The 72,089-nt window shown below is 34.1% G+C and overlaps 7 non-coding genes across 7 annotated transcripts; 1 reads left to right on the top strand and 6 right to left on the bottom strand.

Annotated features, from left to right (window-relative positions):
- Nucleotides 1–25,723: 25,723 nt before the first annotated feature.
- TRNAK-UUU (transfer RNA lysine (anticodon UUU)) lies at nt 25,724–25,796 on the top strand. The gene has a single exon. It is a non-coding gene; the product is annotated as a tRNA-Lys (tRNA).
- Nucleotides 25,797–40,358: 14,562 nt separating this feature from the next.
- On the bottom strand, nt 40,359–40,431 carry TRNAV-UAC (transfer RNA valine (anticodon UAC)). Its single transcript has one exon. It is a non-coding gene; the product is annotated as a tRNA-Val (tRNA).
- Nucleotides 40,432–54,468: 14,037 nt separating this feature from the next.
- On the bottom strand, nt 54,469–54,550 carry TRNAL-AAG (transfer RNA leucine (anticodon AAG)). Its single transcript has one exon. It is a non-coding gene; the product is annotated as a tRNA-Leu (tRNA).
- Nucleotides 54,551–56,203: 1,653 nt separating this feature from the next.
- On the bottom strand, nt 56,204–56,285 carry TRNAL-AAG (transfer RNA leucine (anticodon AAG)). Its single transcript has one exon. It is a non-coding gene; the product is annotated as a tRNA-Leu (tRNA).
- A 500-nt stretch (nt 56,286–56,785) lies between these two features.
- On the bottom strand, nt 56,786–56,867 carry TRNAL-AAG (transfer RNA leucine (anticodon AAG)). Its single transcript has one exon. It is a non-coding gene; the product is annotated as a tRNA-Leu (tRNA).
- Nucleotides 56,868–57,617: 750 nt separating this feature from the next.
- On the bottom strand, nt 57,618–57,699 carry TRNAL-AAG (transfer RNA leucine (anticodon AAG)). Its single transcript has one exon. It is a non-coding gene; the product is annotated as a tRNA-Leu (tRNA).
- A 10,898-nt stretch (nt 57,700–68,597) lies between these two features.
- TRNAL-AAG (transfer RNA leucine (anticodon AAG)) lies at nt 68,598–68,679 on the bottom strand. Its single transcript has one exon. It is a non-coding gene; the product is annotated as a tRNA-Leu (tRNA).
- Nucleotides 68,680–72,089: the final 3,410 nt, after the last annotated feature.

Below are 72,089 nucleotides of genomic sequence, written 5' to 3'. Positions count from 1 at the left end.
ACATAAGTATGGGTCTACGACCATTATTTCGATGCGTTAAAAACTTTTTGGGCAAAACCAACGTATAATACCCTCCCCACATAGTGGTGTAGGGTATAAAAAATTAAAAAAGTGTTAAATGGACGGAAAGGTTACAAAATATGTATATATGAGCTGAAAGAGGGCACTCTCGGGCTTTCTGTGAAAACGTAACTTTGTTCCAAGCTGGACAATAAAAGTCCACTAATATTTAGTAGCTGAGGAAAAATAAAATAGTTCACATCGTGTAATCACTACGTTTCTTAAAGGAAACAATCCTACCTACCTAACAAAAAAACAATTAACAAAATAGTTTCCGAGAAATAGCTATGTCTTTCTCCAGAAATATGCAAAAATGACGTATTTTCGAAAGTTGTGAAAAATTGTCGTCTTTAGGAGCACGCCACGCCCACACCTTAGTTTAAATATGTTTACTATCGAGTCCCATATAAAAATTAATAATCGGTGACTACAAAAAATTCGGGTTTTGGCCAGGAAAATCGATTCCTGGATCATTGTGGCTACAAAAGAAAGTTCTAATTGTAGTTTTTGGTCTTGATGGGAACTTTAAAAAAATACATACTGTAATTTGTTTGCGCACAAAAAGTTGGAAAATGCTTTGAGGTGTAATAGAATGTGGGCTTATGGAGAAATAATTATTTATACGTTTTTATCTGAGATATAATATTGTCCCAGAGCTTAAATCAAAGTTTAAAACGTTTTGCAAGATGTGAGCCTGACGGCCGATTTGACGTATTTGCTGCACCAAATACGTTATATACGTCCGATATCGACGAAATTTAGAATGTGTGATTAAATTTGGTCTAGGAAGAAATTTGCCAAATTTTATCGAAATCGGTTCAAATTTGGATATAGCTCCCATATATTTTCGACCGATTCCACATATTTGCTGCACCAAACACGCTATATATGTCCGACTTCGATGAAATTTCGAATGTGTGACTAGATTCGGTCTAAAGTTGAATGTGTCAAATTATATCAAAATCACAAATGTTGTCAAGTATTTCATATTCCATTTCAAAAAAAAAAAAATGTTAAATTTTTTTCGCGCTACATCAAAGATTTTTGGTACATAGGTTAAGAAACAAATTCTCAGCACTAATCCGCTCGCGAGCAGTTTTTTCTTGATGCGGACAAAAGTTATGGCGGTTTTATTTTCGTTTTAAAGAAAAAATTATTATAAAAACTCTAATTATTTTACCGCGAGCAATTGCTACTAAAAAGTGGTGGCTTGAGTTAGTAGATTGCATAATATTTGTTAAATGTTACTCAGTACTCGCGAAATGTATAATAAATTGATAAATTATTGAATGTAAGTCAACTTTTTTCAAAATAAAGTTCCATTTACCCGCTGTAAAATTACGAAAAAATTCGTATGGAAGCAAAACTTCACGGTGAATCAAATGAGACTAAAATCATACAGATTGGTATTATAGTTTCGACGTCACAGCCAAAATAAATATATATTTTGGTTAAAAAAATAATTTTTAATATAAAATTTTGGAAAAATCTATAGGAATACTTCCTTCATTTTGCTTAAATATCCCATAAAAATATACGGATTTTGCTTTGTAGACATTCATATAAAAGCTTTTCTATTGAGGAAGATAATTGGGTTGCTGAGGATATATCTCAAGGCTTCTGAAATGGAAATAGAGGTCACATAACCCATTTTAATTTATATGCATTTTAAACTACGTGTAAATCGCGTAATTATCAAAATCATTTTGTCCGCATGTGATTTTCATGTACAGCAAGGCCATATCTTTTAATTTGTGTATATTTTTCGAAATTTAATTTGGAGGCTAAGATGTAGCATCGGCTGCATCTTAGCACTAAAAAACCTATAAAATATCGCTAACTTGCGCAAATTGAATACAATTTTTGTCCGCATCCGATTTCAATATGCACCATGAAAATCTACATCGATATATATCTATTTCAAGGCGATCAATCAAGAACCGTGGATGTAGCATCCCACACTATTTTATGGGATAAAATGAAGGTAGCTCCTTTACCATTGAAGTTTTAAAATCTCTGTTTCAGCTAAAACAATATGCTGTACTAGTTGTTTCATTGCAGTGGAAACGAACCGCAGAAAACGCTATAAAATACGCGGTATTTTCAAAAACATTTTTAGATGATTTTTCCACTTTGGAAATTCTCGTAACTCGCGTTTTAGTAGACGGATGGAATGATTTATTGGATCCGGAACGTTAAAAACTGAAATGTGCACTCAAGTAAGAGGAATTCAAATGACAATTGTAAAAATTAGGCCCGAAAAATATGATTTTTAGAAAAATGTTCGCACAAAATTTCCGTATTTGGATGCAGATTTCTATGAAGCTGTGTAGACTACATTCACGACACATATATCAAATAACTCAGAATCGCGAGTTCTACAATCCTACATACGATTTTTTGAAAAACCTGTTTGCGGAATGAAATTAGAAGAAAATGTCAAAAAACGCTGTAAATCTGGCTTCAAAATGTCAGCATCATTTAATGGTAGAAGCAGATCAAATTTTGAAAAGTAATACATTAGCGAGATGATCCTTATTTAGTTTGCTTCTACTTTTACTTTGACAGGAAAATCGGGAAAAGTTTGGTTTATTCACAAATCAAGAAAAACCAAAAAAAGACACGTTGGCTTCAACCCATTTTTACCTATTTTTTAATATAAATATAGCCACAGCTTCCACGCAAATTAACTTTTGTTGTCAATATTTTTTACCACGTCCATAAACATCTCATTTTAGCCAAAAACATTTAATTTGTATAATATATATATATATATATATATATATATATATATATATATATATATATATATATATATATATATATGAGGAAAAGTCAAAATTTTTTAGTTTCCATGACGCGAACTATTGTAGTTTACCAGTAACTATAACTATTGCTGGATTAATTTAGATGTTTTTGTACAAAGCTCAAAAATTTAGCAAACAAATTTAATTTACGTGGTAGTTACGACCGCGTAAAGGAAAAAACATAGGTAAAAACACGTTGTAGCTAAACAGGTTTTTTACATTGCTATTCGATTTCTGATTAAACCATTCAAATAACGGACATCTGTCCAAAGTAAAAGTAGGAGAATACAAAATGAAGATTACACTTCTAATGTATCAATTTCCAAAATTTCCACTGCATCCACCTTTTATGGATGCTGAAATTTTGAAGCCGGATTTCAGGTGTTTTTTGTATTTTTTATGTAACTGGGACGCGCATTCGGATATTTCAAAAAACCAATTATAGGATTAAAGAACTCGCGATTTCTCATAATCTGATATGTATATCGAGTATGTAGCCCACACAGCAGCAGAGTAATCTACTGCCAAAGGCCAAAATTTAGTGCGATATTTTTTCTAAAAAACCTATTTTTTGGGTACAGTATTTACAATATCGTTTTGAGTGTGCTGGTACCCCGCGATATTTTACTTTTTCGACGATCCGGATCATATGAATCACAGATCGTAAAAATCCATCTACTAGAACGGCGGAAATGGCTTCTGCAAAAATTGAAAAATTTGCGAAAAATGTTTTTGAAAATATCGCGGATTAAATCGCGTTTTCTGTGGATCGTTTCCTTTTCAATGAAGAAACTGACACATCACTCGAGTTTTTGCGAAAACAGTGGTTTAAAAAATTTAGTGCCATGGGAGCTTTATCCGATTTATCCCAAAAATAGTGTGTGATGCTACATCCACGGTTCTTGATGGATTTTATCGAAATAGGTTTAGATCGATGTATTTTTTCATGGATGATAGTGAAATCGGATGCGCATAAAAAGTGTATGCACTTTGTGCAAATTATAAGCGTTATACAGTTTGTTGCACACTAAACTGCAGATGATGCTACATCTTAGGGGCCAAAGTAAATCCTAGCAAATGTGTACAAATTAAAAGAGAAGAATTCTCTGTGTTGTTAAACCGCATGCGCATCAAGTGATTTTGAGGATTTCGCGATTTACACGCATTTCAAAAAGAACATTACTCGATACAGTTTTATTTCAAGAGTATACCCCATTAAAAGGAACCCAACATTTATTTGAACGATACCCATATCTTCCGCTAGATGTTAGTGTGTATTCGAGAAGTGATTAGAATAAAAAATTCGATTTTTTGCGTGAAATTTCTCTAAAATAGAAGAATAACACCGACAAATTTTTCCTACATTTTTTCAACTAACTCACAAAATAAATTTTAATAAATATTTTCTCTTACAAAAATTTTATAAATTTCCTCAATATATCTTTTTGTTTTTGCTATAATATGCAAACCATTAAACGGATTTGTATAGTTTTGGTTTCATTTGAATCATCGCTATGTTTAGATTACGTACATTGTTTTTAAATATTTTTAGGATGCGTAAACAGCTTGAGTTTTATTAAAACAAGTTGCAAAGTACCAGTTTTTTTAACTCTTTCTCAATTTCCGCGAAAACTTAAAACTTTTTCACTAATGTTATGGGACCTCAGTAAACATATAGTATGTAGGGAGCCCCTAATTAATAGAGTTTCTCAATATAATGATTAGAGTCTTTTAAAGATTTTTTTCTTTTTATCAGAATTGAAACCGCCATAACTTTGCGCGCAACAACCAAAATTAGTATCTCGAACAGATTTTAGAATGGGATTTTTTTCCCAATCTATGTACCAAAAATCTTTCATGTAGCTTAAAAAAAAAATTTTAATTTTTTTTTTATGGAAAACTAAAAAATTTTGTCTTTTCTTCATATATATATATATATACATTTTTTACATATTCACCACAATATAGTCGGCCCGCCCGACTTTGATCCTTTCCTTACTGTTTTTTATCTGCGTGCCAGAACATGGGAAATTTTCCATGACTTTATAGTTAACACACAGTTTTATTTTATTGAAATTTATTAAGTAATAATTATTAATTTAATTTATTAATTTAATTTATTAATTGCCAAGAATTTAGTTCAATTTTTTTACAATAAAACATGTTTCACTTGTTTATGGCAATGATTATGGGCTAAAATATAACCAGCCGGACACAAAGCTATTGAATCGAAAATATTATAGGGCTGAACTATTACAGGGACTTCTTGATGAACGGCATTTTGTTGAACATTAACAAGGGCAGGATAAGTGTTGTAGTGGTAGAACACATGGGCCGGACCATTACCACTGGTAGGAACAACATTCGCTGGAGCTTCAATAATTTCAGCTGAATTCTCCTGAGCAAATATTTCCAAAGGTATGCAGCAAATGAAGACAGCACTAATAGCGATGAAAACTGGTAATTTAACCATTTCGTACGATTTTTTTTAATTTGGTGTACAACTGTTGTTCAGGCCTTGAGTTGTGAACTAAAACTGATCTCATTTACTGATGATGAGTTTAATAATTCAATTTCTTCTTCAATTTCGTGGCGAAAATTTACTATCATTCCATTCGGTTCAAGTGGCAAAGTTAGGCAAATAAGGAAAATTTTGAATTTAAGAATATTTTTGTACTAATTTGGTAATATCACAATTGGACAAGTACTTTTTTGATGATGGACAAAAATTGACGATGACATCATTGGAAAGAAAGACAGCACACATGGAAACACCGATAGATTTATGTTTGCTATGCGTAATCTTGTTACCAGTTAAAACCGAATATTGTAATAATTACTTTCTCCAAAATGTGTCTAATCTACACATTTGAATTTCACTTACGCCCTATAAGATATAACAATATATCAATCTAAATGGTTATATAAATAAATTTGTATTGCCTAATTTTCCCAAGATTTACATTTTTCTCTAACTTCCTTCTTTCCTATTTTTGTTAGAAGTGGAGAACATAAATTTCTTTTTTTTTCTAATAATTGGCGAATTTGTTCTAAGTATTTTCTTTCTGCAAAGTGACAGTAAAATATTCTCTATGCTTTTAGCATAAACGAAACGTACATGAAATTTCTTCTTCTTAAATGCAGAAAAATAGTCATAACAGCACGGGCAACAAATTGTGGAAAACAACGGAAAACTGGCATTTGTCTTGTCATCCTCCACTCATGGTCTCATAAGTATGCAACACGTAAGTGAAACATAATAAATGTCGGTACTTTACGTTAATAATTTTGACATTTCCATTGTCATTGCTTTCGTTGGCTCTTAGCTTTTTTCTGTTCGTCTTCTTTGCAAATAGCTTCCCTCTTCCCATTTGTAGCAGTGGGGTGGAATTTTTTTTTTTGAATTGTCTAGTTTAGTTGCAAATAAGCAAATGAATGCCAGGCTGAGTTCATTTTATGTGTGTTACATGTAAACGACCGAGAAAAAACCGCCAATATAATACCAGAGAGCAGGATATACAGAAGGTACTACCAAAAGCAATTGTGTAGAAGAAGAAGAAAGAGAAAAACATTTAAATAGCATAATTTCGCTACAAGTCTATTTGTACCACTGGTCCTATATTTTTACGTTTGTTAAGTACTTGCTCACAGTTGTGAGCATTTATTTAGGTACGCCGATTAAATGTTATTTTTTATTAATTTTTACTCGAGAGCGAAAAGTACTTGCTAGTGGGAGTACTCGAAGAACACGAGTTTTACAACAAGTTTACTCTCCATTCTTTTGTTCTTTTTGGCAACAACAAAAATAAGAGTGGCAGTCATTATGCTCCAAATAGAGTAAAAGTTTACTCTAAGAGTAAAAAAGTATGTTTTGCCGTTCGTGTGTGAAGCGTAGTAGCGAAGGGAGTTTGATGTTTCTGTGGACTGAAGGTGGAAAGTTGTTCGGTGGTTCGAGGTGTTGCCCGGAAGTTCGGAGGAGGTTGTTCGGAAGACTCTGAATGATCACATTGTCATGTACAATTGTTCCGTGGAGTAATCATTAACTTGTATCACTAACTTGTTGCAGAAAAACGTGGTAAATAATGTACGAACGGACTTCCGACACGGAAGTTAGACATCGGTAAGCTACAATCACAACACATAGACACAGCATATTCCACTCAGCTGGACCAATTGCTTAGGGAAATCACACCTAGTTCCGTTCCATGCAAATATCCGCAAAATACATACATGGATTCTACGAGGGCTGCACAAAAACTATCTGGCCACTGGGTGTTGACAGACGCCATTTGACATTTTTATACCCTCAGCCTTTAGGCTAGAAGGGTATATACACTTTGATACGAAAAATGTCTGTCTGTCTGGCTTGTGCGCACGATAACTCTCGATGGGCCATATCGGTCCACTCCTTCTGGTACCTGCCCCACAAAAGTTCAAATTTTTTCTGTAAAATGGTCTGAACGATAACTCTCGAAGGGAGCAATCGTTTTGTTCAAAACTTTGCACATCGTATTATTCCTTCCAGATATAGATCTGGTTCGAATATGAACTATATCTGTCCATGCCTTCGGGTACCTCCCACACAAAATTCGGATAAAGTGAAGTTTAGGGGCTCCTCTCGGATGGTTTTGCAATTTTTTTAAGTAAGTTTTCCTTGCCGCTCCCTTTATGACGGTACAATTTTTTTCTTGCGGAAGTCCATACTTCCTGAGATATTGGCCTAAATGCCCCAAGAAATCCTGACGGCACCAACCAAAATGGCAAATTCGCAAGATAATCCTAGCAGGGAATTTCTGATTGGTGCAGGCTTTGCACATCGTATTATTTCATCCAGTCATGTATCAGGTTGGAATATGGATTGTATCGGTCCACTCCTTCGAGTACCTTCCACACAAAATTCGGATAAAGTGAAGTTTAAGAGCTCCTCACGGATCGTTTTGAATTTTTTTCAGTAAGTTTTTTTTTTGTGGCTCGCTTTACGCCGGTACAATTTTTTCCCGGAGTAAGTCAATAATTCCTGAGATATTGGCCTAAAAGCTCCAAGAAACCCTGACGGCACCAACCAAAATAGCAAATCCGCAAGATAATCCTCGCAGGGAGTTTTTGATTAATGCAGGCTTTGCGCATCGTATTATTTCATTCAGTTAAGTATGGGATTGAAATATAGACTATATCGGTCCACTTCTTCGGATACTTCCCACACAAAATTCGGATAAAGTGAAGTTTAGGAGCTCCTCTCGCATCGTTTTGACTCTTTTTCAGTAGATTGTTGGAGCGGCCTCATTTACAATGGTACATTTTACTCCGGAGTAAGTCAATACTTCCTAAGATAATGGCCCAAAAACTTCAAAACCCTGTCGGATATCGTGCAAGATAACTCAAAAACTTTTTCAAAAATTTCTTACAAACTTATTTTAACATAATTTAATATTTTGAGTCCTTTATGAGGAAGTTTGCTTGCCAAAAATGTTTGGTATATGTCAATGATTTGGTATAAGCCCACTTTACGGTACCTACAGATTTTAAAGCAAACTCGTGATATAAAATCAATATATTTTATACACGGCATATTTATTGTGTTTGGTTTTGTTGTTTTTTTTCTTGGTCAGTGGCTGAGGGTATTTCTCCGTCAGCACAGCTGACTGATACGTACTTACTTGTTTTTCTTTTTTTTTTGACAATTTGACAATTTTTAGACTATACGTACTGACTTGAAAAAATGACTTCGCAAAAAAATGGAATATCCTCTCTACAGAACGTTGTGTTTTGTAATGGGTATTTTTGCTGGGATGTAGCGCTTCAAGTTGTACATATTTTAACAAGGGTTTCCAATACCGATGACATCAAGATATCATTGGGCTCTCTTTCTAAAATTTATCAGTGTACAAAGATGTATTTGACGTAGGAGAGTCAAATTCAACTGCACCTATTTAAATCAGGAGCACTGTACCTTAACATCATTTGTTTTTTTTTCCTAACGAAAAAAATTATAAATGTCTCACTTTAAACGACATCATTTTGCAAATAACAAAAAATGTCACTTCTCGTTTTACCGCAACTTTGTTGTTTTTCTTTTTGGAAAAGCTTCACCCAAACAATGCGACAATATGGTAATTTTGTTTTTTTTTTTTTTTTTTTTTTGGTAAGTCTGTGCAACAATAACAAAACGTAAATAATTGTAAAAACCTTTTAAGGAGGGTAATTTTCGCAAAAGTATAACTGTTTTCATTGTCTATGGCGTTTTTTTTTCTGTTATTATCTGCGAGTGGAGGCAATTGGGCATATGGAACGACATAATGTTCCCCTTATTAAGACAAAGAAGACATTTTTTTCTTTTTGAAAAAGAAATGAAAATGAAATAACAGATCCTTGTGGTGGCAAGGACAACAAGCTTGGCAAAACAGAAAAAACGCGAAATGAAAAAAATTATGCATTAAATTAATGTTGTTGTAAAACAATTGACAGCTGGTGTCAAAAAAGGGACTTTTTCACATTTGTCAAGCACAAACAATGCAAGAAAGTAATTTGCTTGGAAGAACATGAATGAACCGTATGGTGTCTTCAAAAGTAAAAGAGACTTAGGTAAGTATTTAGGCAAATGAAGAAAGTAGCTTTTTCAATGCCATGCCATCGTATCTTTAAATATTTTAAATAAAAACAATATTAAGTTGTGGAAAAATGTTAAGGGTTTTTTTGTGTAATGACTGTAATTAATTATCCTCTAAATTAAAAAATATATATTAAAGAGAGCAAATAAACCTGTGAAATAGGCCAATTCATTTCCCACAATAGATTAAACATCCTCCATAATGGATTCATATTTAAAGGTTGTGGTTGCAACAGTATTTTATATGTTTGTCACGGTGCACCTGAACCAACTTCAAATGGAAGGTTCTTACACCAGTGAAGTTTTTGCGAATTCTGAAACTAAAATGTTCATAGATGAGAAAAATAAAAGAAACCAAAAATCGCCGTAGCGCTTTTTAAATAAATCGCGGTCAAAGCTCACATTTTTAGGAGTTTTCCCGATTTCGCTTGGAAACCACAAGCCCTATCGTAATGGGATTAGAGGAAATCCTCTACAAGATTGGCCTTTATGATATTTTCCGAGGTTTTACCGTTTTTGAGATATAGAAATTCAAATTGGGACAATGCACAAACTTTATCGCCTTCTTATAAAGCGATGTCATGTTCGGTGCGCCTTAACCGACTTTTAATGAAACCCACTTACACATGGGAAGTTTTTGCGGATTCTAAAACCGCAATGTTCATAGATGAGAAAATCCAAAAACATCGCAGCAGGGACTTTTAAATAAATTGCGGTCAAAGTTCACATGTTTAGGTTTTTTAGGTTTTCAAGATTTTGCTTGGAAACCGCAAGTCCTATCGAAATGAAGCTAACGAAAATGTTGTAGCTGTTAAAATTCTCTAAAGGATTGGCCTTTATGATTTCTTCCTAGAATTTACGATTTTAGAGATATAGAAGTTCAGTTCTCATTTTTAGTTTTTTTGCAGAGGCGATATTGTCACTGCATTGTCCCAATTTGAACTTCTATATCTCAAAAATGGTAAATCCTACGAAAATATCATGACCGCGATTTATTTAAAAAGCGCTACTGCGGTTTTTTGTTTTTTTTTATTATTATTTTTCTCATCTATGAACATTGTAGTTTCAGAATTCGCAAAAACTTCCCAGGCGTAAGCACCTTCCATTTAAAGTTGGTTCAGGCACACCGTGTTGTATGTTCTTTTCTGCTTAATCTTTTTCTGGGTCTATCTCTAGTTCTGGGAATGTGGCTGTTTCGATGTGATGTAACCCCAGATCTACTGGAGTCAATTGGTTAGGTTTGGCAGGGCAGATGAAAAGGCGCAGTGTGTTTTGCGGGCCTATGCTCCATGCTGGGCTGATGTCTTACACGGTGTCATCGATCCTTGCCCTATAGACGGCTGTACCATCTCGAGCGTAGTTGAGCCATAACTACCCTGGTTCGTCATGGCAACTGACACTCCTCAGCTGCAATAGATGGGGCATGTTCTCCGTGTGCATCCGTGTGAATACTATTTAAACCTGCCTGATAGGCATGTGGAGGTTCAACCTCCACAAGTGGTGATTACGACGACTCTCATGGTAACACCCGAGCAAGTACTGCAACGAAAGCATGTTATTGTGTTGCTGTACTGGATGAAACTTTTTCTCCTCATGTAAAGGGTCCACTGAAAACATGATGAGGCACCCTTATGCAGCCAATGTTGGGCGAAGATGTTGATAAAAATGTTAAAATGCCTGAAATCGGGTGGTACCGTTATATGGGGCATTTACCAAAACCTGAACGTATCTCCACAATTTTTGGTGGGGAAGTGTTTGTACTATTGTGAACTCCAAATGTCATGTTACAGTCAATTCGGGCTAAGAATAAGGATAAAATTCCCAAAATACCTGAAATCGGGTGGTACCGTTATATGGGGGCTATAGGAAAAAATGGACCCGTATTGGTTTTGGTTTCATATTCATGTGTTCTCTTCCAAAAGTGTGCAACATTTTATTTCGATTGGTCAACTGCAACTGTGTTAAAAATAAGTTATTAGATTTGAACTAGACAGACATGAAACAAAGCAAGTTAAATAAAGCACTGGAACAACACTGTAAAAATACTCCTTGGGCTACCAAAAAACCAATATAACTCTTTTAAAAACTCATATATGTATTTAAAATAAATGTCCATTAGTGTAAAAAAGCTAAAATTCATATGGGAAAACGGTAAGGAAAAGCACAATTTTTTTCACGAAATTTCAATACATTTAAAAAAGTGTTAAACGAACGGAACGGGACTGATACAAAAGTATATATGGACTAAAAGAGGGCACTCTAAGGCAGGAGGAGGCATTGTGACTCACAAGAGAGCCCATTTGCTCTAAGTGAGCGTAAATTTGTTATCGCTCACTGCCTGTGTACCCAGTGGGAAAATGGAAGCAATGGTAAACGAGGAGGTAATGCATAAACACTATGATTTATTGATTCCAGAATACATTATTGTTAACACGGTGCATGTCCTAGGAAAATAATGCATTCCTTTTGTTTGCCTAAGTGATTCATAATATAATGCATTCAATATAATACATGTTTGGACGCTATTTCAAGAATACATTATATAATTGATTATTTATTTAATTTATTCCCCCATAATAGATTAAAAATATATATTTTTTATTTAAAAAATATTTATTTTAATTCAATGTTTTATTATTTTTTTATTAGTAATAAACATAGTTTTATAAATATATCGTCACCATAAATGCCGAAAGACGTAACCGACATGAAAATCGAAATTCGTTTTTTGGTGGAATCAGATGCATATAGCTAAAATACATGCTCTGGCAAAATTTCAAGCATCTACATTTAAAAATCACGATCCTATACAAGAAATACTAAAAGACGTAACAACATACTGTAATTTTCATAAAACACAAAAGGCGTAACCCTCACTATTTTAAAATGAAACATCAGTAGTGTTCGATGTATTCTTTGATTTTTCCAGAAATTATTATGCCACAAGTAGGGTTTATTGCGCTGATTACGAAAATGTATAATTTTCATGTGGAGTTATCCGGTTATTTGACCCGAAAGTCCAGATTCAAAAACCGGGTTAGACCCGGTTCTACTGAACCGATTACTAGAAAATGAATATCGTATGAAAGATTATGGAAATAGCTATCACATGGTGGGTTACTTTAACAGTTTTGGCTCTTAATCGGCTTATTTCTCCATATGTTTAATTTGACTCTAAGGTGACGATATCTCAAAAATGGTGGCTACTTTCAAAAATCACAAACACCATTCTTGTAGTTAATTTTTAAATCAACAACTTTTAGTTTAGATGGTTTTCAATATGTCTTACAGAAAAAAATCCATTGAAACAATTGATTTTCATTGAAACAATTGCAGAGGATGACAGAAGACCTGTGCCCTGATTTAAATAAACATCTAAAACGGCATATATGGAAAACAATATGTAAAACGGCCAAAAGGAAGTGGTTATTGGGAAGGCAATGCAAGACAAATGAAGCCCGGATGTACATCATCATTTTGTAAAGGCAGGTCGCTTCGTCGTTCCAATACAAAGAAATTTTCTGTGTTGGTTTACTTAGACAAAAAGACAGGAGTTCCTATAGTCATAAACTGCGAGAATTGGCTTATGATCCTAGTGGTATAATCTGTGTTAAAACTGATATCAAAAACGACTACTAGATTCTACCATAGAGAAGTTCCGCAAATTTTGAAGCAGTGCATCCTCCATCCTACTTTTATGACAAAATTCCTTATGAGAATTAAAAGTTTCATTTAAATTATTACAGATCACTTAATTTATATTAACTACATTTTGTGAATAAATTGCCATAAATACAAATATAATATTCTAGATCTGATGATTTAAATATAGTCTAATACAATTGAACTTTGTGGTCCATTGAAATATCACCGTTAAGACTGGGAATTGAACCCAACACCGTCAGATTGCTAGTTTAAGGTTCGCTTAGCCGCGTAAGCCAATAAACTAATTCTAATTTAATTATAATTTTTTCTTTATACTACTTTCTTCAAATGTATACTCAATAAATTGTGGGTTAAGTCGTTTGGCATTTCAGAAAAATACAATACCAAAAGACGTAACCGACACAGCTTCTAACATTCTGGAAAAAAATTAATTTTTTTTCCAAAAATATATTTCTTCTCTGTCTTAAAACACGATACTAAAAATTTTCGATATTTTATAACACCGTTTTCATTTTATAACGTTTTTTGCTTCTCCTGTAAAGTTTTATTTTTGCGGGTTACGTCTTCCGGCATTTGTGGTGACGATATGCACCTATTCCTAGAATACAAAGACAAAATCGAGTGGATTTCAACTGATAATTCCTTTGCGTATACGTCAAATGAAAACTCATCCGAAATCCATTGGCTTTCACTTGACGTTTGAGCAATGGAATTGACAATTGAAATCGAGCGGATTTCTTAAAAGTAAACCAACTATTAAACTGTCTTAATTTAGTCAGATGGAATGTCTTTCTAATCTCCTTTATGTATTCTTTCTCGTCATATCCTTCGCACTTTGACACTTCTGTAAAAAATAATTTATATTAATATTTATGTTATAAAAGTATTTAATTTGCAAATGTTGAACACTTTTACTTGGTTTCATTTGATGTATGTACTTGCACAACGTTTCTTTTTATTTGGTATTAAACGCCTCCAATGCCGCTTTGAATACATTTAAAAAACGTACATCTTTACCGTCACACGAATGAAACAAAACTAAACAAATTTACAAAGTTAACAATGACGCGACATGAAGTCGTCCGAAAATAACGGGACACAAAATAAAAAAAAAAAAAAAAACAAAGTACGAAACTACACATTCCATCATATACAGATTCTGGAATATAGACGGTAATCAATCTGTAAATTTCGTCAAATGAAATTACCGGCTCCGCGAAAAATGACCCCAATGCAAAATTGCCCAAAAGCAAATGTGCAAAATGACCCCAAAAAATTGTGTACATTACAACAACACGCAATTTGGGGCAATTTTTCACAAATTTTTGGGGTATTGTTGCACCAAAAAATTGGGGTATAATTGCATTTCAATAAAAATGAAACATGACCCCAAACATTAAAAATGCAAAAAAGCCCCAAAATTATTTTCTGTCGATGTTTGGGGCCTTTTGCGTTTCTGAGATTATTTCAAAAATGAAAATTAAATTTTACTAAATTTGTTTTATATAATAGTACAATAGCAATTTACGTGTTACTCCGTCGCAAAATAATCAACTTTTCAAACCATTCATTCTTAGATGTTCTGTGGAAGTCGTAAGAAGTGTGAATTTGTAATTAAGAAATGAAAGAAAAACTATAGAGTGCGTACTGGAGAGCAATAGATGTTAGTATGTTTATAAAACAACTGAAATATAATAAAAAACAGATATGAAATCGATTTTTATTTGTAATACTTGTGAAGAAGCATTGGTGAGACTGTTTTAAAAATCGCGCGATTTCTAAAACAGTCTCACCAATGCTCATTCACAAGTATTTCGGACTACATCTTTTTACGTGCAAGAAGTCATGATTTTTACAAGAGCATGGTTCAGTGAGGATACTGTCTAATTTGCTTCTTACGCACACATTTTGCATTAGTTCTTTGTAGTGAGCAAATATGAATTGATTTTTCGATTCATTTAAAAATAGATTCGGGAGAATTTAACATCTATTAAGCGAGGATTTTTCACTGATTTGAGACCTCAGGGCCATTTGGAAAAAGTATTTAAAAGAGTTGTGGTAACTTCTACTTAATATTTATGGCCACTTTCTCTAGTTACGTTCAAATTACTAACAAAGTCATATTTTTTTGTAGAACATTTTTGTTTGAAAAAACAGTAGTTCGATAATAGTTCGATAGTCTTAATGAAATTGAAATATAATGAACATAAAACAATGGAATATCTCAAATAAATCATTTTAAAAAGCGACTGAGTGCAAATCAAAAATCAAATACTTTTATTCAAGAAAGTTAGCTATTATTACTCAAAAATACCCAAATACGTCTTAAAACGCTTCTTGCATAGAGTCATGCAAAATAGGTGATAAACATCTAAAATTGATTGCATCCTAGCTGCACCATGCCCTTGTAAAAATCATGACTTCTTTCACGTAAAAAGACATAGTCACTTGCACTCATGACTCAACTACTTTTTTTGGCTACAAACAAATATGCAGTCTGACATTTCTTGCACCTATGATTATCTTTTTGGATACAAACATTTTGCTGAGTAATTAAAATACCATAAAATAAATTGTTTCTTGTGTTCTTAAGAATTTTATTTGCAAAAGGTTATTATAAATGTAAACATTGCTAAAATGTGAAAATTTTATGAAATGGAATCAAATCGGACATTGTCAAAATGTGAAGAACGGAATGCCTTTTACATGACTCTGCGTGGACTGCTTCTAAAAAAGCTATTCAATCAGTACTTCACGTAGAACAACTTCAAAAAATTTCGCTGGGAGTGTTCTAAAAATATTCGCCAATAGGAAAACTATGAGCGAAAAATTTGTTGCAACGGAATATCTTCATTATTGCGTGAAATTTGGACGAAAATGACGAAGAACTCAAACATTTTTTCTTCAACCTTACCTATAAAACCATAAAAAAATAAAATTAGAATAACATGATTTTTATTCTTTTCGTCATATTTTCTTCGTAATTTTGCAAATATATAGCTTCAAACTTCACGACTTAGGTTTCAAATTTTAGTGAAATTCTAATTTTAGTGGACTAGAACTTTTAGGGAACAACATGGAACAACGTTCCCTTTCCGCAGAATGATGCCTTAGAGCAGAGTGAGGCAGAGAACATTTTTGGGTCTCTCTTGTGCTCTCAATGAGCGTAAATTTGTTGTTGTTCACAACGTGTGAGCATCTACCCAGTGGGAAAATGGAGAATATATTACATTGATAATAAATAATTTATAGCATTATATGATTTACATTATAGAATTTGTCAAAAATAATCGAGAAAAGAATGCAATTTGAGCAAAAATTAATTATAACACTGTTGTTATAGGATGCATTATATTATTCATCCCAATTGAAGCGAAATGGTAATTTCGGCTCCGCGAAAAATGGCCCCAGGAAATATGGCCCCAAAAGGCATTGTGAAAAATGGCCCCAAATTTGGGGTGAAACTGTATAATGAATTTTGACCCCAATATACCTCGAACAATTTCGCCCCAAAATAATGCAATATTGCCCCAACAATAAAATGAAAAATTGCCCCAAGTTTGGGGTAATTTTGCCTAATGAAGTTTTGCCCCAAAATAAAAAATGCAATTTCGCCCCAAAAATTTTATAATTTTTATTGTAAGATAAAAACAACACACCATAGTAACGTTTACTATGCAGTAAGGACAAAGAAAATGTTTCGATTTAGCCAATGTTGAACAACACTTTAAGTGTTTGCAAGAAAGCATCACAATAATTTAACAATTGTCTTTTATAATAAAAATCTCGAAATCTAAATATATCGAACAATTAAAACATATACAAATGAAATAACTTGTAAGTAACTGGAAAACTAGAATCTATTTAAATATAAAATAATTAAGCGGGGGAAAGATTGTATGATTAATAAATCGAAGAAGCCACTAGAGAAAATTAAAAAGTTTTCCCATAGTTATTTCACATAAAACAGATTTTATACACTATTTGAACTCGATTTGTATTTGTAATACTTGTGAAGGAGCATTGGTGAAATTGTTTTAAATATTTTTGTTTTAAAAAATGATTTCAAACTTGTGAATGAGCATTGGCGAGATTGTTTTAAAAATCGCGCGATTTTTAAAACAATCTCACCAATGCTCATTCAAAGTATTACAAATAAAAATCGGGTTCAAACAGTTGATAAGCATTGGTGAGATTGTTTAAAAAATCGCGCGATTTTTAAAACAATCTCACCAATGCTCCTTTACAAGTATTACAAAGAAAAATCGATTTCAAACAGTTCATAATATCTGTTTTTTTAATTGATTTCAAATTTGTGAACGAGCATTGGCGAGATTGTTTTAAAAATCGCGCGATTTTTTAAACAATCTCACCAGTGCTACTTCAAAAGTATTACAAATAAAAATCCATTTCAAACTTGTGAATGTGCATTGGTGAGATTGTTTAAAAAATCGCGCGATTTTTAAAACAATCTCACCAATGCACATTCACAAGTTTGAAATGGATTTTTATTTGTAATACTTTTGAAGTAGCACTGGTGAGATTGTTTAAAAAATCGCGCGATTTTTAAAACAATCTCGCCAATGCTCGTTCACAAATTTGAAATCAATTAAAAAAACAGATATTATGAACTGTTTGAAATCGATTTTTCTTTGTAATACTTGTAAAGGAGCATTGGTGAGATTGTTTTAAAAATCGCGCGATTTTTAAAACAATCTCACCAATGCTCATTCAAAGTATTACAAATAAAAATCGGGTTCAAACAGTTGATAAGCATTGGTGAGATTGTTTAAAAAATCGCGCGATTTTTAAAACAATCTCACCAATGCTCCTTTACAAGTATTACAAAGAAAAATCGATTTCAAACAGTTCATAATATCTGTTTTTTTAATTGATTTCAAATTTGTGAACGAGCATTGGCGAGATTGTTTTAAAAATCGCGCGATTTTTTAAACAATCTCACCAGTGCTACTTCAAAAGTATTACAAATAAAAATCCATTTCAAACTTGTGAATGTGCATTGGTGAGATTGTTTTAAAAATCGCGCGATTTTTTAAACAATCTCACCAATGCACATTCACAAGTTTGAAATGGATTTTTATTTGTAATACTTTTGAAGTAGCACTGGTGAGATTGTTTAAAAAATCGCGCGATTTTTAAAACAATCTCGCCAATGCTCGTTCACAAATTTGAAATCAATTAAAAAAACAGATATTATGAACTGTTTGAAATCGATTTTTCTTTGTAATACTTGTAAAGGAGCATTGGTGAGATTGTTTTAAAAATCGCGCGATTTTTTAAACAATCTCACCAATGCTTATCAACTGTTTGAACCCGATTTTTATTTGTAATACTTTGAATGAGCATTGGTGAGATTGTTTTAAAAATCGCGCGATTTTTAAAACAATCTCGCCAATGCTCATTCACAAGTTTGAAATCATTTTTTAAAACAAAAATATTTAAAACAATTTCACCAATGCTCCTTCACAAGTATTACAAATACAAATCGAGTTCAAATAGTGTATAAAATCTGTTTTATGTGAAATAACTATGGGAAAACTTTTTAATTTTCTCTAGTGGCTTCTTCGATTTATTAATCATACAATCTTTCCCCCGCTTAATTATTTTATATTTAAATAGATTCTAGTTTTCCAGTTACTTACAAGTTATTTCATTTGTATATGTTTTAATTGTTCGATATATTTAGATTTCGAGATTTTTATTATAAAAGACAATTGTTAAATTATTGTGATGCTTTCTTGCAAACACTTAAAGTGTTGTTCAACATTGGCTAAATCGAAACATTTTCTTTGTCCTTACTGCATAGTAAACGTTACTATGGTGTGTTGTTTTTATCTTACAATAAAAATTATAAAATTTTTGGGGCGAAATTGCATTTTTTATTTTGGGGCAAAACTTCATTAGGCAAAATTACCCCAAACTTGGGGCAATTTTTCATTTTATTGTTGGGGCAATATTGCATTATTTTGGGGCGAAATTGTTCGAGGTATATTGGGGTCAAAATTCATTATACAGTTTCACCCCAAATTTGGGGCCATTTTTCACAATGCCTTTTGGGGCCATATTTCCTGGGGCCATTTTTCGCGGAGCCGAAATTACCATTTCGCTTCAATTGGGATGAATAATATAATGCATCCTATAACAACAGTGTTATAATTAATTTTTGCTCAAATTGCATTCTTTTCTCGATTATTTTTGACAAATTCTATAATGTAAATCATATAATGCTATAAATTATTTATTATCAATGTAATATATTCTCCATTTTCCCACTGGGTAGATGCTCACACGTTGTGAACAACAACAAATTTACGCTCATTGAGAGCACAAGAGAGACCCAAAAATGTTCTCTGCCTCACTCTGCTCTAAGGCATCATTCTGCGGAAAGGGAACGTTGTTCCATGTTGTTCCCTAAAAGTTCTAGTCCACTAAAATTAGAATTTCACTAAAATTTGAAACCTAAGTCGTGAAGTTTGAAGCTATATATTTGCAAAATTACGAAGAAAATATGACGAAAAGAATAAAAATCATGTTATTCTAATTTTATTTTTTTATGGTTTTATAGGTAAGGTTGAAGAAAAAATGTTTGAGTTCTTCGTCATTTTCGTCCAAATTTCACGCAATAATGAAGATATTCCGTTGCAACAAATTTTTCGCTCATAGTTTTCCTATTGGCGAATATTTTTAGAACACTCCCAGCGAAATTTTTTGAAGTTGTTCTACGTGAAGTACTGATTGAATAGCTTTTTTAGAAGCAGTCCACGCAGAGTCATGTAAAAGGCATTCCGTTCTTCACATTTTGACAATGTCCGATTTGATTCCATTTCATAAAATTTTCACATTTTAGCAATGTTTACATTTATAATAACCTTTTGCAAATAAAATTCTTAAGAACACAAGAAACAATTTATTTTATGGTATTTTAATTACTCAGCAAAATGTTTGTATCCAAAAAGATAATCATAGGTGCAAGAAATGTCAGACTGCATATTTGTTTGTAGCCAAAAAAAGTAGTTGAGTCATGAGTGCAAGTGACTATGTCTTTTTACGTGAAAGAAGTCATGATTTTTACAAGGGCATGGTGCAGCTAGGATGCAATCAATTTTAGATGTTTATCACCTATTTTGCATGACTCTATGCAAGAAGCGTTTTAAGACGTATTTGGGTATTTTTGAGTAATAATAGCTAACTTTCTTGAATAAAAGTATTTGATTTTTGATTTGCACTCAGTCGCTTTTTAAAATGATTTATTTGAGATATTCCATTGTTTTATGTTCATTATATTTCAATTTCATTAACAGCCTGTTCATGTATGTCGATAAGAAAATGAATGCGCAAGAAAAACTACCAAATTTGAGTGTGTTTTTCAAATTTGTTTTTTGTTTTGAAGTAAAAGCAAAGGCAATAATATTTCAAAAACTAAAGTTTGGGTGTGTTTCATGCGCACACATTTTCGTTTCGAAATACATAAAATGGGGGTAAGACTATCGAACTATTATCGAACTACTGTTTTTTCAAACAAAAATGTTCTACAAAAAAATATGACTTTGTTAGTAATTTGAACGTAACTAGAGAAAGTGGCCATAAATATTAAGTAGAAGTTACCACAACTCTTTTAAATACTTTTTCCAAATGGCCCTGAGGTCTCAAATCAGTGAAAAATCCTCGCTTAATAGATGTTAAATTCTCCCGAATCTATTTTTAAATGAATCGAAAAATCAATTCATATTTGCTCACTACAAAGAACTAATGCAAAATGTGTGCGTAAGAAGCAAATTAGACAGTATCCTCACTGAACCATGCTCTTGTAAAAATCATGACTTCTTGCACGTAAAAAGATGTAGTCCGAAATCAGTTGCACTCATGATTCAACTACTTCTTTGGCTACAAACATTTTGCTGGGTTATATTAAATCACAAGGAATTCCAATTGTGGCATAACATTAAAATAATGTTATATTGAATATTACAAACTTTGAAACACATATAAACCGCGTAATAGTGAAAATGACATGATGCGCATCCGATTTTCCAACACAGCGAATCAATGACATGATGCGTAATAGTGAAAATGACATGATGCGCATCCGATTTTCCAACACAGCGAATCAATGACATGATGCGCATCCGATTTTCCAACACAGCGAAACAATCCCTATTATTTGTCAAATTCTATTTGGCGGCCACGATGTAGCGTCTGTTGCATATTAGGGCGCAAACTACAATTAGATGATCATAATTTCCACGAAGTTCATATACATTTTATGCGCATCCGATTTCGATGATAACCTTTAAAAAATACATCATTTGATGTCGTTTCATTGCGATCCATCAAGAACAGTGGATGTAGCATCGCACTTAATTTTTAGGAATAATCAATTATATCTCCGGATTAGCGATAGTTTTGAAATATATGTTTTCGCACATTTTAATCAGGCATATAGCTCTATTTATTTCAGTAAAAATTACACTTCTAAAACGCGTTTTAAGGCGCGCAATTTTCATAAACATTTTTGCAGATTTTTGAAATTTGAGGGGTATCATATCCGCCGATCTAGTGGATGGATTTAGACGCGTCATGGCTTATTAGATTCAGAACGTAAAAAAACTAAGTTTACGCGGGTTTCACCGACAATTTAATGGCAGTTGCAAATTTTGAATCAAAAAAACAGGTTTTTTATAAAAATTTACGCACAAAAATTTCGACTTTAAGCTGCGGTTGTTGTGAACCGTTGAAGGCTACACTCCCGAGTTGTACATCAAAAAATGCGTAATCGCGAGTACTACAATCTCATAATCAGTTTTTAAACGAGTACAGTTGCTCGTCCCCATTAGAGCAAAAATTCAAAAAACTCAATTTTTTAGTCTTCAAAATGTCAGCATCCGTTTGAGATTGAAGCAGTGGTTATATTAAAAAATCATACATTAGAAACTTCATCTCTGAAGTGTATTCTTTAACTTCTTCTTTGAACATTATACTCTACATTGTATTGTAAAGCCACTAATTGAAAACTGACTTAAAAAAACTCGTTTCCTTCAACGATTTTTTCCTATTTTTATACCCTCCACCATAGTATGGTGGTGCTTTGTGTCTAGTTTTAGATTCACTTTACTTACTATTTGTATGTAAGTCAAGCTTAATTTCATATTTGTTGTTTTCAAATTTAAAAACAACAATTTTAAAGTGCCTTCCCCAAAAGTAATCAATTTTAACTACATCCCACTTTAAACTTGTTGTTTTTATACCCTCAGCCTTTAGGCTAAGGCTGATACGATGAAAATGTGCCTCATCGAAATAATGGTTTTAGACCCCAAGTATGTTTGGACGAAATGTGTTTCAGACAATTTTGAGTCGATCTAGCCATGTCCGTCCGTCTGTCGGTCTGTCTGTCCTGCTGGCTGGAGCGCACGATAACTCTCGAACGGATGAACCGATTCGGTTCAAATTTTGGCTTTCGTAATATTTTGCCCAAACTTAGTTTATGTTCGAAGATGACCTACAGCGGTCCACTCCTTCTGGTACCTCCCCCACAAAAGTTCTAAAATGTTCGGAAAGTTTGTGCGCACGATAACTCTTGAAGGGAGTGCCCGATTTGGTCCATACTTTGTATAGCGTAAACTTTCTACCAGAGTAATATGAGGTTCCAATATGATCTCAATAGCTCCACTCCTTCGGGTACCTCCCACACAAAATTTCGGAAAAGTTCAGTTTAGGGCCATCTCTCGATTCGCTTTGATTTTTGTTTTAGCAACTTGTATTCACTGCCCTCCATACGACGGTACAAGTTACATCAGGGGCAAGTCCACACTTCCTGAGAAAATAGCCTGAAAGTTGCAAAAACCCCCTATGACACCGTGTGAGGTTGTTGGAGCCCAAGATAACTCTCGAACGGATCTGCCGATTCGGTCCAAAATATGGCCTTAGTAATATTTTGTCCATACATAGTTTAAGTTTGAAGATAAGCCATATTGGTCCACTCCTTCAGGTACCTCCCCCACAAAAGTTCAAAAAATTTCGGAAAAATTGTGCGTACGATAACTCTTGAAGAGAGTGGCCGAATTGGTCCATACTTTACACATCCTAATATATCTACCAGATATAGATCAGGTTCAAATATGGACTATATTTGTCCACTCCATCCGGTACCTCCCACACAAAATTTCGGATACATGTTCACTTTAAGACCTGCTTTCGAATCACTTTGATTTTTGTTGAAGCAACTTGCATTCGCTGCCTCAATTGCGATGGTAAAAGTTGTTTAAGGGGCAAGTCCATACTTCTTGAGCAAACATCCCTGAAGTTCTAAAAAACCCCTATGGTACCATATGTAGTGGCTGGAGATCCATTCTTTTTAGTATCTCCTCCGCAAAACTTTTGATATTTAATCCTAATCAACATCTTTGTCAGTTCAAACGCCCAAAATTTTTAAAACTCCCTAAATACATGCTTTTTTTTGGAAAAAAATTTTTTCAATATAAACAGGCTGAGGGTATATCTCTGTCGGCAAAGCCGACTGATACTTTTTTACTTGTTAATTAGACGTTATAGTATTTATTATAATTTTTGTTTAGAATTTTGTGCTAAAAATAATGGACAAAAAAGACATTCTTCACCTCTTGCCGACATCTGGCAAACTTTACATTTTGTTGTCCCTAAAGTCTGCATCAGAAAAAATGGGGGAAATTCAAATATTTTGTTATAATTTTGTTATAATTCAAAATTTGATTGAAAATTTGTTCATTTTATTATAATTACAGACATTATTATATTGAAGTCTACACTATATTTTTTTCTTAAGAGGCATGCATTTTCGGCTGTGGTGAAAAAGACTCACTCAAGTTAAATTTCGATATAATTAGGGTGACCAAAACCGGTTAACCGGTTACCCGGTTTTGAGTCACAAAACCGAAACCGGTTTTCGCCAAAAACGTCATTTTCGGTTAACCGACAAAACCGGTTATTTGTGTCGGTTAACCGGCTTAAAAATAGTGATATTTTTAATATTTCACTACTAACCTTAACTATTAACCTTTAAATTTGAAATATATTTTGTTTAAAATGTAAAGTTGTGCCAATCTAGTTCACTACGCAGTTCCAATAGCCCACATCGTTTTTATATGAAAACTACGTATACGTAATATCACACAGCAGTTTGTATGACATTGTTCACACGTTTTGGAACTAGTACAGTGAACTAGGAACTATCTTTAGACGAATGTCAGGTTATAAAGGGTAACGGTAACAACATAAATGTTGGATTCAGGCATTTCACGATAACTTGAGGTTGGTAAAGCGAGACGAAGAATCCGGACTTAATGAAATGTAAACTTAATTCTTTTGGTACACAATTTTATATTTGTATGGTTTACCATTGTTAGAGCACAATTTCTGTCTTAATTTTGCAGCACCCATTTCAAGGTTGAATACCAAATAACAAGGATATTTTGAGATAATTATATAATAACGAAGTCGTTATGCTTAATTTACCCCTTGTCGCACATTTTTAATCAACTATTTATAAATTATGAGCAATTTTGTACCTATTTAACAAAACCGGTTTTGGCAAATGCTGAAAACCGAAAACCGGTTTTTGAAAAAATTTAAAATTTCGGTTAACCGAAAACCGTTTTGTTTGGAAAACCCGGTTTTTTGGACACCCTAGATATAATAATATTTTACACTGAGCAAGCTGACAATATTGTTGAAGCATTTTTAAAATCATTTTTATATTTTGTTATAGTAATTTTTAGTTATTTGTGTTCAAATACAGAAGATGCCGACTACTGGTAATTGCCGGACTTAGGAGAACTTACCCTTTCATTTTCTATAGAAATTTAATTTTAAGTATACTTAAAAAAAGTTCAACAACTGCATAAACACATTGAAATTCGATTATCCGTAATGCCTCCGGTCTCGACCATAACGGATAATCGAGATCGACTATATTTCCTCGGCTTCTGTGGCGACTGCGATGACTATATCCACCTAGAATGTAATCGAAATGCTGTACTTAACAAACCACAACTGTTTTAAAATTCCATTCTATTTAATTTCCATTCAAACATATGTAAACGCATTTTGCACTTGCACTTAAAACAGGTGTTTTGGGAGTTTACGTAATTTATTTGACAGATATTGTATGGAATTGACAACATAAATGATGCATGTTTCGTAAAACATTCTAAATGTAAAATGCGTTATACAGAAATTAAACTCAAAAAATTATCAAATAATAAAATCAACAATAGGTTCGTTATAAAAATCTCCCCCACCTATAGTCTTGAATTATTAAACACACAAACAAACATTAACGCTCGCTGTAGGAAATCTCAAAAAAATAAAAATTCCATGTCAAAAACTTTGCTGTGATGTGTGGCGCTGTTGTTGTTATTTACTTTTATGGTGGACGGGGGAATTCCACCAAAAACTATTTCAAATAAATTCTTAATAAACAACAACAACAAACAAACCACTTAAGAATTCATTTTTATTTCACTCGATACGATGGGTATTTAAAACGTGACCATTTACTTGTGGGAAATGTAGAGAAGGTCATTTATGTGCCCGGGTAGCTCAGTCGGTAGAGCATTGGACTTTTAATCCAAGGGTCCAGGGTTCAAGTCCCTGCTCGGGCGATTGCTCTTTTTGTTTTATTTTTTTATTTTTCCTTCATTTCTTTTTCTCATAAACCATTTCATAAGTGACTTTTATAAGTAGTTTTGATGACTTTCCATATGATTTCTTTTACTTTTTGCACACTGACTGCAACAGCAGCAGTAAATGTCAAAAGTATTCATTATGACAAATGATGCTCTTCTTAAAATATTTTTTTTACAGACAAAAAACAAGAGGTAGAAAAGAACTTTGTAAACCTGTAGTGAAAAATATGATGGCTTTGAAACTATCACCAACATCGTCTTCTTATTCTTCATCATCAAACGTTACACAAATAAAAAGCCACTTAAGTGCCAGGAAGACGTCAAATATTCTACCCACGACCTCCATCCATTGTAACCAACAACCAGCAATGATGAGTACGTGAAAATTCAAAAGTTTCTGTGGCGATTTTTTACGTTTTCTTCAAGCTACCAGCATTTTAATAAATGGAGTACTACTAAGTTTAATCAACAAAAACAATTTGTTACTTTTTTGGAGAAGCTTTCAAAGGGATATGGAGGTTTATGACATTTGGGTGTTATAACATTTGTTACTTACAATTTAATATTGAAATAATTGAATTTGAAATAAAAAAGTGCCGTCTAAGAACATTCCGGAGCAAGATTTTCTAGTGCACCCCATTACGTCGGTACGGTTCGAGGGAAAATTCATACAATACAATATCCTGCCGAAACCAAATAAAATGACTAATGTGCACTATAAATTACGAATTGAGCATCCGATATGGCCGAAATTTTGCACAACATACAAGTTCTCCCAAACGTACATGAAGTTCCAAGATGGTCTATATTGAACAAAAACATCGGGATCTACCTTAAAATTCTCGATTAAGTGTAGTTTAAAGGCCAGAACAGAATCAATCGCCGCACAGTGGTTCAGAATCGTTTTTTCCTGGTCAAAATTCTGTAACTTTTGAACGGATAAAGATATATTCACAATTCTTTTTTTGTTAGACAGATAACACAATCAGCTTTCCGGTGAATTATAAGCGGCCAAATTCGGTCTGGCAGTTGCAGAGGAATTCAATGTCAAAATTAAACTTTTGAATTTTTTTACTATTTTTCATCAAAATATCAGTGCTTTTGTGTTTTTATATCTTTTTATATAGTAAAGATGGTCAAACGACAATAAATAAACTATAAAAATGCCAAAAAAAAATTAAAAAAAATTTTCGAAAAAAAATTAAATTTTTTTTTCACAAATTTTTCACATTAAAAAATGCAAAAAATTTAAATTTTTTCAAAAATTAAAATAAAATGCTCCTTGGGTGTTCATAAAACTTATATAACTCATATGAAAACTCATATAGTCCAAAAAATTTTAATTTGTGTAAAAAAGCTGTAATTCATATGGGAATTGGTATGGAAAAACACACATTTTTACCCATGTAATTTCAATAAATTTAAAAAAGTGTTAAACGGACGGAACGGGACGGGAACAAAAGTATATATGGGCTAAAAGAGGAGACTTTCGGGCATATTTCTGTAAAAACAGAACATTGTTCCATGTTGTTCCACAAAAGTTCTAGTCCACTAAATTTGGAATTTCATAAAATTTAGTACCTGAGGAAAAATAAAATAGCTCATGTTGTGTAAACGCCACGGTAATTTGTTTAATTTATTTTTAAGGCCACAATCCTACCTACTTAACAAAAAAACAGCGAACGCAATTTATGTTATAGTTTCTGAGAAATAGCTATTTCTTTCTTCAGAAGTTTTCAAAAATTACGCATTTCTCAAAAATTGGAAAAATTTTCGTCTTTAGGGGCACCCCACGCCCGCGCCTTCCAATATTTTGACCTAATTTTTTGGTTCCCTTAGTTTCGTTATGTTTACTATCGAATCCCATATAGAAATTAAATATCTGTTACAAAACAAAATTTTGATTTTTGGCCAGGAAAATCGATTCCTGAACCATTGTGCGCCGCTTGCTTTGCCTGCTTCCCAAATGTCAAATTATAAAGGAATGCCAGAGCATCCTAAAGGAGAACGCAAGGCGGATTTGAAAAGAGGCTCTGGCATTCCTTTATAATTTGACATTTGGGGAAGCAAACAAAGCAAGCGACGATTTATTCTGGCCTTAAGGGCTGCTTAACAATGGTTTTGAATTTGTTACCGTTCAGCCGACGTACCTTACTATGGTGGAGGGTATAAAAAATATCGCCTGCATCCCCTGAGTTTCCTCCAGATGCCGTAAGGTGAAAATCTGATCAACTGGATATTTGCCAGGTTTAATTCCACCCACATTGATATGGTCCTATTATCTCTTTGACCCTAAGCTTAAGACATTCGCATAAAACGTTCGCTACGAGTTTATAAGCTGCGGGAAGCAGACTTATGCCTCTATAATTGGAACATAGTCTTATTTATCTCCTTTTTTAAAAGAATACGAGGTATATGATCGTCGAGCATACGTTCTTCCTGCCCAATGGTGCTAACGTGCTGATGCATACACCTTATTACATTGTCGCCTCCGGTCTCGAAAAGCTAGGCTGGTTGTCCATCAGTTGCTGCTGACTTATTATTCTTTAGCCGACTTATTGCTGCCTGATCTTCACAATGGCTGGGCGATATATATTCGATTCCATCATCTGGAATTAGAACTGTGACCTGTCATCATCGTTGCTGCTTGTTACCAATAGCATGGAAAGAGTTTTGGGCTGTTGGTATAGTCATATCTTCGACCTTGATGTCCAGTATCCTCATTACCTCCTTTGTCCATGCCGTGAAGATTATTGCCGTGGAATTTTGGCCAGAAAGCTCATTTCCATAAAAAACGCAGCCAAGGTGTTCAAATAGGCATTGATTTTGTACTCCAGTTCTTTAATGCATACTCCGGAGGCTATAATGGTGCAGTTATCTGCAGAAGTTACCAGAAAAGTTGGAGATGTAAAAGTCAAACAGTAAGGGAGAGATTACACCTCCCTGTTTAACTTTCCGAGTCTCTAACTTCGTACCTCTGAATTCCACATGTGCCTGCCAGCCATTAATGTAATTATATAACGTTTCTTCGGAATACAAAATGTCGCAAAACAACACTGCATGATCGACTGTATCAAATGCCTTTAACAAGTCTATGGCTAATACGATCGTCCTTTCACAGATATAAGATCGGATTTAAGCCTTTAGTTATGCTGTTGATGAAAACTGTGAGGGCTGTGGTAGTGTTGTGTGCCTTTCTAAATCCATGCTAGTGATTTGCTGCAGGAAGATAGTCGGTCATGCTGTGTAGCAGTAGAGATTCCGAAACCTTGGCTAGCGGTGACAATAGAAAGATCGGACGATATAAATGTCCTTTGCTAGCTGGCTTGTCATGTTTTGGTAGCGGAATTATCTCCACATTTTCAAAATTTCTGGAATCACTGACCTATTGACCGATAGATTCATGATTTCTGCTAAATACCATTTTGCAGCTTGGCCAATGTTCTTCAGCATTTTGCAGCTGGGCCAATATTCTTCAAGCATTACAATTGCAAATCCAAAAATACCATCGTTTGCTCCAAACACACAAAAAAAACAACTTGAGAAATTCCTCAATATTGTAAAAATCATTGACAATACCTATGGTAGGAATTATCATAATCTAGAATTTTTACAAAAACTATTTTCAGTCCAGAAAACCTGTTACTGAAATAACAGGTATACACTTTCCACATAACTTTGGTATAAACGTCACATATAATGTTATGTGCATTGGCAAACACTACACATAGCCAGGGCATAAATGGAATAGATAAACATAACTACTCCATTGCGCTCATTCTCCAAGCACCTTAACCCAACATAACCCGCTTGCGACGAAAATTCCAATTCTCGCAATTTAAGTAGTCCAGAACTAGTTCTAATCAGTACTAGTACAAATATTGGCCCCTAAGTAATGCGAAGCGAACCAATTGTCACCTTTTTATACCCAAGTAAACGAGGAGGCGTCAGTTGAAACTTAATTAACTTATCTTAAACGACGTGTTGTATAAATAATTCACATTTACATTTTCTTCATAACTTTAATATAAATGAAGCATCCAATAACAGAAGCTAGTGTTGATGGACTGAATATCTTCGTACATATTATTCATATTGTTCTGGTATAAAAAAGGAATACGAAGGAAATATGCAAATCGCCCTCTTCTTCTCTCTACCCGCTAGCAATTCCAATTGTCGCAATTTAAATAGTCCTAAACTGGAGTAAGTGGTACTAGTTCACAATTGACCCATAAGTAATGCGAAGGGAACCAATTGACACCTATATATCCCCAAGTAAACGACGAAGCGTCAGTTGTGACTATTTCCCACCACTTTTTTTTATAAATAAACTGGTATATGACTGTAAACCTGGAACTAGTACAATACCACCTACAGGTAATGCATAGAGTGCCAATTGGTTACCTCCTATGACAACCCCATGTTAAAGTTTACAGTTGATTGCACTGTGAGGGGTCAGAAGTGGAACTAGTTACTGTAACGCTGAGAATCGACGAGTTTCCGACGCCGAACTAGCCCATCGCGCAAGCTGGAAGGAATACTATAAAATCACAACAAATATGAGAAGAAAACACGAATTGCAACCAAAATCACTTCCCAGATTGTGGTGTTAACTCAACTATCAAAACACAAAGAAGAATGAGAAAGAAGAAACAAATAAAAACAAGAATCTCATGGTGTACATACACAAAAAAAAAAAACAAATATAAAATAAAAAATAAACCTTGCGGGGAAATAAATTAGTTTAAAAGTTGTTTATAAAAGGTACATAGTTTAAAAATAACCACAAGTGGTTATTTTTCGATTATTTTCCATTACGCCAACTAACTATTTTAACATTGGAATGAGCTAGGCAGTGGACAATTGTCCATCTCTGCATTGCTTTTAACTAGTTATAAACCAAATATTTTTAACTAATTTATATCAAACTACTTTTTGACTCTTTATAGTCAGTTTAAAAATGCTGTTTTTGTCTTAAAGAGAGTGAAAAAAACCATGACAGAACTACCAGGCCGTGGTATCACAACAGCTGATCGAATATGAAAAGTCAAATCCTTTTATAAAAAAATATATTTTTGTTGTAATTTCCCCAACAACATAAAGGGAGTTTTGACATAACATATTCAAAATTTTACGACGCCACTACCTTTTATACTTTATTTATTTTTGATTTCTTTTAATTTTCTCTTCTTTTTATCTTTAACTTTTTATTTTGACACCAGTTGTTTCCTTCCTTGTTGTTCCACCTTTGGTATGTCGAGTCTATCAAAATTGGCTTCTATAATTGTATGTTGCATTTATATCGAAATAATTACGAAAGTGTATATGAGAATTATTTGTCTTAAGATAAGGGGAACTCATACAAACAAAACTCACAAAATTGTTTTTATACCCTCCACCATAGTATGGAGGGTATATTAAGTTTGTCATTCCGTTTGTAACACATCGAACTAATCATTTGCGACCCTATAAAGTATATATATTCTTGACCAGGATAAAATTCTAAGACGATCTAGCCGTGTCCGTCTGTTGTAATCACTCTAGCGTCCGCAATAATTGAGATAGAGTGCTGAAATTTTGCACCCGAGGGTATTTTTTCCATAGGCAGGTCAAGTTCGAAGATGGACTATATCGGTCCACTCTTTGGTATAGCCCCCATATAACGGTACCTCCGGACTTGAGGTATTTTGACGTTATTCGCCACATTTGCAGACCGAATTAGCTATAATTTGGCACTTAGGGTTCCTAGTGATCAACAAACTTATATCCCAAAGGATATGGGCATAGGTCCATGTTTTGGTATAGTCCCCATATAACGGTACCTCCCGATTTTCGGTATTTTGTTCTTGGCATTTGAGGTTCTCAGTGGTCATAAAATATCTCCACGAAACATCTTCAACATAGGTCCATGTTTTGGTATAGCTCCCATATATCGGTACCTCCCGATTTTCGGTATTTTGAGAATTTTAGCTACAAATGTTAACCGAACTAGCTGTAATTTCCATTTGAGGTTCTCAGTTGTCATGAAATATCTCCACCAAGCACCGTCAACATAGGTCCATGTTTTGGTATAGCCCCCATATAACGGTACCTCCCGATTTTCGGTATTTTCAGAATTTTAGCCACAATTTGTAACAGAACTATCTGCAATTTGACATTTGAGGTTCTCAGTGGTCATGAAACATCTCCACCAAACATCGTCAAAACATAGGTCCATGTTTTGGTATAGCCCCCATATAACGGTACCTCCCAATTTTCGGTATTTTGAGAATTTTAGCTACAGTTTTTAACCGAAATAGCTGTAATTTGGCATTTGAAGTTCTCAGTGGTTATAAAACATGTTTTGGTATAGCCCCCATATAACGGTATCTCCCGATTTTCGGTATTTTGAGAATTTTAGCTGCAATTTTTAACCGAACTAGCTGTAGTGATCGGTATTTTGAGAATTTTAGCTACAATTTTGTCTATTCAAAAATAATCGTGAATATAGGTCCATGTTTTGGTATATCCCCCCATATAACTGTACCTCCCGATTTTCGGGAATTTTCAGTGGTCACGAAATTTCTTCACTAAAATTCGTCAACATGGGTCCATTTTTAGGGCCTACATTGTTTTGATGAAACTACCCTCAATTTGACTCTTGAAGTTCCCTGCGGCTATAAAACTTTTCCGCCAAAAAATTTAAAGATAGGTTGACTCTTTGATATAGCCCCATATGTGGTACCTTTCACCTCGCTGAATACATTTTTTTAGATTAGATAACACTGTGCAACAAAATGGAGGTGAAAGTCTGGGGCACGAAAAATTCCTCTTGGGGAAGAAATGCCTTGGTGAGTATATTGTGAACCCCGAAGGACAGATCCGCCGTGAGTCGAACTTCCGCGTTAGCATTATATCTTTGTTCACTGTTGCTTAAGTGCTCTACAAAAACAACAAACAAAGATATAATGCTAATTCATGATGGCTTACAGGGTCTCTTGCAAAAACTTCATCACGCCATAACGCTGAATTTCGACTCACGGCGCATCTGTCCTTCGGGGTTTTTAATATACACACACCAAGGGCTTTCATTTCCAAAAGGAATTATCTCTACCCCAACATTTGTGTTCACAGTGTAATTTAAGCAATAGTGGGAGGCAGTAGGAGTCTATCCATTGTCGAAAATTTGTTCCACCTAAAATTGTAAATGGACCCTAATTATTCCATTTTAATTAAGACTATTTTATGGTGGAGGGTATAAAAAGTTCGGCCCGGCCGAACTTAACGACTTTTTACTTGTTTTTTTCACCACGGCATCGAATACCGAGAGAAGAGAATAAAATTGTCGAAGAAAAGAGATTAATATTGTCCAGCAGACAAAAAGTACTGTTGGATATGACAACAACTATTGTTGGATATGACAAAAACAATTGTTGTAATTAACAAAAACGATTGTTGGACTCACAATACTTTGCGCAATCTCAACATATCTTTACAATACATACATATTTCTTTCTCTGCGTGAAGATTCTCTTGGCTACGTCGGTGCTTAGCCATACTACACTATATCTGAACTAATCACCTTAATTACAATTGCAATAAATGAAAAAAATTGTTAGTTATTTAACAATCAATGTAAATATTAATATTTACCAAACAACGTAGCAAAAAATAAATCTCACTTTTGTTCCGTGCAACAGAAGTCAAATTACAATTCATCCTTTCCCTCTGCTACTGACAATAGTCGTTTGCACAAACTTCTGTTCTGGCCATTGTTCTTGAGAATATCCTCTTCAGTGGCCACAAATTGTTTTTCTTTTCAATTTTAATTCTTAGCCGCCAATACATTTCAATATTTGTTGATGGCTTATCTGCTGTTATCTGGCGAAAGAATCCAACAATGGAAAAAAATCTAAGAAAAACTTTTTCATTATGAAAATTAATAAACAAGAAAAAATATGAAAAGCCAAACGGCACAAAAATGAAGATGAAATGAAAACAAAACCAATTCATAAAGGCTAAAGAGAAGACGTTTCAAATCCACTTGCATTCATTGAGCAAACTAAGAAGTTATTTCGAAGAATAAAAGAAGAGTTATATTTTCCAAGATAAATAAAAAGGGGGAAGATAGAATTTTGTGGCAGGGAATATGCAACCCTATCATATTCTTTTTTTTGCCAATCATAACAAGGCGTTTGAATAGAAAACAATGACAGCCAACAACAATTCCCTTAAGATATGACTTCGACGACTATTTCAATAATAATGACAACAGCACATCGGGGTGTAGAAGAACAACAACTACGCTGAAGACGAAGAAGAAAGTGTAGAACAATTCCCCATCCGCCCACCCATTTTAGTCAGAGAAAACGTTTTGGCAAACATATTCAAACGACAACTGACATCAGACTGGCGAACAAATATAGCTGCTGCTGTATTCAACTAAATATTGATGTTGTAATGAAAGCAAGTTGTCTACTATATTGAGTATTGTATAAATAAAGTACCGCCAGTCATCTTCTCCCGTACCGAAATCTAGAAATATTTGCAATTCACTTGCCAAATGATATTGTACATCATAAATGATTTGTTTGTAAATGGCGCTGATGTTGTTTACGGGGAAGGAGAGAGCGGAGTGGTAAGTGTAAGCATGAAACGAAACAATCATAAACAATTGCGTGGGAATAAATTACAAACTGATTGCTTGAAATGGCACTAGAAGATAGAAATCTCTTCGGAAGATACATCAAATATGGGCAATTTTAATGATAAATAGACAATGACTGCGGAGGACGCTATAGTTGTAGTAATTATTAGTAATTTATTGGTATTTTATATTTAAACATGCATTTATGGTTCTGATTGGATTGGTTTATCAAACCTCCATTTGGAAACTATTGTTGGTTGTTCATTTAAGTCATTAGCGAATTTATGAAATACCTACTTCCTCCAGGAATGTCCGGAAAGGTCTTCATCATATACGGAGAGGTGCAAAACACAAAAGGGAAAATGCCGTAACTGAGTTAATTCGAAATTACGGAATGAGTACTATCTCAAAAATCACCCTCCATCCATAGAAGCAATAGGACGACAGCTGCCACAACAAACTAGTGCGATCTTCAGCACAACTTAAATCGGATGCTCCATCCGTCTTATTTTGTATTGGTTGTACTATCTTTATATACACTCAGCCTGTAGGCTAACGAACTGTAGTTTTCAACAACACGTCTCGGGGTTTTTAAGAAGTTCTTCATGTAATGCATTTATATACATCATCAATCAACCTCTCCACCACCTTCTCTGTCATTTTTCCGTTTGTAACGGATTGAAATAATCATTTGCGACCATATAAAGTATATATAATTTAATTTAACATTTGAGGTCCCCAGTGGCCAAAATTGTCAACATAGGTCCATGTTTCGGTATAGCCCCATGCAACGGTACCTCCCGATTTTCGATATTTTGAGGGTTTTAGCTACAATTTTTGACCGAACTCAATTTAACCGAACTCAATTTAACATTTGAGGTTCCCAGAGATCAAAACGTCTCCACCAAAAATTTTCAACATGGATCCATCTTTTGGTATAATAGCCTCCATGTAACTGTAGCTCCCGATGTAGGTATTTTGAGGATTTTAGCTTCCTTTTTGACGGAAGCACCTGCAATTTGTCGTTTGAGGTCCATGTCTTAAGACAGAAAAAATGGCCTCTCTAACATACAGTGGCTCCAACCAAAAGTCGTACAGCACACATTTTTTAAAAAAAACAAGTAAGAAAAGTCTATAGTCGGACGGAGCCGACCATGGGATACCCTATACCACTATCCCTGGACAAACGCTCTCCACGGAACTTCTTTTCAATGATTGTGAAAATTTAATTATCAAATATCAGAGATGTAATGTATAATTCTTATGACCAAAACCAAATAGTTATCTAGCATGACAAAGACATTTTTGTAGCAGGAAAGGAAAATTTAGTTCACACAAATTAAAATGTAATGAAACCCACTTATGTAGTACTACTACTTCCGTTGTTTAACCGCTACGTTATTGAAATTTTTACCAATTTCACAAAAAAAAATTTCAGTCAATTAACCCGCTAAGTATTATCTGATCTTCACGTTGGTTTGTACGTTTCTTCTTCATCATAAACTCAAACTTTGTTTAAAATTTGTCGGGTTATTATTTTGACCTACAGAGCCGCTACAAAATTGGTTAAAATTTTGTTTTTGGTCCATTTCATTCCCTGAACATTTCACGATCATCACCAAAAACTAATCATTTCTATTCTGGCCTGAACACAATCTCCTTAAAAAATCGTTACAATCGGTCCATAATTGCGGACTTAAGCTTGTTTACAATTTTTAATGGACGGACACACAACGCTAAATCGCTTTATCTCGTCGAGATATGAATTTTGGCATACCAAACTTAGGACGAATATTTCGTGGTGTTACATAAACTTTTGGAGAGACAATATGTAGCATGGTATAAAAATGTGGTTCTCTACACAGAACCCATTATATATTAGGCAGTAGGCCCGTTATCTAGCAAACACTTTATTGCAATTTACATCAGAGGAAAGGTCAGTAGTTTTTTTCCATATGTATGCTACTTTGCGAAATATATATGTCCTCAAGGAATTAAAATATCGACAAAAATAATTTTTTTATATTTTTCATACAAAATGGTCCATTTCACCCGCTAAAGAATATCAGATCATCATTCAAAATTGTTGGCATCTTTTTCGACCTATACTCTTACCCGGTGCAAATTTTCGTGACTATTGATGTATAATTGCGACTTCTAGCGAGTTTATTATTACACTACAAACAAATAACGGAATATATTAGGCTGTAACTCTGTTATCTGATCATGCACACCAACATAATTGGCATCAATTGAAAGGTCAAGCGTTCCACTTTCAAGTATATCTCACTTGTCCGGAATGTCACTTCCAGGAATTAAGATATAAGCTGTATATTAAAAATTTTCACAATTTTCACACAAAAGTTTTGGTCCATTTAACCCTCTAAATATTATCCGATCGCCATCTCAAATTGCAAGCTTCTGCTTTATGATATACTCTTACCTTATTTAAAATTACGCGTTGATCGGACTATTATTGAGACCTACAGAGCCGCTACAAAATTAGATAAATATTATGTTCTTGGTCCATTTCACCCGCTAAATATTTCACGATCATTACCAATAAGAATAGGGATCTATTCTGATCTGAACCCGACCTCCATACAAAATTTCGTGACGATCGGTCCATAATTGCGGCCTGGAGCGTGTTTACAATTTATAATGGACAGACGGACGGACTGACGGACGGACACACATCTCAAAATCGCTTTATCTCGTCGAGATATGAAGAATGGTATACCACATTGGGGGTCTCCGACGAATATTTCGCGGTGTTACATGAATTTTTCCCAAAACAAACTTATAATACCCTTTTCCACATTGTGGTATAGGGTATAAAAATGTCCCATATTACCGTAAATAATAGACATAACGTTTGTTTGCATTTTATTAGTCCATTGTGTTATTTCAAAAAATAAAAAATTAATCTTTCTGCTTCATTTTAATGTTTTAAACAGTATTAATTATAAAAACCTATACATTTTAATGCAAAAGCGAAAGTCGTACACTATACGTATTCTGAATTTTTTAGTAACATTAATATTTGGTATGCATCCCTTTGTTTTTAATCACCATCTGCAACCTCTTTGGCATGCTTCTAACAAGTTTTTGGCAGAAGCTTGGTTCAATTTTTAACCCCTCCTCCTGAAGGACCCTCTTTAAACTCTGCTTGGAGGTTATGTCGTGCCGCCGAATTTTTTCGTCGAGATAGTCTCACAAGTTTTCAATTGGGTTAATGTCGGGGCTCTGGGCTGGCGTATCAATGACATTATGGCAATTTTGTGATAGCCATGACTGCACACTGCGAGCTTTATGCTTGGGGTCGTTGTCCTGATAAAAATGCAGATTTTCTTCTAGACCGAACTTTCCTCTACAAATTGGTAAAGCCTCTTTTAAAATGTCGAGATAGACTGCTTGGTTCTTAACCCCTTCAATAAAGTGCAAAACACCCGTTCCAGATGCGGAAAACGAGCCCCACACCATAACGGACCCTCCACCATGTTTGACTGTTGGTTTAAGGTGTACGGTTTTTTTCTTGCTCTTCTTCCATGCAAATCAGCTTTATGCAATATATTTCTGATAGTCTGTGCGCAAAATTTTTTTCCTACATACTTTTCTGATATTACTGCGAGTTTCAGAGCAGAATGAAACGGTTCTTTTTTGGCCAGTCGTATGATATAGTGCTCATCACTGACTGAAAAAATTTTTTTGTTTGCCTTTTTTCTTATTTTCAATGCGTTTATCACTTTTATACCGCTTTATTATATACTGAACAGTTGATCGACTTAGATTTACCCTTTCAGATATCTCGCGAAGTGATTTTTTATTTTTGTGATGTTCAATTACTAATAATCGTATGGCAAGACTTGTTTGTTTTTTGTGCCTCGCCATTTCTAAAGGTTGTTATACTTTCTTTGTAATAAATCACACTTCGTTTACCACGTGGGCACAGATTAATTTAAAACACTCTTCCGTAGTCAATTAACAGCACAAAGTGAAGTTGGCTGCAGTTGGAACCGAAGTTGCCCAACAAATTACAGGTGTACGAGTTTCGCTTTGGTGCTAAAAGCTGCCACTTTTTTTAATATTTCCTATTATTTGCACAAATACCAAACATATTTTGTAGCAAACATATATTTGTTTGCAAGCAGTTCCAAACATAACATATGTTTGGGTCCTGCAAACAGATATATGTTTGAGTACAAACAAATTATATGTTTGGGTGCAACAAATACAAACCCAAAAGCCACAAAAAAAACAAAGACATGCACCAGTGGGCGCTTTCTGAGAGCAAGGGAGCGTAAATGTCAATGTGAAACACATTGAAATGCATGCTCACTTGCTCTCAGCAAGCGCTCACTGGCTATTTCTAACATATATACACATTTATAAATGGTGGTGTTTTTTATTGAAGGGCATAGTAAAAAAGGCAAAACAACAAAGACAAATAGGTACATACAAAATTCCAAAGAAATACATAACACACTTCAATGAAAGAAAAACTGAATGAAAAAACTTATAAAAAGTCGCACTTTTAAATTACACCATGCACACAGCTCTTTATTATAAACCAGCATTCTGCAGCTCTCTTTGACAAAAATCCTCTCCACCCATATAAAATATGTTCGAACATAAAAAATATGTTGGTACCCAAACATATAAAATTGTAAGTTTGGATCCAAACATATATTTGTTTGCAATCAGTCCCAAACAAATATTTGTTTGGATCCAAACATATTTCTAACATATATTTTTGCGTGTTGGTATTGCCCCCATATAGCGGTATCTTCCTAACTATTTCGAGAAAATTAACTACTTTTTGGCTGAACTAACTGTTATTTTACCCAGCAAAAATTCGGATCCATTAGTCATTATGTAACCCATTACAAAGTAATGTAAACAAGCTTCTTTTCGCATTACAATTAATCTGAAAAGTAAAATTACAAGGCAAACCTACTTTGCTCCTCACTAAGTAGTGAGGACGGTGGCACAGTGAGTGTGTGTCCGACTATATATCCTAGGGTTGTGTGTTCAACGCTCACTGTCGGCACTCGAGTTTTTTAAATTAAAAAATGACAGTTCGTGGTGCGCATGTGCACTGCACATTTAAGTTCTTAAGCAACCCTTAATGTTCGTGTGCGTGGCACAGTATGTAGTGTCTTTGGCTAGAAATCAGAGGGTTTGTGTGTTCAACTCGCACAGCGAGCGAAAGAAAATAAAGTTAAATAAAAGTAAGAAGTGTGACGAAATTAAAAAAAATCTCTACATCGACTGTTCTAAAAATAGAATTTTTTCACCTTTCTTTTCAACTTCTTGTGGCCACAGAATAACTAGTTATTCTAACTACAAACTGAGTGCGACATGACCTTGTAAAAATAATGGGAAGAAAGGGGGTTTGCGAGTATTTACGGCTGCCAAAAATCCCTTACAAAACCCATGATTTTGGGACGAATTTTTTTGCTGCGTTAGGTTCTCAGTAATTTACCATTTGAGTTTCCTAGCGGTCACAACATCTCTCCACAGAAATTTATCAATATAGGTAAATTTTTTGGTAAAGCCCCATATAATGTTACCTCCCGATTATACATTTTCAGCATTTTAAGTACTTTTTGGACGAACTACCTGTTATTTGATATCTTCTCCACCAAAAATTGTGAACATAGGTCCACACTTTGACATAGCCACATGTAAAAGTGGCGACCGATTGAAAAAAAATTTAATAAAATTTCCGACTTTATTTATATTTGGGTTTCCGTGACCACAAAATATTTCGACTTAAAATTGTAGACAGAACAGAAAACTAATATTTATTTTATGGTGGAGGGTATAAAAAGTCCGGCCCGGATGAACAACGCTTTTTTACTTGTTATATTTTTCTCTGTAAAATAGATTGTCCAAATCTTGCCTTTTGATGGTTCCATCCAGGATCGAACTGGAGACCTTCTGCGTGTAAAGCAGACGTGATAACCGCTACACTATGGAACCGTTTGATTTCAAAACACAAATACATTGTGTTTTTCTGATTACATTGTTTATTTATAGAGCAACATAACCAAGGCAATCATTAATATTTCCCCCGGAATTTTTCCCACGGAAAATAATTTTAAAAAGTGAAATTCTTTTAAACTCAATATTTGTAAAACGTTAATTAGATTCACTTAATTATGGAGTATTCTGGTTGAATCGACAAAAATATTCCCTTTTTGACATAAATATGGAAATAAAAAATTGTGAAATTGGGGAAAAGGAACAAATTCCGCACGGAATTTTAAATTATGATGGCACTGAACATGTACTACCAAATCCTCCCTTATAGGTAGCAGACTAGCATGCTACAAGTTGTACGAAAAATCAGCATGTATTAAATTACAGTAGTAGTACATTACAATTAATGTTTAGTGCACAACTTCGTATTAGTCATTAGTAAAGAAATGGAAAAGAAAAAATTTTAAAGTCTTAACAAAACCGTCGAATTGGGGATCCGAGTTGGTCGAAAATAAACACATCGTAAAATTTCTTTCAAACGTCAATATCAATTTGCAAGATGATTATACCGGACAGAACATTGGGGTATCTTCCACTCAAAAATTTAAAATTTTCGCTCAAATGCAGTTTAACAGCTGTGTGAGAATCTTTTAGAAATTTTCACGGAAGGTACTCCTTCTGATTCTGATTACCACGGCATCATTTTATCGTGAGCAAGTCAATGCTTGCTGACATAATGGTTCAAAAGCTCTAAATTATTCTACGGTGATCAACTAAAGTGTTTAGTGGACACGATAGGTTAGGCTGAAAAGAGGGCGTGGAATCGCCACAATTAAGCGATTGATTGAGAAGGGACTCGTATATTGTTTTACTTTAGGACTTCTGTGCCTTTAACAAATCCCTTAAATATTTTAGCAGGGCACGATAAATATCCGAATGAGTGACTGAGATCTGTCCATATAGCATATCGTACTATTTCTCACAAACCTCCAAGATAGACAATATCGGACAAATATGCTTCGCGCACAAAAATTCAAAATTTCCTTCGGGTGCCTTCAATACAAAATTTCAATTTTTTTCACAAAAAGGATGCCTCGGATCGTTTTAAATTTTTTGCAACAGATTGCTCTCGCCGCCCCTATTACAATCTGAAAAGACACGGCAGTTAGCAACTAAAATGACCGTTGAGAACGTTAACGAGTATCTGATTTCGCCGTAACTTTGCACATCATAAAATTTATTTCAAACGTATGTGTATCAAGTTCGAAGATGTAGGCCCACTTCTTCAGTTACCTCAAAAACTTCGCCTAATTGCAATTTAAGGGATGTTCAACATGCCTCTAAAAATATTGCGGTGACCACTAAAATGGTTTGCTGGTGGACGCGATAACTTTGGAAAGGAGTGACTAAAATTTACCCAACTTTTGCACATCCTCGGAAAGTCCGAGGATTGTTTGGAAATTCTGATCTATTGAATTCTGATCTCTGGCTTGATAAGTGAGAATAGGGATGCTTTTCTACTTCCAGATTGACTTCAGTACTCTACACTCAGGTTCGTCCTGTCAGATACTTTTGTCAAAGAAGAAGCATAGTAGAGCTTTCAGTAGGCCAGGACATTGAGAACATCGTCTTGCTAGTTCAATAATTGGGGTACTCGTCCTATACAAACAATCACACCAAATGTAATAAGTAGTGGTCTGATATTCCAGCTTTTGCCTATAGAGTTCTTGTAGGAATATAGCGCAATCAAGCCTCTCTTCGTGCATTCCTCAGTGTTCCTTTTCCATCTTAGCCTATGATCGAGTACCGCACCGAGGTTTAGTTGTACACCATCTAGTGTTGACGGCAAGAAAACAGCAATATCTTTTCCTGGTGAATAGTGCCAACATTGTGTTGGCTAAATTCACATCATGGTGCGTTATAACGCATATATGGTGTGCCTAATGGGAGATTTGTACATAAGCGCCTTCCCATAATTAGGCCAGACCACGTAGTCAAAAATTTCCCAATGATTAAAATTACTACTCTATTTGCGAAGGCAACTATCCTAGTTTGTCACTATGGGTGATCTGAAATGGATGGTTCCGAAGATTACTATCGTAAAGAATCACTCCCAAAATTTTATATAGTTTAAAGATGGAGTATGTTTGGCCATTTCTTCAGGTACTTCCTTCGTAAAAGTTCAATACTTTTTCGTTTTAATTCAGTTAAATGGCACGTCACTAATTTGTTGAAATTTAAAATATTATTAATTTTCCAATTTCGTTTCAGAAGCCCCCTCCCGCCTTCCTTTTTTCATGGAATTACATTTTGCTTGCTAGTGGAAGCCAATACTTCCCGAGATATGAACCACAAAAGTCCCAATATTTAAGGCCACACCTTCATACATATCTCGCCTTAAATTTGTTAGTAGTCTTTGTGGTTTCATCACGCTACCAGTTTTTTCTACATACTTCTTTGGGTAATGGACCTTCTTGTTCTTTATTTGCATATCCGTTGTCCGGATGTTAAGCGATCATACATTTTGTTACATTCTTATTGGAAATATTTATTTTATGTGGAAAGCGATAGTTGTCTGTTTTTAGCCGCTGTAAGAAGACTAAGTTCATCACGGTATCCGGTCCAGTCTTGACTATTTTTTATCCAGGACAGTTCTCTTCGACCTCTACAACGTCTTCCTTCAACTTGGGATTTGAGAATTATCTGCAGTATCTTATACACTCCGGTTCATCTGGATAGAACCAGCCAATATTTGTATACAAATACCGTTATATCTGACGAAAGGAGAGGAATTGTAAATTATAATTTTGTGGACATGTAGAGTATATAGTAGCCGATATTTTCAATACCTAACATGTGTCACATATGCGTTATAACGGTACTTTTTACTCGCTTTATGAAAAAATGTCAAAATATTAGCATTTTTTAATGGTTCACCAGGATAGAACCAACCTAAGAATTTACACGAATCCTTTGTTAGATGTAGTAAACTTTAACAAAAAACTATTTATAATTATAAATAAATGCCGTTAGTGTTGATTGCCAACAAATATTGTGCAAAAATTGGTATTAGGGTCTTGTAATATGATGAAAATCGAGGCTTAGAGCTCCAAATATATTTTTATGAAGAAATCGGTAGAAATAATTTATAAAGTCAAAATTTTATACTGAATTATGTTCAAAATTTTCTACACTACAATAAAATAACAAAAAAGTCACATTTCATAGGTTTATGAGTCCGAAACAGAGGAAATATGGTAAAGGTAATTCAAAATTGTACCTTTCCAATCCAAAATTTGATATTTTATCTCAGGAAAGTGAATGCAACTCAATGGCTGTGGAATTTTCTTTATTGTTTGGACCTGTAGATGCCCAGAGCCAACGAAACTGGGTGGAACCCATCGATTTGCGTTCACTTTCCTGAGATAAAATATAAAATGTTGGATTGGAAAGGTACAATCTTAAATTATCTTTACCATATTTCCTCTGTTTCGGACTCATAAACCTATCAAATGTGACTTTTTTCTAATTTTATTGTAGTGTAGAAAATTTTGAACATAATTCAGTATAAAATTTTGTCTTTATAAATTGTTTCTACCGATTTCTTCATAAAAATATTTTTTGGACCTCTAAGCCTGGATTTTCATCAAATTTCAAGACCATAATGCACAAATTTGTTGGCAATCAACACTAACGGCATTTATTTATAATTATGAATAGTTTTTTGTTAAAGTTTACCACATCTGACAAAGGATTTGTGTAAATTCTTAGGGTGGTTCTATCCTGGTGAACCATTAAAAAATGCTAATACTTTGACATTTTTTTCATAAAGCGAGTAAAAAGTACCGTTATAACGCATATGTGAAACATGTTAGGGTTTGAAAATATCGGCTACTATATATTCTACATGTCCACAAAATTATAATTTACAATTCCTCTTCTTTCGTCAGATATAACGGTATTTGTAGACAAATATTGGTTGGTTCTATTCAGATGAACCGGAGTGTATTTATTGTTCCTCATCAAGTGTCCCAAACAAGAAATTTTTCGGGTTTTGATGGTTTTCATTACCTTGTTCATTCATTCTTCTTAAGACTTCGGTATTTGACACTCGATCGGTACATGGAATTTTGAGCACACGTCGGTATGTCCACATTTCAAAAGCTTCCAGTTTCTTCTCGTCTGCTGATTTTACAGTCCATGTTTCAGCACCGTATAATAGAACTGACCATACATAGCATTTGATAAACCGTTTTTTAAGTTCAATATTGATGTCGTAGCTGTTTAGTACTTTTCTATACTTGAGAAACGCTTCTCTCGCCATTTCTATCCGACATCTTATTTCTTTAGAAGACTCCCATTGCTCATTTAATTGCACTCCCAAGTATTTATACGATTTTACTCTCTCTATTTCTGATTCACTGATTTTTAGTGAGGAGTCGTAAACATTGTTACTTTTACTAATGATTATAAATTTTGTCTTATTGAGTTTAATATATAATCCGTGGGTGCCACCGTGGTGCAGTGGTATGCACACCCGCCTTGCACACATAAGGTCGTGGGTTCGATTTCCCGGCCAGGCAACATCAAAACACTTTTCAACGGTGGCAAAAATACCCCTCAGTAATGTTGGCGACATTTCCTGAGTATTTCAGCCATGTAAAACTTCTCTACAAAAGTGGTGTCTTAGACAAGCCGTTCGGACTCGGCGATAAACTGTAGGTCCCATATCATTGAGCTAATATGAATCGGGGTGCACTCATTGATATGAGAGAAGTCTCCCTTGTCCCTTATGGGATGTTTGTGGAACAATTATATATATATAATCCGTACGAATTACTTGTTTCGTTGAGAGAATTAAGGAGAGTTTGGAGGCCACCTAAAGAGCTCGCTACTATCATGGTGTCATCAGAGTATCGTATATTGTTAATGAATTGCCCATGTATTTTTATTCCAATTATTAGAAGGAAAGAGGTCCTTCTACACACTTTCGAAAAATCTGTTCCGCATAAATATTAAATAATAATGGTGAGAGTATACACCCCTGTCGAACACCTTTGGATATTGTTATTTCATCGGATGTTTCACCGGATACTTCTACTGAGTTCAATACCTTCTTTGGGTTCAATACCTATTGATGTTAGAATTTCAACCAGTTTGTCGTGTCGAACTGTGTCAAATGCCTTTTCGTATTCTACGAAACACATAAATATGTCTTTTTAGACATCGCGACACTTCTGGATGAGCACTTGAACACCAAGCTGTGCTTCCCGGGTTCCCATTCCCTCCTTAAATCCAAATTGGGTTTCTCCCATTGCTGCTTCACATTTAGTGTATATTCTTTTGTGAATTATACGTAGAAAAATTTTTAAGGCGTGACTCATTAGTCTAATTATTCTATAATCGTTGCAATTTCTGGCGTTTGCTTTCTTTGGTATGGGAACAAATGTAGATTTCAGCCAATCTCGTGGATATTGTCCTGTGTCGTATATATCGTTGAAGAGTTTCACAAACAGTTGTATATTATTTTCATCGATTAATTTGAGCAATTCATCGGGAATTTCGTCTGGTCCAACAGCTTTTCTGTCCTTCAGGGTTTTTATTGCATAGACGGCTTCTTCTTTGGTAATAGGATTTTCGCTTTCAAGAGAATTTTCATTGCGATTATAGTCTGATCTGTTCTGATCTGTAAAAAATTTTGATATGTATTCCTTCCATACTTGCTTTGTTTTGAGATTTCAAAAACGGGTTGGTTGTTAGCGTCAAAGAGTATATTTGGCGGTTTTCTTCTGTATATTCCGGCTGTTTCTTTCAGCTTTTTGTGGAAATTAAAGTCGTCGTGGAGTGTTTGCAGAGCTTCAATTTCTTCACATTTACGCTTGATTTGTTCATTTTTAGCCTTATTTCTTTATTGACTTCCCAATATCTTTCAATGTTTACGTTTTTGAATTTTTTCCTTTCTAATCGAAGTTCTCTGATCTCATCAGTCATCCACTCTTCATATTTTGGGGCTGGATCCTTTTTTAAAGTATTTCTCATAGTATTTTTGATAATATCCTTAACAGCATTCCATACAGTTTCTATACCATCTTACTGAGGTCGGAGTTAATAGTATCCGCAAGTGCTCGTCTAATTATGGGATTGCTTAATTTATTGATATCGGGTTTCGGTACATTCTTTTTACGTCTAATTGTTGCCAGTTTTGTCCTAACATTTGCCATAAGAAGGTTGTGATCTGATGGTATATCCGCTCCAGGATATGTAGAGCATTTTGTTATACAGGAGCTAAAACGTCTGTTAATCAGAATATAATCTATTTGATTACGAACCAGATTGTTTATATGGTCCCGTGGGGATTTCCATGTATATAATCTTCTTGGATGGAGTTGAAATAGTGTATTTGATATTATAAAGTTGTGCTCTTGGCAGAACTGTACAAGTCGATCTCCCCTTCGTTTCTCTCCCCCAATCCATGCTTTCCTGTGACGCCAGTTACATGTTCATTGCCAACTTTGGTATTGAAATCACCCTGTATGATGGTTAATTCGTGGGGTTTTGTCATTTTCAAAAGTTTTCCTATTTCGTCGTAAAATTTTTCAACTTCATCTGAACTTCCATCACATGTGGGCGCATAGACTTGAATTATATTCATGCTTATTGGTTTTCCATTTATTTTTACCAACATTGTTCTTTCAGACATTGGGACCAGATTTTCCAAAAATCCCGCCCAAGTGATATTCTTGTAATACTCATATAAGAAGGATTCTGATTTTTACTGATGTAAACTTAATGCAATCGGTCTGTCAATGGATTAATTCGCTCCACTGTTTATGATACCTACCCCTCAAACTCCTAAAAATGTACCCTTGAAAACTCCAAGACTTCATTTTCACCAATAAAAATGCTACATATTTTTTTCTAAAAATTAGGTCCACCACTCCTGTTACTGTTATTTAAGCTGAGGGTATTTAGCTGCCGGCAAACCCGACTGATTCTTTTTTACTTAATAGGTTTGTGATAAGTTACCTACCTGGTATGACAAACCGATTAATCTGACTTTCAAAAATATTGTAGCGTACACAATATCTATTTGTATAACGCTACGATTGTCAATATTTTTGATTAAACTTCAAATACACTGATATGTTTTTTTTTTCTTCTTTCCATTCATCCATCTTTGCCTTGTAAATGATGGTTATGAATTTGAAGAACTGCCTGATTGAAGACGTTTAGACTAGCGGCGAAATGAATATGAATAAAATGAAAAAGAATGTGTATTGTTGGTGAGATTTATTTATTGTTTGTCGATATTTATGAATTTTTTTCCTTTCATTCACTTGGCTGCAGAAAACAAATCATTGAGTACTGAGTAAATAGTTGACGTTTTTATGCCAATTTTTTATATTGCTTATTTTTTCTCAAGGATATGAAAGGACTGTGTGATGAAAGTGTAATTACGACAGGGTATTATTGATACATAATTGCTGCAAAAGCTGCAGGGCAAGATACATGACAATGTTATATACAATTTAGTTGTAAAATGAAAAGGTGGTTTTAAAATGACCATGGTATGTATATTGGTGTGCGGATTGCTCGACCATGTAATTATTATACATTTAATATTTGCTGAAATGCACACTTTACACATTGTTCCAAAATCGCTAAATACGAAATAGTAAAACGATCGGTTTACGATGGTACGTTTCAACGGAGCAATCTTTTTCCTGTTGTCTGTTTTGTTGATGGCGGTTCCGATAGAGATAAAATCCTTCAAGATGTATGTTTCAACATTCTTTGTCTGTCCCAGTCCATTGGACTTATTAATAAATATAGTAAAAATAAAATATAGTAAGTACACGCAGAGAAAAATATGATTGATCCAACAATATTAGAAGAGCAAAATATGTATTGTAAAAATATTGTTAGATTCAGAATGTAGTATTGCGAGTCCAACAGTCGTTTTTGTTAATTACAACAATTGTTTTTGTCATATCCAACAATAGTTTTTGTCTGCTGGAAATATTATTCTCTTTTCTTGGACAATTTTATTATCTTCACTCGGTATTCGATGCCGCGGTGAACAAAAAATTTGGTTAGTTTTGTTTGTATGAGTTCCTCTTATCTTTGTTGTAGCTGATAATACGTCAGAACGCGTTTCTGTGGACAGGGCATATAATACTCAGTTTTTACCATTTTTACCTTTTGTTAATTTCGGACATCATTATACTTTCATTTATGCGTCTTTCACCGGGCAGATTGCAGGCCCTTCGCATTTTGTACTCGTTTTTTTTTTTTTTTTTTTTTGATAGCAGCACGGCTCTCCTGCTGGTACCATGAATTTCTTGGCGGATGCCTCGAGAATGTGTTTTTTCTTGATTTTCTGTTGCCTATCCACAAAAGTGTGACAGGGATGCGCACGGCGATAACACCAAACAGGTACTGCAATTTTAAAGATAGAGCTTTATAATTTGTTACAGGAGGTTCTATTACTCCTAGGATGTTTGGTATCGTAAATGGGAAAAATGGGGCACGCCTTCAGATAGCCCCCATTTGATTTTCGGTATTTTGAAGGTTGTGGTCTCAATCTTCCAATGAAATGGCTGAAATTTAGTATTTATTTTCGTTGGGATCATGTTTCCCCCATAGAACGGTATCTACCGATTTTCCGTATTTTGAAGATTGTGGCCTCAATATCCTACCGAAAAAGCTTAAATTTGGTGTTTAGTCTTCGTTGGGGGTACAAAACTTTCCACCTGAAATTTTTCAGAATAGGTCTATGCCTTCATAGAGCCCCCACATAATGCTATCTCCCGAATTTCGGTATTTTGAAGGTTGTATCCCCAATCGTAACGGGCGAAATTTGGTATTTATTCTTTGTCGGGGGTATAAAACTTTCCACCTGAAAATTTTCGAAACAGGTCCAAGCCCTCACATAGCCTCCATAGAACGGTACTTCCCAATTTTCGGAATTTTGAAGGTAGTGGCCTCAACATTCTATCGAAATGGCTGAAATTTGGTATTTAGTCTTCGTTGGGGGTACAAAACTTTCCACCTGAAATTCGTCGGTATTGGTCCACGATTTTTAGTATTTTGAAGGTTTTGGCCTCAATATCCTACTTAAGTGGCTGAATGGCGAACCGAGATTGCTGTAATTTAATATTGTGTGTTGCCAGAGGATTCGAAAATTTCAGATATTTGTCCTTGTTATGGTAAGAACAACGATGACACCCCATATGGGCTCTCTTAAGGTAGTATTAACAGTTAAGATATGCTACTCCTGTAAGGATCCTTACTACGAAGATTCATAAAAATCAATCTTGTAGAAAATTTTCATAGCAACAAAATGTTCTTTAGTCCCATTTTAGACTTGCCGTTTCCAAGCAAAATCGTGAAAACTTAAAGAAACTCAAAAAATGTGAACCTTGACCGATTTATTTAAAAAGCGCTACGGCGATTTTTTTTGATTTTTCTCATCTATGAACTTCCCAGGTGTAAGCACCTTCCATTTTAATTTGGTTCAAGAGTTTTGGTTTTGCTGGGTAAGATTGTTCTTTTTTCCCAATGTCGGGTTACTTACCAAATGTCTATACCCAAGATTTTTATACCCTCCACCATAAGATGGATGGTATATCAAGTTAGTCATTCCGTTTGCTACTCAGCGAAAAAATTATTTTAGACCCGCCAAAGTATATATTTTATTGTTCGTCCGTTAGTCTTTTCGTCTGTTATAATCACGCTATAGTCCGAATGATTTGAGATAGAGCTCTGAAATTTTGTACACATGTGTCTTTGATCTGAACATATTTCAGGTTGAAAATGGATTATATCGGTTCACGTTTTTGTATAACCCTCATATAACGGTACCGTCCGATTTTCGGTATTTTGAAGTTTTTAGCTTTATTTTCTGATCAAATTAATTATTCCATTTTGACTATATATACATGTATCATGGTGGAGGCTATAAAACGTTCGGCCGGGTCGAACTTAAAACTTTTTATTTCTTTTAATTCGTATGGGTTGGGTGACACATGTTAGTAACTTATTACATTTAACGATTGCTAATTGTCAGGTTAAACCACTTGGAAGTCACTGTGCACTTGAGAATAACGATGTTCTAAGCTAAGTCCATGTGAGCTTATTACGTACAGTGTTTCTGAATATTCTGTATGTTAACCAATCCAATCAAACGATACGTGTGAGGTTTTTATTTCACTAGTTATTTATTAACACCTAAAAGTATGCAATAGTTTGCTTTGCCACATCTACCACTAAATGATTTACTTGTCTTTCGATATGCATATGGCATTTATCATTTGCATTTTCCATTCCATTTTCACAAACAACCGTCACAACCCACCCAGGTATATCCATTTCACAAGCAAACATAGCGCGTGTGTGTTGGTGCATGTCCCTCACATTTGCATTGGCCTTTTGGTTGTCAAATAACGCGTTGAACTTTGCTAGACCATAACCGGAAGCATTTTTGATATTTGCGTTAAGATAGTGTCATTTTGCGTGTCACTTGATAAATGACTTGGAAATTATGTCTGTCGATGTTTTGGTAGAAGTATGGAAAAATACCTTATGGGGCTTTTTGTAAATGCAGACCACATACTCATTCACACAACGAAGTCAGGTCATGTGGCACTTAATTAACTTACATTCAAATGTAAAAACATTTTAGGAATGAGTTGGAAATCTCGATGATGTGTAAAGGTGAATTTTCGTTCATTTCCCTTTTACAAAATGTTGCTTTTAAAACTGTTCATACCTTATGCCAACCAAACAAGGCTAATGTCAGGTACATATTCCTTTGATCAGAACAAGTTCATCTCCTCAATACTAGATTGGAACATTGCGGACATGTTACTTATCCATCAATGTCCCATTTAACATTGTATTACATGGATGTGTGTTAGATGGTATGCAAGAGGAAATTAAAAGATCCTTTCTTTCAACTGTCAATTTCATTTTAGAATCCCCACCACCCCCACTTATATCTTTTTTCATGGTATTAAATTCCATTTCATTGCCGTCCGCTATTCAAGTGTTTTGGTAAATTTTTAAACACTCTTTTCCAATAAATTATATTGCATGCTTCTGCTGTTGCATTCTTAACATGACCCGTACGTGACCTCAACTTTGCGGATGTGCTTTCTTCCCGGGTTATAACACTTTAATGTAAATTTTAAATATCTGTTTGTCTAGTCCGGAGTTTTTTTAGAAGTATTTTTCTTAAGAGAGTGGATAAGTCAGTGTTCGTATGTGGGTATGGTCGGGCATAAAGAAGATTTTTATGCACGAAATGGCACGTCTTGATTAAAAACCCAACAAACGAAGGACATTGTTACATGATGCAATGACGGTGGGGTTTGGGGGGAGTACTGTAATAGTAAAGATAATAAAATGTTCATCTAGTCTATAAAGAAAGTCTAAATGTTACGAATTAAAGCAAGTTTCTTCCATACCATACCTAAGTGGCACCGGACGGAACATTTTGGTGGACAATTTTTTTTTTTCTTGGACAAATTTCAAATGGACAATTTTGTGACCCCAAACGAAGACTAAAACAAAATTTCAGCCATTTCTGTGGGATATTAGGCCACAACCTTCAGAAACCCAAAATCGGGGGTACCGTTCTATGAGGGTTATATGAATACGTGGAATTATGCCGTCAAATTTCATGTGTAAAGTTTTATACCCATCCTCAACTTAGACTAAATACCAAATTTCAGTCATTTCGGTGGGATATTGAAGCCACAACCTTCAAATGAAAATCGGAAGGTACCGTTCTATGAAGGCTACATGAAAGATGTAGACTTATACCGACAAATTTCAGGTGGAATGTTTTATACCCACTACGAAGACTTAATACCAATTTTCAGCCATTTCGGGGGGATATTGATGCCACAATCTTCAAAATACCGAACATCAGGTGGAAAATTTTATACCTACTACGAAGACTTAATAGCAAATTGCAACCATTCCCAGGGGGGTGGGGGGGCATATTGATGCCACAATCTTCAAAATACCGAACATCAGGAGGTACCGTTCTATTGGGGATGTATGAAGACGTGGACCTATACCGACAAATTTCAAGTGGAAAGTTTTTTACACCCAACGTAGACTAAGTACCAAATTCGGTGGGATATTGAAGCCACATGGGAACTATATAAAGACGTGAGCCTATACCGACAAATTTCAAGTGGAAGGTTTTTCACACCCAACAAGTACTAAATACCAAATTTCAGCTATTTCAGTGGGATATTGAGGCCACAATCTTCAAAATCCCTAAAATCGGACGTATACGTCTATAGACTTATACCGACAAATTTCAGGTGGAATGTTTTTTACACTCGACGAAGACTAAATTAGAATTTTCAGTCTTTTCGGTGGAATAATTTTAATTTATTTAATTTATTTAACTTGCTTTGGTGTGTGTTTAGTTCAAATCTGATAACTCATTTTTAACACGGTTGCAGTTGACCAATCGAACTAAAACTTTGCACACTTTTCAGATTTGGATGACAATACACGAATATGAAATCAAAACCAATATTGGTCCATTTTTACACTGTTTTACAGTGTTTTATCTTATTTGCTTTTCAAATCTGGTAACTAATTTTTCACACAGTTGCAGTTGACCAATCGAACTTAAAATTTTCACACATTTCAGATTTGGATGACAATACATGAATATGAAATCAAAACCAATATTGGTCCATTCTTATAGTGTTTTTACGGTGTCTGACTCAACCCCCTTTTCAAATCTGGTAACTGATTTTTAAAACGGTTGCAGTTGACCAATCGAAGTAAAACTTTGCACACTTTTCAGATTTAGATGACAATACGTGAATATAAAACCAAAATCAATATGGGTCCATTTTTTCCTATAGCCCCCATATAACGGTACCACCCGATTTCCGGTATTTTACTTTTCAAATCTGGTAACTCATTTTTCACACAGTTGCAGTTTACCAATCGAACTAAAACTTTGCAAACTTTTCAGATTTGGATGACAATACATGAATATGAAATCAAAACCAATATTGGTCCATTTTTACACAGATTTACAGTTTTTTATCTAATTTGCTTTTCAAATCTGGTAACTCATTTTTCACACAGTTGTTGTTGACCAATCGAACTAAAACTTTGTACACTCTTCAGATTTGGATGACAATACATGAATATGAAACCAAAACCAATATGGGTCCATTTCTTCCTGTAGCTCCCATCCAGCGGTACCACTCGATTCAAGGTATTTTATCGTAATTTTAAGCCCGTGTTGGCTGTTTTTTTACAACTAGGGTTTCCAATGGTGCAAAAACGTACCCATTAAAAATTGTGGACATAGGTCCAGGTTTTGGTATAGCCCACATATAGCGATGGGGCCCGATTTCAAGCGTTTTAAGGATTTTATCTTCATTTTTAGGCCGAATTGGCTGTAACTTGGCGTTTGGAGTCCCCAATGGTACAGAAACTTCTCCACCAAAAATTGGTTTTGGTATAGCCTTTATATAACGGTACTACACGATTTCATGCATTTTAAAGTTTTTATTTTCGGCCTAAATTGACTATAATTTTGTTCTCAGTGGTCAAAAAAATGTATTTACTAAAAAGTTAAAAATAAAAAATAATTTAAAAAAATTAAGTTTCAGTGTTTTATTTAGAAATGTACTTAAAACTAGAAAATAATTTGTCGCTTAGCCTCAATAAATATATTCTTTCTCGTGATGGAATCTCTCAAATAAAACGCTTGCATTTAAATTATAAATGGTGGCAAAATTAAACGGCAAGCGTTTTATTTGAGAGATTCCATCATGAGAAAGAATATATTTATTGAGGCTAAGCGACAAATTATTTTCTAGTTTTAAGTACATTTCTAAATAAAACACTGAAACTTAATTTTTTAAATTATTTTTTATATTCTTCTGCTACGAGTATATTACACAAGAATCTGATATATACATAGCTTTATTTATAAGAATTCTTCGCAATACATTAGCAAATCAGGTTATACGCTTTCAAAAATCATCTTGGCAGCGGTGGGATTCGAACCCACGCCTCCGAAGAGACTGGTGCCTTAAACCAGCGCCTTAGACCGCTCGGCCACGCTACCACATAATAAACAGCTGTGTTATAAAGGGCGATTGGGAAACTTGTGGATGTAGCATCTAAGGAAGATATAATATATATGTGGAATAGGGACAATTACTTTTGAGTAATCCTTTAATCGACTACACAGGAAAAGCTCAAAATGTGTTTGTTCGTTTATATCAAATCTAGGGCCAATTCCAGGATTATTTCAAAAATTTGACAAATGGTAGTACCCAGCAAAATATTCGATGCAAAAGATGCCATTCAATCATGGGTGCAAGTGATCTGGCATGACATCTTTTCAGCATCTTCATCGATGAATTTTATATGAGTGTGGACCCAAAAAGATGCTATTCATTTTTGGATCCAAAGCATGTCATTTACACCAATGCTTTGACAAGTCATTTTTACCAATGATTTAGCATGTCATTTCCAACAATGCTTTGGCATGTCATTTTCACCAACCCTTTGCAATGACATTATCCTTACGACAAGAGTTTTAACAACGTTGGCTGTGATTTCCGTCTCCGACAACATCACATCTATTGCGAATAATTAATCTTATATATTTAGAAAAGTGTGTATAAATAAAAACACAAAATTCATCTCTATTGGATCGATGGAATGGGTTCAAATGCTGATGAAAATATCGGATCTTTCACGACTTCCTTTGCATTGGTTTAAATGCTAATGAAAAGATCGGATCTTTCACGACTTCGTTTGAACCAGTGCAAAGGATGCCATGAAATCACGTCATCGCATGGAACCCCTTCCTTCAAATTTGAGGTTCTAATTACGATGATACAATTACTTTCATGGGAAAGTCCAAAAATTCGAGATAAAGGCCCCTAAAATTCCAGAAACCTAAAACTGTGTTTTTTTAGAAAATTAGCAAATCGTACCGATATCCTACCGAAAGTTGTATGAGGTGGTTGACATAATTTCGGAACGAAATGTCGGAGTAAAATCGAATCGATTTCGGTCTGAAATCCTTGGGAATTTCGGAAGGGGGATTTCTGATTTCTGAATATAATTGAACAATTTTTCTTTTCTTTATTGGAAGATTGTCATTTCCAACGTTTCGATAAATGACTTTCATAATATCACTGTTGTTATCATTTTGTAGTTATAGTAGAAGAATGTAATCTTTGTGTACGAATATATTAAGCCTATTACCACTAGCTTCTATTATTATATGTTTCATTTATATTTAAAATATTTAAAAATCGTATATGCGAATATTCGACAACTAAAATTATACAACCCCTCGTTGGTAATTGTTAGATACATACACAAAGTGATGGTATACCGGCAGTGATGGCGTTGGTTGTTGTGCAAAGGGAAATTTGTTTCCGACATTTCGCTCCGACTTCGTACCGAAATCGGAAGAAAAACATTGGTATATTGGAAGGGAAATTTACTTTCGACATTCGGTCCGAATTCGGAACGAAAAACCTTATAGAAATCGTAACGAAATCTAAACGATTTTTGCATCCTCCATTGTTCAGATGTGTCGGAAGACATCCGACATTTGCTTTGCAGGGCAGGCAGACCTATTTCTGTGGACAAAATCAACTTAATATCCCGATTTTTATTTATTGTGGATAAAAACTGATGAATTGTATATGGTCCCATATTTTTGGCATATTGGTGTATAAACTTTCAAAAACCATCTTGGCAGCGGTGGGATTCGAACCCACGCCTCCGAAGAGACTGGTGCCTTAAACCAGCGCCTTAGACCGCTCGGCCACGCTACCACGCTATTCTTAACAATTTTCAATGATAAAATCGACCAATTCTAATCCCAAATAGGGGAGTAGATTTGTCAATAAAACAAGGATATGTTAAGGATTTAAATTTTTATATAAATAAGATGGATTAGAGTAATTATATTTTTCAATATAGAGTTTCCATGAATTTTTTCATAGCGTGAATTTTAATCTACTACGAAAAACCCGAAAGTCTAAAAATTTTAAACGTCTTTTCATAGTGGATCTTTGACGATTTTTCCATCGTAACAACCGTTGATGTCAATATGGTTTAGAACAAAATGTAATATCGATCATAAAAAAGGCAAGTTCGAAGCTGACCTTTGCTATTGAACACTAAATAATATGAGAGAAGTCTTTCCATACCACGTTATGTAATGTTCGTATAAAATAATAGTAAATGTTATTATTTTTAATAAATGGCTTGCTTATAAAACCTAGTATAAATTGTTTTGACTCTATACTCCCATTTTGAAAAAAAAACAACTTGGCAGCGGTGGGATTCGAACCCACGCCTCCGAAGAGACTGGTGCCTTAAACCAGCGCCTTAGACCGCTCGGCCACGCTACCTATGTAGCCTGATATCTTATTGATTGGAATCTAAATAAATATATAGTCATATACAAATTCTTGTACATAATAATTTAAATTAGTATGCAAAAAGTTCTTAATAAAATAATTTTGTTTAGTTCTATCAAAATTTAAAATTTCTTAAAACTCTTTGGAATGTCTTAGGAAATGTATTATTCAAAATCTGGAAACAAATTGAACTTTTTCATATAAAATTGCTGTAAAATCATTAATAATCTTGAAAAGATATAAGAAGAAAAACTAGATTCTATTTCGATTTATATTAGATTAATATCCCTTAAAGTGGTTAGTTTCGAAAATGGAATATTCCAACGAGTTACAATATTAATTTTAAATTTGCACAAATGTACCTCGGTTGTTGATTCTCGTACACTGTTTGGATTAATTTAAGAATCGAGAAACCTACATTTAATTGAATCACTAAAATGTACACAACATTTAGGTACGACCTTGAAGTTTAAATACAGCCCGTCTATTTTTAATGAAATTTCGTTAGTTAACAGTCTTTTGAATATTCTCTGTTGCCACCCAAATTATTAGTGTCTATAGTAGAGCATATTATTAATTTAATTAGTGAATATTAAACTCAGTACAACAACACAATATACAAATATTAAAACCATTATACTCAGACCCCACCCCAAACAACAACACAGCATCAAGCTTTTGTTTTTCGTTTCTTAATTTTCAGAATTTTTTTTAATCGCATAATTTTCTTAAAAAGTCACTTGGCAGCGGTGGGATTCGAACCCACGCCTCCGAAGAGACTGGTGCCTTAAACCAGCGCCTTAGACCGCTCGGCCACGCTACCCCTATATAAAGTCATTGGCGAAACTATTACAGTTGCATGAAACATTATAAAATTACAGTTGAACATGGTTATAACGAATACAATCTAAAATAACGTATTCAATTTAAATTATATTAAAATTAATTTGTCATAAAGATTTACCCCCTGTTTTTGTAACTAATTTTTGTTCGTTCGTCTAAATTGGTAAAAATTTAGGCATCCATAGAGCATCCCCCAGATGACATACGGACAAAATTTTTCGTAGACGCTTTCCATATATAGTTAAGAATTCCTCTTTTAAAAATCAGAGCTGTACATTTGCGCTAAGGCGAGTAAATCGATCTACAAAATTTGACAATTCGTGTGAGAAGAATAAAAAATTTTACAAAAACAGGGGGTTATTCATGAATTATAAATAACACTGTTTTTTTTTTTTTTTATTTATTTATTGCAACTGAGTTGAACTCATCAAGCAATCTTTTTTTAGTTTACATTCATAATATAATGGTTAAAGTTTTTTGGGGAGTAAATAATTCTATAATTACACTCTAATGAATACAACATTGTAAGACTTATGCGGCTAAGTCCGTCGGACATATCCTTCTTAGTCTTCTGCTGCTGCTGTTGATACGTTCGTGGTATATTTTGGTCATTTCTATATTTGTATGATGACGTATTTTCATGATGTACGTCTGTGCCTGTTTCTGTATTTCTTCATTTACAAAATTTATGCCGAGATCTCGATGTAGATCGGTGTTTCGGATGTACCATGGTGCATCTACTATACTTCGTAGTATTTTATTTTGAAGTTTTTGGAACTTTTGAATATCATTTTGATTTGCACAGCCCCAAAGTTGAATACCATAGGTCCATATGGGCTTTATAACTTGGTTATAGATTAATATTTTGTTTCTTATGGTAACAGTTGATTTTGGCGCGAAGACCCAATTGAGTTGTTTCGGTTTTAATTTGATTTCCTGTACTTTTTTCTTTACATGCTCCTTCCATTTAATTTTTGTGTCTAGAGTCATGCCTAGATATTTCGCTGTGTTTGCGTACGGAATTTGAATACCATTTATGAATAGAGGAGATGGATGTATGTTATTTTTGTTTGTGAATATAATGTGGACTGATTTGCTTTCATTTAACTGTATTCTCCATTTTTTTGTCCATGAGACAACGTTGGAAAGGGATTTTTTAAGTTTATTTGTGGCAAGTTGTTCAGTTTTCCCACACGCTAAGATTGCGGTATCATCTGCGAATGTGGCAATTGTAGAGTTAGGTGTTAAAGGCATATCTTGTGTATAAAGGAGATACAAAATTGGACCAAGGACGCTACCCTGGGGTACTCCTGCTTTTATTGGTCTCAGTGATGAGTAATCTGATTCAATTTTTACTCTAAAGTGACGATCTTTTAGATATGATTTTAAAATTTCGTATAATTCAGTTGGAAGATACTTGTGTAGTTTGAAGAGGAGACCTTCGTGCCATACTTTATCAAAGGCTTGGCCAACGTCCAAGAAAACTGCCGAGCATATTTCTTTTCTTTCAAAAGCTTTGTCTGCGATGTCAACTATTCTGTGGACCTGTTCTATTGTAGAGTGTTTCTCACGGAATCCAAATTGATGTGAAGGTATAAGTTGTCTTCTTTCAGTTATTCTCTTCAATCTAGTTGCAAGAAGTTTCTCAAATACTTTTGATAAGATAGGCAATAAAGATATAGGTCGATATGACGATAGTTCATTAGGTGGTTTACCAGGTTTTTCAATAACTATTATTTCCGCTACTTTCCATTGTGCTGGAACATGTTTCAACCTAAAACATGCATTTATTATGTACAATAATTTACGGATAGCTTTATCCGTTAGTTTCTTTATAACTTTTCCTGTGATTAAATCGTATCCTGGTGCTTTTTTGGGCGACAGGTCTTTGTATATTAAGTCCTTCAACTCTCCAAGTGTAACTTTTTCTATAGTGTGTGAGTCAATCTTGGGTAAAATATTTGCATTTTCATTTTGTGTTTGTCTAGTTGGTTCGCTGAAGGCTCTCTCGTAGTGATCTGCGAAAAGCTCTGCTTTGTCTCTGTCAGTTCTGATCCAATGACCTTGTGCACTTTTAATTGGCGGTATTTTCGGCTTTACATGATTCATGTGTTTAGTAGCTTTCCAAAGACTATAATTTGATTCCTTGGAAGTTGATAGACTGCTTAAGTAATCAGTCATATTACTGTTATCTATCTCTCTCATTAGCGTTTTTAGTTCCGTGGTCAATTTATTAAGGTACTTCTTATTTTCAGCAGTTCTGTTTTTTTGCCACGTTTTCCTTGCTCTACGTTTTATAGATATTAAATCTCTTACATCTTTAGGATAATGTTTGGAACTTAATAAATGGGTTTTATTTACTGGTGTGCTTTCCCAGCAGGCCTGTTGGATAGCTTCATTGAGTTTATCCAATTCATCTTCTATTTCGTACAATGTTTTTAGAGGAACGTTGAGCGAAATTTTTTTTATCCAGCAGAAACTTGAAGAAGTTCCAGTTTGTTTTGTTTGATGCCAGTGTTGCTATGGTAGGTTTCTCAAGGATCTTGTCACCTACTGTCATGATGAGAGGAGAGTGGTCCGATGACAAACCTACGTAGTTTTCAATATTTATGTGCGATGTTGGTATATTTTTAACTATGAAAAAGTCAATGAGATCTGGAATTAGCTCTGGGTTTGATGGCCAATATGTAGGCTCACTTCCTGATATGACGTGGCACGAGTGTCGTTTTATAGACTTATATAATTCATAACCCTTGGGGCTTGTAAGTCCGGAACCCCACAGCTTATTTTTGGCATTGAAGTCGCCACCTAGTATAAAATTATTTCCTAGAGTTTTAATGATTTCAAGATATTCTGCTTCTTTTATGGAATGCCTTGGTGGAGAGTATAGGGATGCAATTTTGAATGTATTATTGGATTTAAAACTTACATTCACCGAAGCGATTTGAAAGATTTCTGTCTCTATTTTAATATCTTCTTGGTGTTGTAGAGTTTCTTTTATAATTACTGCTGAGCCTCCTCGAGCTTTTTGTGATGGGTGAACAGAACTATAGATTTTATATCCTTTTATATTAGCGAAAGATGAAGAAGTGAAATGACTCTCTGAGATTAAAAGGATATCAATTTTTTCTGTATGGAGAAAGATCTCAATTTCGTGTATATGATTTAACAAACCATTACAGTTCCAGGTTCCAATACGAAGAAAAGGCATTTTACTACATTTGATTCAATTTTTCAAGGATTTTCAGATTTAGCTCATTTTGCATGTCTAATTTCTGATTTATCCCTTGAAGACTTCTTAATAATTCTGGAAATATATTTTGCTGTTGATTACTTGAAACTGTTGCATATGATTCTCGCTGAATCTTAACGGAAGGCTTTGGTGTTCGAGTATTTTCTGTTACATATGTTTCTCGCTGAATCTGAACGGAACGCTTTGGTGTTCGGACATTTTCTTTAATATTTGGATTTTGTTTCTTTGGATTATTATTTTTTGGAGTATTTACAATGACATTAGTATATGATGATTTCGTTCGGGATTTTTCCCTGATTTTCTGGAGCTCTTTGGCGACTTCACAACCCCTGTAATTAGCTGGATGATTACCAAAGCAATTTGCACATTTTGGTTGTTCTACAACTTGTTTCTCACATTCTGTAGTAAGATGTTTTCCTGCACATTTCACACATCGCGGCTCTCTTTGGCAGTATTGTTTTGTATGGTTGAAACCTTGACATCTCTTACATTGTGGGATGAGATTAGTTGTTCGCTTTAACGGCTCTACTGAAACTTTTATTTTGTTCACGAATTCAATGTTATTTATTTTATTAATATCATCCGCTGATGAAAATGTTACTCTGAATAGAGGTAGTTTCTTGTATTTGTACCCGTTGTTCGACTTTTCTCTTTTAATAATATTTGTTGCATCCATTGGATGAAAACCTTGTTCTGTAAGATCTTGAATAATGTCTTCTGGAGGACATGAATGATGGAGTCTGCGTATCATGACTTTGTGAGGTCTGTCAACTTTGTTTTCATATGTGAACCATTGAACCTTTGTTTCATTTAAGTATCCTGAGAGAGATCGGTAGCTGTCTGAATCATCTGTATTGATCTTCCAGATGTTATTATTCAGAGAAACAATATTAAAGTTTTCAATTTTAGCTAATTTTAAAATTTTTTTGATTTCGTTAAATGTTTCAACCCCTACGATATTGATTGGTGGAGGCTTTTGGTATTTTGTTTGATCTGGTTTTGAATTTTTAGCCACTATTTCTGTTTCGACAACGTTAAGTGAACTTGACTTCACTGGAGATACATTTTTATTTTTATTTCTTTTTGATTTCTGAAGTATCCAGTTTGTTTCGCGTTCTAGTTCTTCCTCGTCCGTTTCGAATACATCGTTTTTATTCGATTCTTTAGGAGAAACTGGCATATTTGCAAGACCGTTATTATTGTCAGGTTCTTCTGACTCTGCGTTAATATATTGGTCTAGTTCGTTTTTTAACTGAATATTTTCTTGCTTTAAATTATGAAGCTCAATCTGAAAGTTTTTGATAATATTATGCAATTCTTCTACTTGTTTAGCTAGTTTTGCATTTTCATTTAATATTATTTGTGTTCTATTTCCTCTAAGAGGAGTACCGCCACCTGGCGGCGGATTTCCCGAATTCATATTTAATTAATGCTCAATAATTTTTCACTGTGTAAAATTTTAGTGAACACCACCACAAAACTCAATTAACCACCAATCTGGTAACACTGGCAGTATGACACAATGAGAGAGAGGATCAGCTGTATTTTTATTTTGTTATCGTAATTTAGTAAACAATTTTTCACATGAAGTGTTTGAGTGATTTTCTTAAAGTTTTTTGTTTACAAAACAAAACAATTAAAATATAGCGAAACACACGGAATTAACGCAGAAATTGTAACTTCAACGCGCCGGAGACCGATATTGTTTCGAGTTTTAATCGTTTAAATTTGTGAAACGCGGTATTATTGTTGTTTATATGATTTCTTTTGGAGCAGTTCTCAAAGACGTGCGTAGCTTGCGGATATTATAAAAATAAATAACACTGTGCTACACGAAAAATATTCAAGCGTTCTGTAGTGGAATTCAGTAACACATTTTTTGAATAATAAAAGTTGACAACACTGTTGCTATCGGTAGAACTTTTTTCTTTACCGATTTTTGTCGGTAAGCCAAAAAAATGAGTTACAGAATTTCACTACTGATGTAAAATTTCTGTCTTGTTGGGGTCCATGGACAACGAAAATACCTTTGGTTTCTTTGGGTCACTTCGGTTTTTGATTTTATAACAATAAATGCAGTGAAAAACGGGGTTTCTAATTTCTAAATTTAAACGGGCATTTTTACATTAGGTCTGTACGATAACCCAAAAGTTTGTACAAACTTTTACAAAACGCTGTTCGATAACAAACTTGTACAGTAAAAAAGAAAAGAGAAGCGTTGCAAGTAGTTGCAGACTTTTTACTTGCGAAGTTGTCGAACAGGCCTATTATTTATTTTTATCTTCAAAAGGAGAGGAGAATAGTTTTCGAACAAGCCATATTTTTTTTAATCAGGTATAGTGGTTCAAGTGTCAAAAAAACGTATACAAAAACAGGAAACTAATTTTCCTAGTGCTCTCAGGCAATTATACCCAGCTAGCATTTGGAAGATTGCTTTTTCAAAAATCACATTGCGGAGTCTTTTTAGAGTCCCTTTGGTGATCAACAACTGATTAAGTCGTTGTATGATCAGAAAGGGACTCGAAAGTGACTCTCTGTAATGATTAAAAGGAGTTCAATTTAAAATACAACAAATGCGTAGAAATCACAAATAAATCATTGAGGCGTTTAAAATGTGACTACTTTTTCGTTATTTATTGTCACATTTTGATCTTCATGAAGATTGAAAAATGCTTAATCAAAAAAGGGTCATGCAGGTGTTTGGAAAGTGATTATAATTATGTATCTTCTGATCACATTTTGAACAGATAGGTGATTAAAAACTGATTGTTTTGTTTTATTTTTGTTTGGTTTAAATAATTCTCATATACACTTTCTACAAAACTTGCATATAAATGTAACGTATAATATTAAGAGTGTAGACAAACACAACGCATGTTCAGGTTTTGCCAAGTGAAATGAAGAAGCAGTATACTAACCACCGCGCAACATAAAGGACAATTAAAAGAAATAACAAAGCAGAAAAGAAAACAAAACAAAGGAAAGAAACAAAAAACAAAAAAGAATAAAAAGAAAATTCTTTTAATTTATTTCGTTTAATAAAAAGACTCATAAATGACTCCCTAAAGACTCATTAACGATTATTAACATGATTATAAAAAGACTCGAAACTAATGCAGAGGAAGACACTCATTTGTGATTTGTTAAGAGGAGTCGCCTGAGGTTACGTTTTCCTCCCCACAAAGGAGTCATTTATGATCAGAGAATGAGCTCATATTCCAGCTTTTTAATCGTGCAGTCGGATCAAAAAAGACTCGAATTTGATTATAATGTTGGCTGGGTTTATATTTACCAAAAAAAAGAAAAATAAGTTAGCTTTTTTGAAAATGGGAAAAACCATAAAATCGGTTAAAATCGTTCGGTGTTTTAACTTTTTGGTTTTTTAGCATCATTTCCAGCATCCACAAAATTTGAGACTGGACGCTGAAAGTTTCTTCCGTTCACATAACGGTGCCACCCAATTTCAGATATTTTAACGTTTTTACCTACAATTTCAGGCCGAATTAGGTATAATTTGGCATTTAGGGTTCCCAATGATCGAGAAACTTCTAAACCAAAAATGGTCTACGTTGGCCCAACTTTTGTTATTGGCCCCATATAACCGGACCGCCCGATTTCAGATATTTTGACGTTTTTAGATTCTCTAGTCAATTTCATTACCCACTGTTAAATATTTTGTTCTTCAAACATTGAAACAACAAAATATGGACTTTAGCTTAAAGAAACACATACCATGTATTATTCCGCAGTCCAACAATACAAAACCAACATTACTTCAAAGCGTTACTGAATGTTGTTTTGTTACTCAAATATCCACAATTGTATAATTAATTGAAAAGTGGTTAAAGATTGCTGACTTTTTAGTTCAGTTAGGTTACATTTAGCAAGTACAAGGACAAATCAAATAAGAATTTTAACTCCAAAGTAATTAAGAAAATCGCTCGAAGCTTTTAAACCCATGCATATATCACCAATATTTTTGAAAATTTAACATAGCTGAAGCCAAGGTTTACCCTTTTAGAACACGCGACTTGTGATGGTATGTTATACAAATTAAATATATTTGAATAAAATGAAATGTTTTTGGACCTGGCAAAAAATATTGGCCTTAAAAGATAATTTGCGTGGAAGCTGTGGCTATATTTATGTTAAAAAATGAGTAAAAATGGGTTGAAGCCAACATGTCTTTTTTTGTTTTCTCTCGATTTGTGAGTAAACCACATTTCTCTCGATATTCTTGTCAAAGTAAAAGTAGAAGCAAACTAAATAAGGATCATCTCACTAATGAATTACTTTTCAAAATTTGAACTGCTTCTACCATTAAATGATGCTGACATTTTGAAGCCAGATTTACAGTGTTTTTTGAAATTTTCTTCTAATTTCATTCCGCAAACAGGGTTTTCAAAAAATCATATATAGGATTGTAGTACTTGCGATTCTGAGTTATTTGATACGTATATTGTGAATGTAGTCTGCACAGCTTCATAGAAATCTGCATCCAAATGCTGAAATTTTGTGTGAACATTTTTCTAAAAATCATATTTTTCGGGTCTAATATTTGCAATTGTCTCTAGAATACCTCGTACTCTATTGCAAATGTGTTCTTCTTTGACACAGCGGTGCCGAAGTTTTTCGGCAATTTACACACATACGACCCGAATGTATAGAAAGAGCGTACGAAAAAGAGACAATGTTTTGATTTGTTTTTGTTTTGTAGCGTGCGTGCATAAAAACCAGTGTTGCCGTTCGAAAAAAATTTTTCGGCCCAAAATTTTCCTAAAAACGGCCCAAAACGACCTAAAACGGCCCAACATTAAAAATTAAAAGAAAAATATATATTTCTCATAGATACCTTTTATTACTTTAAGAAAAATCGAAAAAATATTGTCTATTTTTACGTAACCCTGCGTTTACAAATGCCAGTATTGGCAAGACAATAGCAAAAATATAAACCTTTTTCACAAATACATTTATAAATTTTGAAATATGTATAGAGAAAAGTATGAATGTATTGGTGAAAATGGTTTGTAACTTTGCTATTGTCTTGCCAATACTGTCAGTGTGCAAACGCCTAGTTAAGGTAGTATGCTGCAAAAAATTGTCTGAGATATAATGATTGAAAGCCAACAATTTATTGTGATTTGAATGTAGCATATAAACTTTAAGTGCGTGTTTCTCGAAATGGCGTTTTTGAAGTCGGTGTCAACGATAGCTCTAAAACGAATTGACCGATCTTCATATGACCGTATTATATTATTCATGTGAGCTTATTAAATACATAAAACGATGGCCTTTAAGCGAGACAGATTAAGAAATTATTTTGCCCAATTTTTTGACAAAAGCAGTCAATTTTTTTCGTTAAAATCGAAATTTTGACTTTGACAGCTCAAAATTTTTTTTAAAAATATTTTTTTAATTCTGTTTTATTAGGGTCCTAAAACGCTTACAAAAATATACTATGATCGGCCCATCCGTTTTCGAGCTATCGTTGGCACTGCAAAACGCAGATAGCCATTTACCTCAAGAATATGCACTATTTTCAACAACAAAAATTCCAAAGGTATTATAAGATGTGCTCTTTGAGATGAAATAAAGTACAGTTTCACCGAGTCTTAGCAAATTCCAAACTGTTTATAAAAAAGACAATTTGAGTTGTCACTCGGATATAAATAGGATAAACCTGAACTATCTGCTTGAAATTCATCCTTAAGTTGTAAAAAAATATATGCCAAAAATAGAAGAAAAAACCCCTAGCTTGGCATGATTCCGTTGCCACCAAATTATTATGAATTTTTTTTATTTATGAACACAGTCCATGAATATTTACCAAATACTTAAGCACCATGAAAAATACATTTCAAAACACGGGTAACTTAAAGTTAAAAGTGACCATTAAACTACTAGGAGCATCTTCTTGGCATTGAGTTTTAATGTGCAAATTATATTTTGCTTGCTTTATTTTACATTTTCAAATCCATCCAATAGTAAAAGTAAGAACGTAATAATAGCCCAAAGACTAATATTTGATATTTTATAAAATATTGTTTAAAATTATTAGCATGAAAATGGTCCTAAATGGATTTGGGCCGCCCATCGGCCCAAAATTAAAAATTCCTTTTTATTCGGCCCAAATTTGGGCCGAAATGCCCAAAACGGCAACACTGATAAAAACACACTAACACACAGTCATAAGTTGCCAATAGTTTGAATACATTCACATTTTGGGCTGTTCTCTTTTTGGTCACGTCTGCTCTATTGCACATTTTAGTTTTTTACGTTCCGGATCCAATAAATCATTCCTCGTGAAAATCCATCTACTAAAACGCGAGTTACGAGAAATTCCAAAGTAGAAAAATCACCTAAAATTGTTTTTGAAAATTTCGCGTATTTTATCGCGTTTTCTGCGGATCGTTTCCACTGCATTGAAAAAACTAGCGCAGCATCTTCGTTTTAGCGGAAACAGAGATTTCAAAGCTTCACTTATAAGGAAGATACATTCATTTTATCCCAAAAAATAGTGTGTGATGCTACATCCACGGTTCTTGATTGATCGCCTTCAAATAGATATATATTGATGTAGATTTTCATGGTGGACACTGAAATCGGATGCGGACAAAAATTGTATGCACTTTGCTCAAATTAGCGATATTTTATAGGTTTTTTAATGCTAAGATGCAGCCGATGCTACATCTTAGAGTCCAAATTATATTTCAAAAAATATATACAACTTAATAGATATGGTCTTGCTGTACACGAAAATCACATGCGGACAAAATGATTTTGATAATTACGCGATTTACACGTATTTTAAAATGCATATAAATTAAAATGTGTTATTTGACCTCTATTTCCATTTCAGAAGCTTTGATATATATCCTCATCAACCCAATTACCTTCCCCAATGGGAAAGCTTTAATATGAATATCAATAAAGCAAAATCCGTCTATTTTATTGGGAGATTTAAGCAAAATGAAGGAAGTATTCCTATAGATTTTTACAATATTTTCTACTACATAATGCATGTGAAAAAATATTTTTTCAAACAAAAAATTATTTTTTTGACCAAAATATGTGCTTATTTTGGTTGTAACATCGAAATTATAACACCAATCTGTATAATTGTAGTCTCATTTGATTCGCCGTGAAGTTTTGATCCACAACAATTTTTTATGTAATTTTATGACCACTAAATGGGCCTTAATTTTGAAAAAAGTTAACTTATATTCAATTATTTATCAATTTTATGTACATTCCGAGAATTCTGTGTAACATTTTGCAGGTATTATGAAATCTACTCGCTGAAGTCGCTTCGAGAGAACTTTTTTGTAACAATTGTGCTCATTAAAATAATTAGCGTTTTTATAATATTTTCTTTCTTAAAAAGCGAAATAAAAGCGCCATAACTTTTGTCCGCAACAACCAAAAATTGGCTCGCGACCAGATTCGTACTGGGAATTTTTTTCTTAACCTACATATCAAAAATCGTTGATGTAGAGCGAAAAAAATTTATCCTTTTTTTCTGAAATGGAATATGAAATATTTGACAATATTCGTGATATACTTATTTATACATTCTTCTTTAAAACCATTTCCTATGTTTCTTATTTTCCATTAAAAATAGATCTTGGCAGCGGTGGGATTCGAACCCACGCCTCCGAAGAGACTGGTGCCTTAAACCAGCGCCTTAGACCGCTCGGCCACGCTACCACATAGACGCCATTTTTAATGGCAATATTTTTCTAATTTACTTATCGGGAACCAATATAAACTCCAAAACTTCCAAGCTTCATAACCCACTGTCAAAATCTAGAAATCGTTTTTTAGCCACGATAATGGTAAAGTTTTTTTCGTCGATCGGATCATAATTGCGCTCTCTAGAGAATTTTAGTGAAAATGCACCATTGGCCCCCATACAAATTACTATGGAAACAACGATCGCTAGGTTGGCACGGGTTAACGTTAGCCAATCGCCATAAAATTTAATATATATGGTAACATGGGGCGCCTTCGCCACGTTTTTGTTCAAAATGTTCTCATACCGACACCTCTAAAGTTTTTCCAAATATTATTTTTGGTACAAATATTAGCACATCTTCACTATAAGTTTTGATATATAAATGGTTATAATTTTGTTTTAAAAATGTTATTTTCGAGAATTTACAAAATGTGTAAAAAGTGGCGAAGCCTCCCCACCCATGGGGCAGCTTCGCCATCGATATTGAACATTCTCCAACGCCTCTAAAACTGTAATTTACAATACTTATTCCTTAAATATCAACATTATGCAAGAAAGGAACATGCTTTCTATTGAATAATCAAAAATTATTTTAAAATTCACAAAAAGTAACCGATCCTAGCGGTTAATTGAAGTATGTGCCTTGAATTTAGGTACAAAAATCATAATATAACTAAAACAAGATACGTTTAGGATAATATTTGATTTTAACTTCATATTATAGTGTGGTATATCTATGGTATAAAGAATTTAAGTTAAACATGACATATTTCGAACATTAACCCACCACGCCCCTTTCATGGCGTAGGCGCCCCACCCCTTACATATTTCATAATATTAATATATTGACATTTGCAATTGCTTTTTTCATGCGAATTATTGGGATTTATATTCTTTAGTAGTTGTCTTCTAACGGTATAAAATGTTTTTTTTGATATCACAAAAGGTAAAAAAGATATCACAAAAAATACCTACCATAATTATTTTTCCCAATACCCTGAAAACACAAAACCGCGTGCGTCCGCTATCACACCTATGGCACAACTGCCAACTTTTGGGAGATGATAGATCTTCATTAAACTCACAATTTTGCTTTTAACGGATTTTTTCTAGCACTTATATTTTGCGAGAAAATCGGCGCTGGCGTAGCCGCCCCAGTGGCGAAGGCGCCCCATGTTACCATAAGACTTTTGGATCAAATGGAAAAATTTAGGGGATAGGAAATCCAAAAAAGAACATTTGTATTTTTGGGTCACCCTAGTGCACAAGTTTCCACAGTTACGAATGTGTGTATACTAATATTTACAGCGTGTTTTTGTAAAAAGTTTTTGCCCATTCGTTCGTCGATTTCATGAACGAAGACACAATTTGGTTTTCATAGCGGTTGACGTTTGTATTCGTGTGATAAACAAATGAAAGCTTTTTATTTTCGTAATTTTTTTGGTTTTCGTAACAAAATCAGACGAACGAATACGTCAAAAATAAACGAATGGAAAAGACCCATCGTTTTGAATGAAAATTATTTGAGTAATAAATAATTTGAGTAATAAATGGCACAAAACACACGAAAACTGGAAGGGAATGCAATTTTATTTATTTCCATAGAAGCACACGCGTATATGTACATCCGTTTCTTCATATTATCACAATTATTTTTGGACAAATTTGATTACATTTTTTTCTTATTTTTTGTTTGTCATCTGTTTATCGGGGTTGCCATCAAGTAACACATTTTACGTGCAGATGCCTATGCAAAATTCACAAAATAAGTATTATGGAAACCCTGAAATATAAAAGCTTTTATAAAATAGACGAAAGCTTTCAGATAAAAACGAATGGTTCGTAAAATTTTACAAGAACCAAATTTTGAACGTATACGTTTTAGTACGAACGGTTCGTGTGACAGGCAAGCATTTTTACAAAAACACGCTGTTAATACGGAACTTTTTGTCAAGGGAAATTCGAAAAGAACATTCGAGTTTCCAGACGAATTGGTTTAGAATTCGAAAGACAATTTTTGGGAAATTCTGTGGATAATTTTCGTAACAATTTCGGACAAAACTCTAAAAAATATTCGAAACCAGGAGATAATAGGACTATTTTCGGAGATTTGTTTTGAGACAAATTTGAAAAGCTGAGCCGACGGAGATATACCCTCAGCATCTGACCAAAAAACGAAGCAAACACAATAATATTATATAAAATATATTGATTTTGTATCACAAGATCGTTTCTAAACGCGTGGAATCAGTAAGTATCGTAATATGGGGTCTATACCAAATCACTGACATATACCAACAATTTTAGTAAGCAAGTTTATGATTCATAGAGAACTAGAAATATTAAATTACGTTAAACTAAGTTTGGAAGGTAGTTCTGAAAAAGTTTGAAAATTATCTTGCACTTTTTAAGATTTTTTGGGTCATTATCTCAGGAAGTTTGGACTTACTCCGTAAAAATTGTACCGTTGTAAAAACACAATTGTACCTTCTGTAAATTTCAAATAGATCCTAGACGAGGCCTCAAACTGCACTATTCCCAAATTTTGTGTGGTAAACTTCACTTTTTCAGACTTTTGTGTGGGAGGTACCCGAAGGAGTGGACTGATATAACCCGAACAATATTTGGAAGGAATAATAGAGTGCAAAGTTTGGATCAAATTTGGTCCGATTCGTTTGATCCGTTCGAGAGTTATCGTGCGCACCAGCTAGCAGATGGACGGAGTGGGCTAAATCGACTCCAAATTGTCTGAAACTCACTTCGTCCAAACGTATGTTTCAGACAATTTGGTTTGTTTCGATGAGGCACATTGTAGGTCGTATTATTTGTATATAGCCTCGTTAGCCTAAAGCCTGAGGGTATACGGAAAAAATTACTGCATTTTAGGAATAGTGTTCATAAAGTCATGTCAAGTTTCAAATTTCTGCATTTCATGAACGCCTTTCATAAAGCAAAAATACTGGTTTGTTCTGAGAGATTGAAAAAAAAACAGTTTTGGCGAGTTGTTTTGTTTTTATTGACTAACAACCTCCTACCACCCACCAAACCAGAGACAAATTTTGCTGCCTTTTATTTAATGCTTTTATTTTGTATTATTGCAATTTACTTTCTTCTAATGATTTTCACTGTAGTTGTTATCGTCTTGTGAGCATAGCAGAACAATATGAACTATATGTACATACATGTTGAGTCTGCCATCACCAGGTTGCGATATTAGATGCTGCCTTTATTCTAAAGAAATTTAAAAATTTTAGATGCGAACTATATCGTACACCCAATCACTTTTTTTTTTTTTGAAATTTTGCCTGTTTGGCCGAAGATCATTTTTTAAATCATTTTTTTTTATTAATTTTCTCGCTTAGAGTAAAGCTTGATGTCCTTC

This window comes from Musca autumnalis, unplaced genomic scaffold (genome assembly GCF_047663935.1).
Source record: "Musca autumnalis isolate F117 unplaced genomic scaffold, ASM4766393v1 scaffold_5, whole genome shotgun sequence".
Lineage (NCBI taxonomy): Eukaryota > Metazoa > Arthropoda > Insecta > Diptera > Muscidae > Musca > Musca autumnalis.
This window is presented reverse-complemented; position numbering and strand designations above follow the sequence as displayed.